The sequence below is a fragment of the Silurus aristotelis genome (assembly GCF_946808225.1).
Source record: "Silurus aristotelis genome assembly, chromosome: 11".
Classification (NCBI taxonomy): domain Eukaryota; kingdom Metazoa; phylum Chordata; class Actinopteri; order Siluriformes; family Siluridae; genus Silurus; species Silurus aristotelis.
The window spans coordinates 27993644-28065732 of record NC_139584.1 but is presented as its reverse complement, the minus strand read 5'-3'; the positions used below and the strand labels follow the sequence as shown (position 1 = coordinate 28065732).

Below are 72089 nucleotides of genomic sequence, written 5' to 3'. Positions count from 1 at the left end.
AGAGCTGCAATTGTGGAGATGCTCTGACCCAGACGTCTAGACGTCACATTTTGTCAAATCCTTACGCTCGCCCATTGTTCCTGCTTCTAACATGTCAACTGTGAGGACGAAATGTTCACTCGCTGCCTAATAAATATCTCCACCCACTAACAGGTGCCATGATGAAGAGATCATCAGTGTACTTCAGTGTTATAAAAGACTCACCATGTACATGGGAGAACCACACAGTGTTGCAGCCATCATGTTTCCCCACAGGTATCTTGCAAAGCCGAAATCAGCTGAACACATAGAGAAAGAGAGAGAAAGAGAGAGAAAGAGAGAGAGAGAGAGAGAGTTAGAAAGAGACAATTAAAGACAGTAAATAAAATAGAGCCAACAGCAAAAACAGAATCAATTAAATCATTGATTATTCCTGGCTTTCCTGACCAGGAACTAAAAACGCCACAGAAACATGAAATAAAACGGACAGAGCAGGAGTGTAAATCGCTCGTTCCTAATCCCCCCGGCCCTGACCCGTGATGAAATCAGACACGTGTGTATAATAAGACAGCGGGTTAGTTTTTTTGAGAAAGGGAACGCAGAGTGAAATCTCTGTGCTCTAAAGCTATGAGCTGCTCGTAAAAACAACAACACGGCCCTCGAGAACAAACAGAGCGATGTGGCGGTTAAGAGCCATCGAGGAAACACACGCTGCAGCAGTCAAAACAACAACAACACACACACACACACACACACGCCTGTCAGAACCGGAGCACTATAGTGTACACTGTACATACACACTCAGTGGCCTGTATGGACTTATAATAAAGTATATAATAATAACTGAGGTCTGATCAGCTTCTTCAACATCCCATCCACTACAGAGCTTCTAAATTTCTTAATAGTTTTCTAAAACCAGAACCATAAAAAAAAAAAAAAAAAGAAAACGCGATTTTTTAACGTCCAGGATTAAATAATAGAATATAATTATTCCTAGATATCGTTTATATATATATATATATATATATATATATATATATATATATATATATATATATATAAGAAACATATACAGTATATTTATTTAGAGTTAGTTTGATGTCTGACCCAGTTTGATGCAGATGTTGTTGGGGCTGACTCTACGCCCTGCGCTGTGGGACAAGAGGATGTTCTGCGGCTTCAGGTCCCTGTGGACGATGCCTTTGTTCCGCAGGACGCTCAGAGCACCCGCTATCTGTTTCACGATGCTCCGGATGGTGTCCTCACTCAGACAGCCTTTGGCTGGAAAGAACAGGGGGGTTATGGTGAGTGAGAAAGAAACAAAAAAGAACAAGGGGAAACAATAGAGCTGAATTTAAACTGGGATACAATATATGGTGAAAATAAATCTGGAATTTGGCGTAGCTGAGAGTAATGATTATGATGATGAGGAACATCAAGAGATTCAGATTTCCTGATTCAAAGTGTCCAACAGGACCCAGAGATGATTACATCAAATATCTGACTTTTTAAAGCCTAAAGATCTCTGTACCAACACTATACACCGTATATGGACACCTTAGCATAAATTTAGTACCGGTATGTGTTTTTTAAACATCCCATTTCACATTTAGTCCCGATGTACTCCTATAATAACTACCACTCTATTGGGAAGATGTTCCACTAGAATTTGGAGTGTGCTTGTGGAGATTTCTGCTCATTCAGCAACAAGATTATGTACTGATGTAGAAAGGATGAGGAGGCCTGGGGTGCAATCAGTGTTCTAATTCAGTGTTTAATAGGGTCGGGGTCAGAGCTCTATAGCAGGAGATCTTCCACGCCAACCCATCTTCATGAAGCTGGTTTTTAAGTCTCCTAGTTCTAATGAGGGAAAACATTTCATGCTCAGCATCCAAAGACATCGTGTACAATTGTGTTTCGGCAACAGTTTGAGGAAGAACCACGCGTTGCTGGAGAGTCAGGTGTCCCAATACTTTTGTCGATACGGTTTATGTGTAGACGTATAAACTAACATGATGCTTTTAGTCCAGCACTGTTGAAAAGTCCAGCACTGTTACCACCCCGTTTACACCCAGTCCTGTGTTGGAAGGGGTATTTTTAGCCCCAGTGTTTTTCCACCACAGGAAAGCAGAAACTGACAGGTGGATGAGGTCAGGGTTTCGACTGCGTTTCACCAGGCTGGGAACACAGCCATGACACAAGAAAAAACAAGGTGAGAAAGGCTAAGGAGGGGCTTTTACAGCTTCCTCGGAAAACTCTGACAGGTCTGTAATCAGGTCAGGTCCGAGGCGGGGGCTGATACAGCACACACACACACACACACACACACACACACACACACACACACACACACACACACACACACACACACACACAGTAAATATAGCCTGGAACCTTTAGATTAGATGGAACACAGAGCTCGGAGCTTGACAGAGCATGCTATGTTTATCTTTAGGAGTTTGCAATGATGCTCTATTTCTGGTTTGAATGACTGCATGTTATTTTTGGAATAACTTCAGGGTGAGGGTGTATATGTGTGAATATCTCTTCAATGCTCCTTCTAACTACACTAAATCATTAAAATCCTGGAGCGCTTCTCAGATATTCATGAATATCTGAAAGCATATTATATGGTATGTATTACTGACAATCCAGGAATCAATGAGAAACTAATAGAAACGTTTTGGGTCCTTGGGGTTCATGGGGTTCTGTTTGAGTGGAAAGGTTTAAAGACTGTAATATATTTAGATCATGTTCTCAACAGCCCATCACTGCACTTCCTGCACAGTGTGTATTTGTAGAAGAACAACACAAAAACATTATTTAGACTATAAGGGATTTTTGTCATATACGTTATTTGAACATAAATCAAGGTTTATTCTTCCTGCACTATGAGACGCATTGGGCAGCAAGAGCCTGATGGCTTACTTGACATTTCCGTAGCAATTTTGTCCTTCTTTTGCAGCTGGGTTTGGGATCGTCCATGCTCAAAGGCCCAAGAGTTGCAGCCTGGTATGGCTGGGACTCAAACCCACAACCTCTGGATACAAAGTCTAACGCTTCAACCACTAGGCAACATTTTGTATTTGGATTCCTGCTATGTTGAATATTGTGACATGGCTTACAGTAGTCAGTGTCTGGTTTACTTACAGTGCAGAAACTCAGCCAGATCTCCACCATTGCAGTACTGTAGAGACAGAAAAGCAGAAAACAACACACTTTAGCACCACGGCAAGGACTTCGTAGTTGTTTAAGAGCTGTATGTGGTTATAAATGTGACCTGGAGATCACTTCAGCAGTCCATCGATCACCCTATAACGACGATGTACCTACTTACACCGAGCTGCAGATTTATTGGGTCGCTTGACATTTTATTAGACGGAATCATACAGTAGTATGATACTGCACCCTGCCGAGCTTTGTTGGTGTTATTAATGTATGCCTACTAAAGCATTATAACCGAGCAGATGATATTCGGTGTATTGGTTTATTCCCAGTTAGGTAGAGCGTGAAGTCCTGCAAGAGCCAAATCTGGTGAGTAGTAGTGTGGGTGCGTAAGTGAGGTCAGGTGGCTCGCTCAACGTCGATCATCATGCACAAGTTGCCGGATAGTTTCAACATTTTCATGCTCTATTTCTGGTTTGAATGACTGCATGCTATTTTTGGAATTAATCCCAATTTTTGGGAAAAAATCCCAAATTGGAAAGGAATTTAGGGAAATGTATGTGAATGTATGGGACATAATTAGAAATTTTGGGAAACATGTTGTTTGGTCATGAGCTGATACGCATGCAAACTAACACAGATTTTTTCTTTTTAATTACATTTTCGGATTTAACTGTTAGTATAATTTTGATGCGCGACAGCTTACACACAGCACACGGAAGTTATAAACAGTAACGTGTCATTTTTATGTAATTTACGTGAACACTTTGTGTTACGGACGAATGCACGGTGCATTTAGGGGGCCATTTTTTTTCAACTACATTTTTATTGACTAACCTGCGTTTTTGTAAATTCCTCGTTTATTTCCATTTATAGCCCGAATAGTCCCGTTACCAGTTATTATACTGGAATTTTGCAACTTTAGTGTATCGCATGTGATCAGAATAGCACCATTTAGCACCATTAGTCTCAAAACTTTCTGAGACCACCTCGTATATGTCAATGATATTCCAGTAACGAATGTGGCCTACGGTACCCTACATCATAAGTGTACATATTTACGTAGTTCTGGACAGTTACAGTTCTAATAAAGGCATTTACTTACCTCCATGACGAGGTAGACACAACCAGAGATCTCCTGGGTGACAAAAAAGAACACAGAGGAAGAGTATTAGCTGAAATCAAACATGTCCCCTTGAGTGTTACAGCTTTATCTCTGATTGTTACACAACGCTGATTTTGGGGACTTCTTCCAGAAAGGTTAAATCCTCATATCAGACAAACACATACATGTCCATGTGTTGGCTGCTTCTACAGAAGCGATAGTGTAAAAGACTAGTTTATGATCTTGATTGTAGAAAACCCAACAGTAGCTAATTTGTGCAGTGCTGAGGGTAAAATACTGAGTCTATGGCTGTTATTTTGGCCCAGTTATTACACAACAGCTGCCACAGTGCTGTGCGCTGGCTGAACTCCAATAAGGCAGGAGGCGATTCTAACTGGTATACAACTGGCGTTTCAGACTGCCAGCTTGTTAAGCAAATGCCCTTGAATTAAAGCTGATTCTCGGATTTAACCTCACCGTTGCGGTAAAAGAAATGTTATGTACACTTCTGGAAGCAATCCAGCCCAAGCGCAAGGTGTCGTATTGCCTGCTGTCAGATGAGGCATCTCGAACCGAGGGTGAATACGAACATGTGGTTAAGGATGTAGTGTTTTGAAGTGGTTTAACCACTTTAGAAAACAGGGGCATGAATGCAGCCGCAGGAGCTTTTTCGGCGTTAAGGGTTGATGCACCTGCTACTCATTCTGTTCGTAACTGAAAAATCCGAATGGTCAAATTCGTGTTTGTGTTTTTGTGCTGCCCCTGCTCTCTTTCTGAGCAAATGACTCGTTTTGCAATACCTCCATCCAGCTGAACGATTTGGGTTTTGCACCATGCCAGCATGAAAAAAACTGACAAGAACCAGAAATCCTGTAGAAAATCTCTTGTGTTTACTGTGTGTGTTGTACCTGATTTAATGAGAAATTTGATTTAAAGTATAATAAGCTCTGTGCAATCCGACCTGCATAAACAACTTCATATGTAACAGTTATAGATTATACACTTGCTCGAGTTTATTCTTATGAATGATGTAATTAGAATTGTTTTAGCTGTAATCTCTAAGACTCTACTATCAGTGGCAGCATGGCACGAGCTCATTCAGGGGTGAAGTCTAATCAGTCTTCATTAGAGGAATGGAGCTCCTCCAGAGAGCTGACTACGGCTCAGGCTTTTTTAATACACCCATTGTTCTGGACGGCAGGCAGTACAGGGTGTGTGTGTGTACAGTGTGGAGTGCTGTCTCTCAGCTGGGAGAGTCAGTTTACCCTCCGACACACACCCTGCTCACTAATAACTACCCTTCTTGCTAATGTAGGCCACTGGAATGAGATCAATTAGCTAATTAAAAGGTGTCTACTATCAAACCTGCTCTTCAGTTCAAACCTTATATTGAAGAGCGACAACTCGGAGAATCGAGAGGAAATTTCTGTCAACCACCTGCCGTGAAATCGACACTTCTCTTTCCTTCTCCTCCTGTTCCGTACGCACATCATCCAGAGACCATAATACAAAGGGCCGGGGGAGTATCACAAAACAGGCCACAGGTGACACACACTGCCTCACACAGCTGCCTAATTGCACCATTTAAAGACTGAAAAACCGATTCTGCTTCAAACCCCGTCATAAACCCGAACTTGCCTTTTCTCAACTTTTCAACCTTCACGTACCTGAAAATCCAGCAAACCGACGATGTTTTCATGTTTCAGTTCCTAGAAGACAGACACAAAGACAAGTCAGGGTTAAATCGAGATCTGGCAACTGACTTATAGTAAGGTAGTAAGGACGCTACATTATACCCACCTTTAATATTTTTATCTCTTTTCCCGGGAACGACTGCGACATGGCCAAATTCTTCTTATTTATGCACTTCACAGCAACTTCAATCTCATGTCTCTGTTTAACAGAAAAATGTCTCAGGAGTTGGTTTTTTTTTCACCATTATACTCTAACATTCACAAAAACTAACTTCTGTTGAGATTTCCAGAAAAACAAACAAAAAAAAGATTTCCAGGATGTGCTTTTAGAGAAAAATCCTGAACAATAGGGAGATGTGATATGAACTGGGTCACCACCACAAAGATGAGTGTTTTCCTGTAAAAGCGCATCCTGAAGTTTTTGTCCTCTGATAACACCTGAACTCAGTTCTGACATCTCCAAACTCCTTCCATATCCGTACATTTCCTTACAGAAAACCTCATCAGAAGATATATTATACAAATGAACCAGTCACGTGTTGTAATGAGAGCTGTGTTTAGACAAAGGTACCTACACTGTAGTGATGGTAAGATCAGATCATTCTAGTGAAATTGTTATTTCAATGTCGTTCATCAGAATCTAGTTTTGAGTCGTTCCGTTCATTTCGTTCCTTTGATCCTTCAATCACGTTCAAATTCAAAGCGTATGTGTGAGTCACGTGACAAATGGACTCACGACTCGGAGCAGAGGACTCGTGAGACGAACTACTCAATTCTGTTTCCCGTGTAAACGCACTGCATGTCGTCTATGGGAGTCACGTGATAAAAGAATTACCTATGAGATGAATTATTCGGTTTGCTGTACATAACCTATGAAGATTTGGAGATGCTCTGCTAATCCAGTAGAAAATGAACGGATCACTCTTTGAGACGACTCGTTCTTGTAGTCACGTTAACGAGTCGTTCATGAACGACCCATCACTAATGCAGATCAGGTTGTTAAGTATTGAAACTTGAGAATCAACACACACATTATGTACATATATATTATTGATATTTGTATAATCATGTATGATCAGACCACCCGAAACAGAGATGAGTGACGCTGTATTTGTACGCGATCCACGGGAGGAACGCGTGTATATGATGGTTATAACGTGTTTATTACCTGTTTGTGTCTGCCTTTGAACACCACCGCGAACGCGCCGTGACCGACCAGGTCTTTCCTGTTGAACTCGAAGTTTCCGACGCTCTCCATCGGGGCAGAAGTTCAGAACACGCAAAAAAACCCAAGTTAACTCGTCCAGACGTCTTCATAATAAACTGTCAGGATGATAAACACTTGTCATGTTACACATTTGGGGGAACGAATAAGAAAAAACGTAAACAAACCAAAACAAATAGTGACAATCAAGTTATAAAACCGTTCTGCGTTTATATGAATGTCTACTCTCTGTCTCTCTGTGTCTCATTCTCTCTCTCTCTCTTTAGATATCTCTCTTTCTTTCTCTGTGTGCGCATATGAGTTTCTCAACCGGTTTCTTATTTTCTTGCTTCGCCCACCTGCTCAAATCCGGCCGCGTCCCACTCCACCCTAAACGCTGTGCACTTCGTTTCGGCATACTATATTTAGCCTTAAATTGCTACCCCTGGTGTACTCCATAGGCTAAAAAAAGCAACTCATTTGCACCCTACTAAGTGCTAGAATGCAGGATACAAGCCCTATTCAGGATACGCATCCGCGCAAAAGAATTCAGGAAAGTTTTTATAGATCATTTCAAGCGGTGGACGAATTACACAAACTATGTATTTGAGTTAAAGTAGAAACGTTTTTTTTTAAACTTTCACTTAAATAAATGTTTTTGCCTTTAAATGTACTCAAGTATCCAAAGTGCTATGATTTATTATGACTATAATGATCCTGTTATCATTTTTGGTACAAGACTTTTTACTTAATCACCTCAGTTTATGTGAAAAGACTCAAATGTGACTCGCAACACACTGGTCTATTAATGAGTCAAACACTGATTGATTCTTTTCAACTACTTAATAAGACTCGTGTAAATGAGGGTCACGTGTGTTGTGGTGAGTTCGCGTCTGGAGTTTCCTCCATCATTTATTCCTCTCTAAATGTTCTGCTTGATGTTGAACCGATGCTGAACTGTAGGTTGGTGATCAGTAGATACACCAAGCGCCGATCAGAACAAGTTCACAACAGAGCGCGCGCTCGACCCTGATTGGTGACTCGCTGCGTGTTTGAGTTACGTTTTTAATTTGAGCAAAAAGTAAAATATTTGACTTTGAAATGAAGTGGAGTTACAGTAAAAGTCTCCCCAAATACATCAGTAAAGCACAGATACAGTAACGAATTACATTTACTTCTGATTTCAAGAATGTAAACAATAACAAACGCGTTGCCATTCTTTTGCGCATGTCTGGTCCTAAAGCGTTTGCCTTAACGCCATTTTAAAGCATGGACCTGTCAAAAACAAAATGACTAACAAGCTATTTAAGTCTAGCTAAAACAAAACACAAGATATGTATAAAAGCTCAAATGAGATGATCACGTGGAATTACCGGATGCCTTAAATCAGACATGGAGGCGAATCAAAACATAAAACTTTTACCTGAAGTAAGACATCTGGGACTGAATGCTTCTACACGAGACAATAACTGAATTAGCGGAAAAGTCAATGTGAATCTTGTGTTTGAGGGTTGGAGCGTCACACGATGTTAAATAACCTCCTCTGGTTGGTTCGTTGCTATGGTAACCGGGGCGGTTCTTGGAGCAATTGTCAGTCTGCACGTCTATGCTAATAATAAATTACACTGCTTACTTCTTCTTCTTCTTCTTTCGGCTGCTCTCATTAGGGGTCGCCACAGCGGATCATCCGTCTCCATACCACCCTGTCCTCTATATCTGCTTCTTTTACACCAACTACCTGCATGTCTTCCCTCACCACATCCATGAACCTCCTCCTTGGCCTTCCTCTTTTCCTCCTACCTGGTGGCTCCATCTTCAGCATTTTTCTACCAATATAATTCATGTCCCTTCTCTGCACATGTCCAAACCATCTCAATCTCGCCTCCCTCACCTTGTCACCAAAACATCCTATATGTGCTGTCCCTCTAATAAACTCATTTCTAATCTTGTCCATCGTCGTCACTCCCAACGAAAACCTTAACATCTTCAGCTCTGCTACCTCCAGCTCCACCTCCTGTCTTTTACTCAATGCCACTGTCTCTAATCCATACAACATCGCAGGTCTCACCACAGTCCTATAAACTTTCCCTTTCATTCTTGCAGATACTCTTCTATCACAAATCACTCCTGTCACTCTTCTCCACCCACTCCACCCTGCCTGCACTCTTTTCTTTACTTCCCTAACACACTCTCCATTACTTTGCACTGTTGACCCCAGGTAACTCCTTCACCTTCTCCACCTCTTCTCCCTGCAACCGCATCACTCTACTGCCCTCCCTCTCATTCACACACATGTACTCTGTCTTACTCCTACTGACTTTCATTCCCCTTCTCTCCAGCGCATATCTCCACCTCTCCAGGCTCTTCTCAACCTGCTCCCTACTCTCACCACAAATCACAATATCATCTGCAAACATCATAGTCCAGGGAGACTCCTGTCTGACCTCGTCCGTCAACCTGTCCATCACCACTGCAAACAGGAAGGGCTCAGGGCCGATCCTTGATGCAGTCCAACCTTCACCCTGAACCAGTCTGTCGTACCTACTGCACACTTTACTGCCGTCACACTGTCCTCATACATGTCCTGCACCACCCTCACACACTTCTCTGACACACCTGACTTACTCATACAATACCACAACTCTCTCTGCACCCTGTCGTACGCTTTCTCTAAATCCACAAATACACAATGCAGCTCCTTCTGTCCTTCTCTATACTTCTCCATCAACATCCTCAAAGCAAATAAGGCATCTGTGGTGCTCTTCCTCGGCATGAAACCATACTGTTGCTCACAGATGGTCACCTCTTCTCTCAGCCTGGCTTCCACTACTCTTTCCCATAACTTCATGGTGTGGCTGATCAACTTAACTGCTTACTGAATTCTGTTTAACTATAGGGAGTGACGTTTACGTTTATAAATAATGTACTACAACTTGAAATAAGATCTGGAGACAATACCGCGAATCAGAAGAAGGGACATTCTAAAACGCTTAACGTGAAAAAAAAAAAAAACGTCAAACTTTGCAAAGACATTAATAATAAAGCATATTATGTACAGTCACGCACATGAGTCCAGAATAACGCGTTTTTCTCCTATAGACCATTAAGAAAAAAGCATAACGTGGCTCAATGCAATAAGTTCTCAAAAGAACAAACTCAGTAAATACTTTAATAAAGCATATTTATGTATAGAATACGATTTACATGTACAGTATTTATTATTATATGGACAAATCTTTGCAATACAAATCATTGCAATAACAATTTACACTGTGCAATATTACCTAGTAAAAATTGTTTGTTTGGTCGTGTAACTACTATTATTGTTGCCTTTTCTTTTGTATTTACATCTTTGCTTAATATTTGCACATTTTTCTTTGCTGCTGTTAAATTTGCCCACTGTGGGGACTAATAAAAATACATCTTATCGTATCTTATATTATCTTATTGGCACTGTTATAAATCTACTGTACGGTCTTGTGCTGTTTTTGGAATAAATGTTCCACTCATCCACTTGTGTCCTAGTTTGTTTTGTGTAGTTTTGTGGGGTTTTTTTTTATTTTATTTTGTGTAATATTTTTTGTTGTTTATAGCACCTTGGTCCTGAGGGAATGTCATTTCATTTCACTGTGTATTTTACTGGGTTATATACTGTATATTTGGAATGACAATAAAAACCTACTTTACTTGGTTTGACTTGGAGAAAAGGAGGAAGTTATATAGGCTTCCAAATGGAGCATTCCTTTAATCAATTTGTCAATTCTGATTGGTCAGAAGATGTTGGTGCATTTTCTGCATCATCTCTGACAACATCACAGGTTTACATTAATGCACTTGCTCTGTTTTTTGCAAGAAGGTTTCTACAGAAGGACATTTATTTAGCATTTAAGGAAGAAGTCTCCAGTGTCAGAGCTTTCTCTGAGGTACAGCTTTAACGTTTACATGGCAGGAGAGTTTTCTATACAGTATTTCGATTCCTCTGTATGTCTGCACATATGGAGGTATTGACAAATAAAAACCTTTAACCTCGAAATGGCAGTAAAAGATTCTTGACTCTTGGTACTTAATAAAATAAAAAACAGAATTGATCTTTTACACCTTAACTGACAACAAGATGTGCCTCCAAATCTGTTCAAATTAAAGAACTCCAAGTGATAAACTAACTAGGATTTAGTTCCAGTTTCCTGGCCTGATGATGTGGTTACTACATGTTAGTAGCGCCTCCATGTGGCCGGACCAGGATGCCAGTGATGTGAGAAGGTTTCAGGTGTCGATAGGAGGCACACAGGTTAAAATAAACACACCACATGTGAATGTAACCTTCTGCTGATGGAGTTCACAGTAGACATTAACATTAATGCTTATTTCCCTAATATTTCTTACCAGAAAAGTGGAGGTTAATGTAACAGCAAATGGGGACTAAATACAGAATGGGATGTTCAAAACAAACAAAACCAATATTACAGTCAGGTCAATAATTGTTGTTTATAATGGTTATAATGTGACCAGATGTTGTGTGTGTATGTGACAGTCTAAATTGTATATCCATCAGCTATTAGCCAGGTATGGATCCAGTTTTCCATCTGACCCCCTGACCCTGAAATATCAATACCAAAATGTCAAATAAAAATCAACCCCCTTACATCACAGCCTGACTAACTAAAAAAGATAAACGTCACTAATTTAGACTCTGCCAACCTGAAAATTTGATTATCCCAATTTCACATATGTGTTTTAAAGCCAGAGGAATCGTACAAACATCAACCTCCGCCCGAGAAAGCAGATCGTGTCCGTATGATGAAAGACAGCTGTGAGGCAGGATCAACTCTTCCGCTCTGACATCAGCGGCTGCACCTCTGGGAGGGCAGGTGTCACTCTCACAGCTTCACTGCGAAAACTCAGCTGCCAAAGCTAACAAACCTGACGCTCTTCCTCTTCCCCTCATATCTCTAAATGTGAACTGCCAATCAAGGCACTATATCTGATAGTCTTTGCATCTTTAAAGAAACATTTGTTTCGACAGGATAACATCTGGGAGTATTTTACTCACATCGCATGTTCATGTTGATACAACACTGGTTAGGTTTCTATCTCTCTCCTGGTGGCCATCATCTGAATCTCACCCGATCATAAAGACTGTCCTGTTCCTCACCCATGGACTCTCCTCAATCTGGATACACTGAACATCCCTTTGACACACATTTCGAAATCCCCCACACCTGTTTACTGCGGTGGTGTAAATATTTCACCCAGAAGGGCTCTTCCTCACGTCATTTAGGAAACAGAGGCTGCCTGGATAAAGTTTACACAAACACAAAAACAGCCGAGAGGATGAAAACTGAGATCGTTTTTACCATTAAACACAGCCATAGGAAACAGTTAAATATGTGACATACAGTAAATCAGAGAAATAGTACATACATGTGTAGATACAACAAATCCTCCGCTGATTTCACCCTGAAACACTGATAAGAGTCTTCATAATTAATACTCAAACTGGGATGGTTATAGTGTAATTTGTTTGTTTGTTTGACAGTGTAACTACACATCTTCTTGCTGCTGTAACATGGAAATCTCCACAGACACATAAAGGTTATCTTATCTTTCTGAGGAAACATCTGTATGACCTCGCGTGCTATATATTTCTTTTACGCATATTTGTTTCGCTCGGTAAAAAAAAACAAAAAAACGGGTGAATGAATAAGTCACATCACGGTAACAGTATATGTAGTTTTATTTTTACGTTGGCATAAATAAGTCTCACCTTCTTTGTCATGAGTCCAAACAGGCAGCAAAGGACAAAACACTTCACAGAATACAGAGTCTCACATTATTAATTGTACGGACGCAAAATACAAAACGTTTGTCGTAACGTGATGCACGTCGCTTTATCGTCAGCATTGTGTTTTATGTTCAACCGAGTCAAAACCTTCTAGATTCCAAAGAGTCTGAAAAAAAACCCCTACAATTCACAAAAAAACCCTTTTCTCCTTATAGACAGAATTTGGTGTGTTTGTGTCGGTGCTCAGGCTCTGCCGCATAATAATCACAGTCTATTACAACTGAGAAGTTACACAGTTACTTTGGGGTCCACGAGGATACAATAATGGAAAAAAATGACAGTCCATGTTAGTAAAAAACCCCTGGATAGAAAACCGAGTGATCGGTAGTGCATATGTACTGTAGCTTGTTCACTTATAACAATCCTTCCAGTTATCGCAATTGTTGGGCACTGAGTACTGCTAAGGATTTTCATGTGAAGAAACAAAAACACACAATATTTAAATTATACAAAAAAAAAGAGACCAGAGAAAATGGGATAAAGACGGCAGGAACCCATGAAAACCAAGATGTCAAAAAGACTTAATATACACTATTCGTGCAAAAGTATTAGGACACCTAACTTTCCCAGCCATATGTTTTTTTATGCTGTAGAGCTCTGACCCTATTGAACACGTTTGGGATAAATTGGAATGCTGTCTGCACCCCAGGCCTCCTCACCTTCTCACCTACATCAGTACCTGAATGTACTCCTTTGTTTGAATAAACACAAATCTTCACAAGCACCCTCCAGAATCTATTGGAACATCTTTCCAGAGGAGTGGAGGGAATTAGAAGAGCAAATTGGGACTAAACGTGGAATGCGATGCTCAAAAAAGCACATACCAAACTTATGACAAACCTTTGGAAATATATAATGTATCTTCTGGCGTGAGAACACGAGGTGTACGTGACAAATGCTTCATTATATACCGTAAATATTTATGATACAAGACAACTAGTGTTTTATAGTTTAAATTAAAAGAGAAACCCTTGCCTCCATTTGATAGGTTCGAAAACCGATCTTGACGATGCAGTCAGAACGTCAGATCTGCTCTGCTAATTACAATGAGATTATATTGGTCTCAAGGTCTAATCACTTTGGAGATGATTTTAGACTTTGGGGATATTGAAACAGTGGATATTTGTGAAAGCGACATCAAGACAATAATTTACACGACGCGTCTGTTGGACGAGAACAACATACAGCGTGATATCTGCGAGGAGGCACATAGCAGCAGAACGCTAGGTACTCGGTTCCTCTTTCAGGAATACCTTTTGTTGGAGTCACGGAATTTCACGGAAAGTACAACACGGCTCACAGGTAACCCAGGCCTGATTTTCGTTTCATCTAATCAGTTCGTGAGAGCTGTTAAAGAAGGTCATCAGTGTAGCGGGAGCAGGATGACCAAACTTCTCATCCCAAGCCAGGCGCATCTTGTGTCACAGTTTAATGTCAATTCAGAGACAGCAGTGGAATCCAGCAGCAACTGGAGTTAACGAGAAGGACGCTGAACAGGGAACGGTTATCCAACACGAGTCTTGTGTTTTCATCTGTGACTTATTTATGGCTCTAAACTCTTGGATGTCTTCATGAGGCGAGTGTCGTCAGTGAGAAAGTGTGACGTCGGTATGAGTCTGCTACTAGCCGTAGTCTTTTCTTGACCAGACCTCTGGGTCGTTGTGGAAAAAGGAACGGTGGCTGAATCAGACAGTGTATCTGAGGAGAAGAACGATTTTCGCTGTCTGTTTGTGGATGTTTTGTGTTCAGTAGCCATTGTTTGTTGACTTTTAGAGGGCTGAGAGATCGATGCGATTAGCTGAGTTGGTGCTTTTATCCCAGGTGTTCATTCTGGTCGGACTCACGCCCCCTCGGTTACCGTTCATCTGTCAGGGAAAAAAACACAGACACAAAAAACATCATCAGTCTGCTTCGTCTCACATGCTTTATCATGTAAGGAATAAAACACTTGTTTGTCAGGAATATAAATACATGTAAGGAATATAAACACTATTTATATATAGTTTTTGAGAGACATATGTATGTTCCTGTTGTTTATAAGTAACAAACCAGGTAATTTCATGGTATAAAGATTTGTTTTAACCAAACAAATGCATAACTGTACAGACGTTCCACTTCATTTTCATCGAAAAATCCTCAATTTACACACTTTTGGCATCCGGACAGTTTCTCCGAGCATTCAGCTGAAAGTGCACTAGTTTGAGATTTCTTTCTTGTGATCCAGTTTATCCCAGAGCCGACCAATAGGATTTATGTGTGGTGACTGGGCAGGTTGTTCCATGATAGATGATACTCCAGACGACTGTTTGCTCTCTAAAAACCCCTTACAGAACTCAGACGTATGCTTCGGCTCATCATCTTCTTGGACGGTTGAAGGCAGTTTTAATGAGCCACAGTCCAGACGGAATTGAATAGTGGTGAAGTATAGAATTGCAGCCATGTTGGTTCAGGATTCTTTACACTTTCTGGAAAAAGTCTTCAAAGTCTTCACTGCTCCAAAACCCCAAACTATCAAACTTCCCCCTCCATGTGTGACTGTGGGGGGGGGGGGGGGGGGGGGGTAAAGCAGCCAAAAATTTCCCATTGGGACTCCACAGCACTTTCCTCCACTCATTCCATGTCCAATTATTGTGTGTTTTTGCCTTTTGCCAAGTTTGTCGCATATAAACGAAAGGAACATACACGTATGTCAAAAACCATAAAAGACTCAGAGTTTCTAAACTTTTGACAGACACTATGTATCTATATTAATATTATGGAATGTTCACAACACAAAGTTTGTGTATAGATATCATGCAATTAATTTTATAACATAAACCTCACATTAAGTACATCCTACTCAAACTAGACATTAAAATATGTAGATCTGCGCTGCATAATAAACTGAGGTGGGGTTGCATGGCCTGCATTTGCATATTAAAATGTAACGGACCCTTTTATTTTATGATGCAATTCTTGCATGCCATCTGCTCACACTTAAGTCCGCCTGCACACTCAAATATCATGACAGATTCAGTCATGAAAGACACTTCATGAAATTTAAAATGGGTTTATATACAAACCCCTACTTTAAAAAAAATATTCAGCAGATACTCACAATGTCTGAATTGAAAGGCTTAGCGTTGACGTTGCGCATGGAGCTGCTGGTCAGAGACCACACTTTGGTCTTGTGCTTGAAAGCAGCTCTGACCTGAGAAAAGAAAACGACGTCTGATTAAAAATATATACCAGAGTCAAGGTTTGTTCTTGTACCCATGTGGCACAAAGTTTAAAAGAATGCATAAAGGGTTGTTTATGTGATATTTCGTTTTAAAAACACACAAGACATCATGGCTTGATTATGTAGGAAATGCTGTTTAAGTTTATTGGTTTTCGAACGACATCAAATCCCTGAGCATATGTAGCATTCGAAAGAAATCGTTAGCAAACGCTGTGATGAGATCATAATTCGAAGAGCTACAATTACAGTTGCATAATTAGATTCGACTGTAATCTAGAGCGTAAATCGCATATTTATAACGTTACATCGTCACCGGTTTTTAAACGCTCACCAAAACATCTCGTTACTGTGATTAAGCAATAAAAGTTTAGATTTTTGCGGAGAGCTGTGAAAGTTTCACGTCTGGCTCGAATGAAGATAGATAGATTTGAGCCATCGCGTACACTATATGCTTGTACACAAAAGCTTGTGGACACCTGAGCATTAGACTGGTATGCGCTCTTTATGTGCTGAACATCCCATCTCACATCCAGTCCCCATTTACTCTTATAGTATCCTCCACTTTTCTGGGAAGAAGTTAAACTAGAATTTAGAGTGTGTTTGCAGAGATTTGTGCTCATTCAGCAATTAGGGTATAAGTAAAAAGTCAGGTACTGATGTAGGTGAGATGAAAAGGCCTGGGGTCTTCTACTCCAACCTATGTAAAGCATATCTTCATGGAGCTGACTTTGTCCCCATGGGCATTGTCATGTTGGAACAGGTTTGGGTCTCCTAGTTTAATTTCATGCTACCGCATCCGGAGACAACTGACAACTTTCTGCCAACATTTTGCTAAAGAACCACATACGGGTGGAAAAGTCATGTGTGCCAATACTTTTGTCCATATAGTGCATGATGGTAAATTTAAACGGCAGAAAAACACTTTTGATGGTATTATACTGTTTTTAAAGTGTTTATTATTCAATATTTAATATATCAAATGATCAATTAATATTAAAATCTCTATCAACCTGAGAGAAAGGTATATTCTTTGCATCAAAAGCTCCACCACTAGGTGTCACTGTGACACTCTATATCGTTTAGACTACAGCGTATCGATGTTATAAACACCATTCCTACGCTTCGTCTAATCCTAAACTATCAGTGTAGCTATGACCTACTCACAGCTGTACAAACAGTCACAGTCTCACCTCTGAATTTAGCAGACAGTGGAAAAGGAAGATGAAGAAGCCCTGTGAAAAGAAAAAAAAAAGGAAAGAAGTTTAATAAGAGGATAACTGTATGATAAACGGTTTTGCAATTGTTCCCATCCAAATGATTTAGAAACCAATTTTCATAAGCTGGATTACTGGAAAATGCATTACAGGGTGTAATCGTTCAGAAGGACGTGCAATCATCACGTTGGTTATTAGAGTAATAGTGTGAAAAGTGAAAACAGACCTGCAGAGAGTTGAACACTGCAAACATGTATTGGAAGAGGAAGGACTGATCGTTCACGGCCAAAACGCCGAAGATCCATGAGATGCCCAGGATAGGCAAGAGAACTGCTACTGCTTTAGCAGTGAGCCTACACACACACACACACACACACACACACACACACACACACACACACACAATTCCAGCATTACAGACATGACACTTAAACTTACACTGACTAGGAATCAGACTTAGATTTAGAACACTGATCAACATTCACATGTACGATGCTCATGTTCCACAATAACCATATATTTGTTATTGTTATATGGATGTGATATCTCATGGACAGATGGCTTCAAGAAATTTTTAAAGAGCAAAACAATTTACATAAATTCTGAGGGAATTCTGGCATTATGGATGGATGGATGAATAGAGAACACTGTGATGGATAGACAGTGGAGATCACATAGCTACATTACTGTTAAAAGAAGGAATATAGTGTTCACAATGTAACAATTAAATTCTTAATGAATTCATTCATTTTCTCCCGCTTATCCGTAACGCGGGGGCAGCAGTCTAAGCAGGCCCCCGCCTTCGACTGCTGCCCAATCCTCACAGCACCGTCCCTTACGGTCCCTCCTGCAGGTGGTGAGCCCACGGGAAGGCGGCCCCACGTCACTCCGACGTCACGGACCTTGATATTTCCCTCGTAAGGGATGAATTCTTAATTAATTCATTCTGTAATTACACCTTGTGGACAAGAGTATTATGACACCTGACTTTTCCAGCCACATGCTGTTCCCTTCCAAACTCACAGGATATCTTTAGATGTTTAGATGTCCAGCAAGACAGTGCCCCTCTGCTGGCTGGTGATCTTATGGCCAATATAATGCTTTTGATGTATATATAAATAGAAAATGATCCAATTTTTAGCAATTTAGTACATATCGCTTTTGAAACCCTTTTTTTGTGACTCCTGTCTGTCATTGTCTGTCATCATGAGTTCACTGGATGCACATTGGAGTGTTCTTTACTTTGTATGGTCTATGTATGTTTGCAATCTTCATAAACAGGCACATTTAATTCCCATGGAACACCAATATAAGCAATCTATAGTCTATAGTTTCTGAAGACAGTGGACACTGACTTGACAGAGTTAGCATCTCCTTGCACTTTGTAGTTTTCTGCACTGATTCTGGAGATGATCCTCGTGACAGCGATGAGGATACCGATGTTCACCTGAAACGATTTTAGAACAAAAAATTGTTTATTTGATTTGAAGTCTTTCATTCACTTTGAATGACTGTAGATGGCTGTGGTATATTAATATATATTTTACAACAGTGCAGTTTTAAGGAAATAAAAGAAAGGGAGAGAGAGAGAGAGAGAGAGAGAGAGAGAGAGAGAAAGAGAGAGAGAGAGAGAGAGATTGAGAGAGAGAGAGAGAAAGAGAGAGACTGGTAAGAAGACAGCTGGATAGATTCTTGTGATATTAAATCTAACTATACCATAATATATTTATTTATAACTATATATTTGCTAAAACATGTGACGTGTTCATATTGAAAAATTGTAATTGCTATTAAACGGCTGTGGTTTAGGAAAAACAACACACTCCAGATGCACTCAATTCTTGCCTCACGTCTCATCACACCCCTGTTGCACGCATCAGTTTATTATAACAGCATGATGTATCATGTGTGCCTATTATTTTCATGGAGGGAGTCTCCAGTGTCACTTTGCAACAGTTTTGTGTCATTTATTTTATTTTATTTTTTTTTAACTTGAAGAGGAAAATAAGAAAATGAGACTTGTGCAGAAAAAGATCTACAGCTCTGATTGCAGGAACTGAAATTATTATGTTCAATAACATTAAATGCAAAAAAAAACAAAAAAAAAACAAAAAAAACACAAGTATCTAATACTTTCAATTGAAGAAATCCTTTGTGACTTGCTGTGGGAGTATAAAACTTTAGGACGTGCTGTTTGGAAAACCAACTTCAGGGTGGTATGAGTCGTGTTTGGTCGTATCACGCCATCTTTTCCTATACAGGACTGTCTGTTTTCTGTCTGACTTATAAATATATAAGCCACTCGAACTTAGACATGCATTTACCCTGTAACATCTATAACAATATAAAAGACTAAGGGTGTGAAAGTGAGACTGGTGTAACACTTACCAAAATGACAAACAGAGCGGGAGCCACGAACGCCCATATAGCGCCGCTCTTCAGAGACAGCCAGCAGCTGGAGGGCAAGAACAGGGACGAAGAAAGACAAAACACTCAAATCTAAACACTTAATGCATCATCTCAGTTTAGAACATACACTGCGACACGTTCTGACGTTACCAAATCAGCTAGATGGAAAAAATTATTATATTGTTTTATATATATATATTAGTTGTTATCTGTATATAAAATTGTGTAATGTATTAACAATAGCGTTTACTATTTTTACCCAACACATGACGCTGTATGGAGATAATACGTGTTTGGCTGACATAAAAAGAACCCCGAAGCAGTTAAGCCATCTGCCTTAGATACTTTCCATCTCCCGTTTCTAAAACATAGCCTGGTCAACAGAGCCACACAAATGCAAGCTATAGTTATATGGATGAAATAAAGTACATCTAAGCACTTCTAAACACGACATCAATTCGTGGATGCTTTTGAACACTCACTCACCCACACACACATTATACGTTGAGCGGAACAATAGTTGTATGATTACAATAAATCATATCTAAACTGTTCCACATTTATTTATTTTCCCTTTTCAGACTACTCACTGATAAACACAGCTCCGTTCACGAAAACACGTAACCATGCGCTGAGAGGGATAACAGTTATGTGATTTCGAATAAACTCTTCCACATTTTACACAACTCCACACTTCCAGGGTTACTCACTTTCCGTCTTCTCCGTAACTGCTCAGCGAGGACGTTATGGACACGACGCATATGACCACCGGGGACCCTAACAAAAACAACAAGAGAGAATTTCAACTTTTGCACCCCCAGATGTGTAAAGCGTCAGCTCTGAATAAACCAGAGCAGGGAAGCGTGGTGAGAGATTTCAGTGTTAGTGAGTCTACACAGACCATTTTTATTACATTTTTTTTCGAGATAATTTTTCTGGAGAGAAACAGGCACCAAACGGCCCCTGGTCCTGATACTTTCATTAACTTTCTGAACATGCGAACGGTGGATGAACGGACAGAGCCGTCGCTCAGGCGGGTTTTGAGTGACGGCGAATCAAAGGGAGAGAAATTAAAAGCGAAAGGATCAAATACATTCCCAAGGCTAAAAATACCACGCTGAAACTGCTAAAGAACGATCGAGACTTTTACGATCGTGTCCTAATCACTATAATAGGAACCGCTGGCCTGCGCTGCCGCAAATAAAGAGCTGAGAATGTTTGCCAGACGGCGTTTAAAAAGAGGGAGCCTCCATTCTGAGGGAATGACTAAAGGTCTGAGTAGGAACATTTTACTGACTCATTCTATCGTGTGCAACCATGGAAACCGATAAATACTTTCACTTATTTCATAATGTATAATGGGTTTACTTACAGTGCGAACATCATGGTTTGGTTTGACTTTCACAGCTATTGTGAACACATGCAAGCAATTAACGTGATGGGTTTTCTTTGACAAATCAAAAGGAATCATTTTAAGAACATGAGAATACTGTGTGTGTGTGTGTGTGTGTGTGTGTGTGTGTGTGTGTGTGTGTGTGTGTGTGTGAAAGAGAGATATTCAAAGAGCACAATAAAACATCTGCATGTTTGAGAACACTGCAGTGATTAACAGTGACAGAAGCATTAACAAAACATTCCTCTGTAGTTTAGTGCGCTTTCGTGTAGTAACATCTCAGACAGGCCATAATAAGAAATGACCCCCCCCCCCAAAAAAAAAATAAATAAAAAAAATCCATATGTGGTTCTGTTCAAAACTGTTACCACAAAGTTGAAGGCACACGATTATATAGGACACCTTTGTATGTCCTAGCATGAAATTTTCCATTTACTTGAACTACGAGACCCAAACTTGTTCCAGCTTGAAAATGCCCCTGTGCACAAAGCCAGTTCCATGAACATGTGCTTTACAGGGTTTGGAGTGAAAGATCTCCTGCAATAGAGCTCCAGTTCTATTGAACACCTTTGGGATGAATGTGAATGCTTACTGAACTCCAGGCCTCCTCACCTCACCTACATTAGTTCCTGACTACCTTACTAACACCCTTGTGTCAAGCACCCCCCAAAATCTAGAGGAACATCTGACCAGAAGAGTGAAGGGATTTCGAAGAACAAATTAAATGTTGAATGCGACGCTCAAAAAGCACATACCATTATTATGACCAGATGTCCGCAAACTTTTGCCAATATAGTGTAAATGCATTTACATTTTACATATACATTACAGCATTACAGCGACGTTAGGAAGTTGGGGTCAGAGCATGGGATCAGCCCCTGGAGCACAGAGAGTTAAGGGCTTTGCTCAAGAGCCCCAAAATTAGCAGCTTGTCAATAGTGGGGCTTGAACCGTTGACCTTCTGGTCAGTAACACAGAGCCTTAACCACCAGAATGAGTCTTTCCATTAATGCATTCTTTGTTCCATAATATTTTTATCACCCTGCTTTATTGTTGCCTCATTAGTGAATAAAAAACGAGTTCACTCACCCCAGCCAATGCCGTAGTAGTAGAAATGTTTGCTGCCCTCTGAACCAAACACTTTGATCACCATGCTGTAGAGATGAAGCCCCTCCACCAGCATCCAGGCGAACGCACACAGGAAGAAGAAGTGTAGCAGCAATGCCATCACTTTACAGGGCAACTAAAGGACAGAGGGGGGAAAAAAGGGCCAAAGGTTAACACACAATTATATACCCATGGGGCTTTAAAAGCGATGGGAGGGGAAGTTTAGGTGTACAATTACTGTCTAGGCACAATTTGCCGGCACTAGAACCACAAACAGAAAGAGGCCCACAATGCTTTCTGGATATTATTTGCATTCCTGGTTCATTAGTAAAAAGGTACTGTGTATGGTGTGAGTCAGTGAAGTAGTGCTGATGTTTTTCTTTACCACCTCAGGGACACTACTAAGTTGAGCAACAGTCCCAACAACTTTCCATTCAAGGGTGATTGCAAACTGACAGGATGATTAACCCACACTGAGCCTGGAAAATATGATCTAACCGCACACCTAATAGGTGAAACACAGTGGTTTCTCCTCTATCTCTACCAACTAAGTCGAGCTTGTTTTAAACAGAGTAGGAACTACATTTATCAGTTCTCATCAGTTCTTAAATTAACCACTGGGAAATGTGAGGCACGGAGTTCACGTCCAATAAAGACGTGTAATGAAATGACACTGTGCTCTGCTCCAGGAGCGAGAGCGGTCACATCCTCAGACGGGGAGATGTGATCTGAGGAAATGAAATCACTTTGGAGCTTTATTGAATCTGTTCGACGGCCCCACTGGAGGCACGCAAGAAGATCAGCGCGTTCGTCTGGCTTTACTTTTGCCTAGACAACTCGGCGTAACGAGACATCTCCGATGGACAAAAACATCCTGCTGCAAGAAAGAATGTAATTGTATTTGCACTCCATAATAATAATCGGGCATAAAATGACCGGGGAAATGTTGATTACAAGCGTCTGGCTGTTATTGTCATCCAGTCGCTCAAAGCAACATCACGTTGGAGGTTTAGTCGTCGTTCAGATTCCTCAGAGGAATTATTTCTGTGGTCGTTCCATAAGCACAGTGCAGTGGTGGACTATTAGGGAGTAAATATAATTCGTTACTGTACTTAAGTAGCTTTTTTGTGTAGTATTTTCATTTGATTGGTGCTTGGTGTATCTACTTATCACCAGCATACAGTTCAACATCAGTTCAAGAACATTTAGAGAGGAATAAATGATGGAGGAAACTCCAGACTCGAAACTCGCAACAACACACGTGACCTTATTCACACGATTTATTTTTAGTAGTTGAAAAGAAGGTTTTGGGCTCATGATCATTTTAATAAAAATCAATCAGTGACTCATTAATATCAGTCTATTAATAGATCAGTGTGCTGAGAGTCACATTCGAGTCTTTTCACATAAACTGAGTTGAGCAATAGTTTTGTGATAAAAATGCTAACAGAAACATTAAAGTCGTAATGAATCATAACACTTTGGATACTTAAGTACATTCGAAGGCGAATACTTTTGTACTTTTACTCAAGTGAAAGTTTAAAGGGACACTTTTACTTTTACCGGGTTTATCTCCACTTTTATTGAAGTGCGTGGTTTGTGTACTTCATCCACCACTGCATAATGGAAACAAAGACAGCGTGGCTCTCACGAATCCCGATTTTCTTTTTGCTTTGACTTTTACTATTATCTCCAGGGACACGATTGTTTTTATCTCATGTCCTAAAATGGAAGAAAACAAAAAATCAGAGCCTGTGAAGAAGCTAAAGGTTTCCCAAGACTCTTACTTTTCATAAACCCCGGGATTTGAACTTATAGCCGAGGTACCGATGCTTGATAGCATGTGAGAAATAAGTAAAGCAGACCAAGAATCCCATACAGATGAACTACTTACTGTCCCCGGTTCAAAGCGGAAGCTGATGAGCAGAAGGATCTGGGCCACCAGTATGGCAAAGGACAAGTTAGCATGAATGTGGTAGCGCTGGTTCCGGATGGTGCTTACAGACCTGCACACACACACACACTTTCGTTATATACATGCACATAAAGAGCTGGCTATATAAAACACTGTGTAATAGAAAGTCAGAATATATAAGTGTAGTCTTTTGGCACAACTCACGAGAGCACAGCGAAGGTGACCAAGGTGATGGCCAGACAGAAGATGGAGATGGAACAACCGACATAGGTAATGGTAGAGAGTGCAATCTGATGTCCCTTGGTGAGCTGTGAAGAACAAAACAAAGCAACAAAGAATGTGTTTTATCGTCTATACAACAACCAGTAGAAATAACACCACATGTTAAAAGTACACTATATTGCCAAAGGTTTGCGGAGACCCGGTCATAAGATTTTTGAGCATTGATTTTCATATTTAGTCCCGATTTGCTCTTAGAATTTTCTCCACTCTTCTGGGACGATGTTCCTCTAAATTTTTATTTGTGTTCATCAGCCACAAAGATATTCGTAAAGGCATGTAATGATGTAGGTGCGATGAGGAGACGTGGGGTGCAGTCAGCATTCCAGATCATCCCAAAGGTGTTCAGTAGGGATGAGATCAGAGCTCTAAAGCATGCCACTAAAGATCTTCCTCTCCAAAGCATTCAAACCAGATCTTTATGGAGCTGGCTTTGTGCACAAATGCATTGTTTTGGGTTTGCAAGTTCGAGTGAACGCAACATTTTATTATTTGTACAATTGTTTGCTTCCAGCTTTGTGGTAACAGTTTGGAGAAGAGCTGCATGTGGCCGGAAAGGTCAGGTGTCCCAATACTTTTGTCCATATAGTGTATGTGGTGGACTAATTTTTTTAACACTGCAGGTTAAAACACTGCCTACAACTCGCCCAGGTACAACACCTAAAACAAAACTTTGCTAAAGGTGTAAGCAATCAGTCTGTATTAAAATGAGGTGTGTGTAGAGTGCATGGTGTGAAGACATGAGATTTATACAGAAATCACATTCTTTGTGAAACAATAGCTTAACCTTGAATACTAATTGGTTTGAATGCTGAAAAGTTTGAAATGCCTTATTTAAGAGAAACTTTTTACCACATTGGTTGAGTAAACAGAAGGGTAATTTTAGGCAGCTGCACAGTTCCTTTGGTCTCCTCCAACCACCCTATTCTACACTGGTGTTGCTTGATGAAAACCACATTTCTTTTTTTCGATGAATATTTATGTAAATATGCAATGAATTGGTAAACTTTATTCAGCAGACCGAGCCACTTAAAAGGTCAGAAACCACAGGGCCGAAATGGCATGTGGCGAATAAACACTGAAATTCTCTCTGACCAATAATTCAATGCAAAGTCAAAGATCACACTTGATTGACTGATCCAGTTGCTTTCCATATATGTAAGTTGGAAGCTTGAATTTTTTTTTTCCAATACATTTTAAACCAAAGATGTTTAAATCTAACATCTGGTCTATTCATCACTTTGAACCGTTCGGAAAAATAAACGTTGGTCTAATATGAGTACTTTTAGAGCACTTTTAGGGCAAATTATGCAGGGTGAAATATCAACCAAATCACCCACTGAAGTCACTGTGAAATGAATTATATTACGAACTGTCTCTGCTTTGATCATTACTCTGAGCACTGCAAGTCAAGATCAGGTACACTGAACAGGAGCCAAAAGAAATTTCTGCCTGGTGGGCTTGAGAGAAATCAGATCACCCAAAGACTTAATTCAGGCTCGAATGCATGCAAATAACGTTCATTAAATAAAGGATTGGTAAAAAAAGAAAAAAAAAAAGATTGTCTGTAGCAAATCACAATCGCATGCTGGATCATTATATATGCTAGAATATTCTGAAAAAATCCTTCCAAAAATGGATGATCCCTCATTCTGTGGAAGACTATATCCCAGGATCAGGCCTGACTGGTATGAGATGTTATTTACAAATCCAAAATAATCCAAGCAGCACTGCACCTGAATGTCTAAAACAAGTTGGTAATTCATCGTCGGTTTTTATGAGTCATTTTCTGACTAAAATGTTTCAATGGGTGATTTAAAACAGGATGCCCATATTTAGTTCTACTTGTGTTCGAAATATAACATCCAAAATCATATAATCCTATACCAAACAAGACAGATTTGACAAAGGATGTGCAAAAAAAAGGCTACCCTTGACCTATCTGTCCATGCTATGGCACTTATTCCGTATCTCCTTACCACATTGTTATTTATGACCTGAGAATCTCCTCTGGTCCGTTCTGCTCAGCCCACACACTCAGCCTCCTGCGAGACACATTCACACACAATGCCGAGCTTTCAGATGAACCACATACAAAATGTACTCTCTCTCTCTCTCTCTCTCTCTCTCTCTCTCTCTCTCTCTCGCTCGCTCTCTCTCTCGTCTTCTCATCTCCATCCAAAATGTCATCTCCTCTAAAATCTTGGTGAGATTTAGTGCGCTCTTCAGCCAATCATAATTTGTATGCTTTTGGCTTGTTCTCTATTGAAAACAAAGTTAAGCATCTGATTCTGAAATTAAACTTTTTTATTTATTTATTTATTTTGGAGATTCCTACTGAGACCTGACCTTAATGTCTGAGAAAGTGAGCTTGGCAAAGACTGATGGGAGTCACAGGGTCTCTACCTTAATGTTTCTCACCAATCCAGAAAAGCTTAAAATAGACTGTGAAATATGGCTATGTAGTAATAATCCTAGCAGAATTTTAAGTTCATATGGTGTACGCTTAAACCGCACTTAATGGAGGGCTTGCCCACAGAAATCCCCTTTAGACCGCAAGAAGTACGTGCTCTCCCCTTTCTTCCTCGGGACATATGGCTCTCAGGAACGCTGCTCTAACCATGTTGGTGGACCACTGACTGGACTCCAAAATCAACCTAACCACATCAATTAGCACACAGGCGGCGAGCTTCTGGAGTTTCGCCAAAAAAATCACATTGTCAGTAAAAGAAATGCAAAAAACAAATGTCAAGTTTTCTCTCTGTGTGTAGACTGGTGCTGCAATGGTCTGAATCCAACTAAAAAATAATAATCACCAAAAACCAAATAAAAATGAATTAAAAAACAGACTAACAGATGGAAGCTCACTGGAGGGTAAACAGGAGATTATGAAGCCAAGAACAATAACATCTGGTGTATAAACAATTAGTTCTAATCTACATGCAGTGTTTAAAAACATAAACACGTTATATCTTATTACAGTAGATTTACTGTTTCAGACGTTTAATCATGATACAGTGTGAATGAACCACAGCAATTAAACCCATAATCTCATATTATTTTTAGCTTGGTCTGATAAATCTGGTGCATTGTGTTTTATTTTAAATAAAACACAGTGTGTACTGATGGTATACTGATGATTACTGTATGGGGAACAGTGAGATCCAACCCAAGCCTGTTACTGTGCGTCATTTAGATTTTGCCAAAATTATTATAATGTTTTGGCTGAAACACAAATGTGACAGATGTGACTCTAGCGCAAACCATGTGGAGCTCCTGATGTTATTTCCGATCCTGATGTAGCTACGAGTCCAGATGCAGTCACTAAAGTTTTTTGGGGAGGGGCATTATATGTCAATGTGAAAAATATAATTTGTATATAAAAAAAAAAATAACGTGTATAATGCGAACGCTGGATGCTGTGTGTCTCAGGAGCACGTAGCAGTTCCAAACGCACAATAAAAACAAATGTGGAACATGTTGAAAAAATTGAAGCCCTCAGAAAGCAGCAGTCCCCAGCAGAAAGTTTTCATTTCATAGTCATGTGACTTATACTAATTAATTTATTGTTCGAAAATTAAAGCACTATAAATGCCATTGCTCCATTGTCCATCCAGGAGCCCCTGCTCTCCCAATATATCCTGGTCTACTATTTTTACACTCACCCAAATTCCTATTTCATTAACTCAGTTGTTTTTTCTTTTCTGTTCAGCTTTTTTCAATGTTTTGACTTTGAATGTTTTTTTTCCCTTTTGCTTTCTCCATTGTTTTGGTCAGATTTATCTGTATTGTATTCGCCTCAGTGTTCGTTCCAAACTCCAAAAACCACGTTAATTAAATGACCATCGGTCCTCCGAATGTGTTTACCAAACATACTGGATTCTTCTCACCTCCACAGGAACCACCTGCATGAGGATGGCAAAGTTGGTCAGGTGGTTGCAGACACAGACGGAGTATGAAAGGTTGCCACCCGCTCTTAGACAGCCATTGTTGGACCAAACGCCTTCCTTAGAGCTGAAACGCACACACACACACACACACACACACACACACACATCATAAAAACAAGCATTTAGTAATGACTCACACTAAACCCTACCACTGTTACAACACTAATCATGGCCTCGTTTCAGACAGACCACCTATCTGTAGCTTCCATTACTTGATATTATTTGGTCAGATAAGCTTTCTCCTTATGTAATATACATAACTTTTACCGTGCAAATACTTGTTTGGGTCGCTGGGAGTGTCAGCCTGGATTTTACAAACACGTTTACATCCAGCTATGCATGTGAGCATGTGACCTTACTTGGCTTGAGAGACAACTGCATAAACATAACAGGCATATGCTCAAAAGGAGATATGACTTCTGAGTTTAGAAATCCAACGACACCACAAAGAAATATGAAGCCTAAAACCTAATTTCAGTGATTAGATACAGACTTAAGTCCATGCTTAGGCTTTTGTGCATATTTAGTCTTATTTTTACAAGTGTAGACCTGTAGGTTTGGCCTTCTGTCCATTGTGCATGAGTGAAATTCCATTAGCTACCCCCAGACAAAAGATATGAGAGTAAGAGTGACAGTAGGGGGGATTTGGGGGCGGAAGTAAGGAGTCTCCCTCCAAAACAAATATGCAGCGATTTACAACCTCCCTGCCATCCTAAATTTGGCAGGAGCTATTACTCTTAAGCTCTGTCTCATTCACATCCTTTCATAAATTAAATTTACATGACTCGACCTACAAAAAAAAAAAAAAGAGAAGAAAGAAGGATTGTGCTCTAATATATAACTAAACGTTTTTTTTTCCCCCCCAAAAACTTACAAAAATTTAATGATTTTAATATGAAGAAAAATATAATAAGTTTATATTGAATAAATGATCAAAAATGGGATATTTTTATCACATAGAACTTTTAAAAAAAATTGTATTAATTAATGAATTACATAAACTTTTTAATCATTTGCATCAGATATTTCAAATTCAGCCTCTCTTTTTTAATCTTTCGTTAAGTTGTGTAGACAAGAAATGCAGTTTGTCATAAAAAAAAAAAAAAAAAAACATAAAGCGTAAACAACTCTGTCGTGGAGAAAAACTGACGAATGTCCTCTGAAAGCAGTGTGGTTCATTTAAACTTAATGCAATTGCAACATGTGCTGTAGCACCTGGTGCTTTAATGCCATGACGGCAATTGGACCGATGGAAATGTATGTTAGTGTGAAATTAAATTGAAAGCATAATATCTTAATGCACAACAAATACAATGTGATGAGATGTCATGCAAAACCATTGGTGAGAGTAACAAAGTATATGATATTTTAAGGGTATAGATGTTGTATGTATCTTATGGCTTCTATTAGCCAAGGAGTTGTTTGGTTCTTGGTTCTGAGAGTTTGATAAATTGTGCACAGTGACGTGCATTTACAGTGATTTTTATATATGAAATCGAGCTTTCGGAAAAGTATCCAATTTCGTGGACTGCCCTGAGAATATGTTCCTACTCATCAAGTGACGGTAGCTGAAGCGCAAGCTTTTCAAAGCTGTAACTAATCAATGGGGGAGACGTCGGGTCATGGCGTGGTTCACTCAGGGTGGAATTCAAGATAGAACGAGTGGTATCTACTTATCACCAACATACAGTTCAGCTTCAGTTCAACAGCAAGCAGAACATTTAAAGAGGAATAAATGATAAAGAAACTCCAGACTGGAACTCGCCACAACACACGTGACCTCATTATTTTAAGTCACTGAAAAGAAGGTTTGGGCCTCATAATACTTTATTAGATATCAATCAGTATTTAATATTAATATCATTCTATTAATAGGTCGGTGACATTAGAGACTTTTCACATAAACTGATTTGATTAAGAGAATAATCTTGTGATAAAAATGATTATAAGAACATCAGATGATAATAAATCAAAGAACTTGGATACTTTACCCAAGTGAAAGTTTGAATGGAGCGCTTTTACTTTTACTGGAGTAATATTTCACTGTGTATTCCTCTTTTTACTCAAACACATTGTGAGACCCACCTGTAATCCAGGAAGGCGCAGTAGAGGAAGACCTTGTTGCTCTCGTTCGCCGCCTGAAGTTGTTGTTCTTTGCTCTGAAACACATTTATAGTAAAACAATTTTTAAAAGTAACACCCACATCAAAAAGATTCAGATTGCTACTTCTTTCCCTGATTTGATGAATCATAGCCAAAATAAGAAAAAACAGAGAAGACAGAGCCAAGCGTTATTTACTCTATTCCCCTTTGGTGGAGCTGAGGTGTGAGATGACAGTAATTCTGTCACACTCTAAGCGAAAAACAAAGCCAAGCATAGAGGCGAAACACGGCGAATCACCATAGCGAGTGCGTGTTTGGCAGAAGGTCTCCTGGCTTTTTAAACGTCGCCTGTTAATGACCTGCAAGAACCAAGTAAAGGAGAGTGTAGGCACTTATTAACTGAACGAGTCAACTAGAGTGGAAAAGATAAGATCTGGACAGGTGCCATCTCAGTCACTGAGGCCCATCTGGCTCTCGATGTGGCACAAAAAAAAAATCGGCCAAAGTAAATACTAAATCGCAAGAATCCGAGTTTGCAAAAATGTGCCAATTCTATGATTTCAATCTAATAAATCAGATCTGGAAGACAAACGTCCTGGCTTGGAGTCTGGTCGTAGAACAAGATAGGGAAGGAAATTAATAAGGAGGTTATTATCCATTATGTGGGCAGACTGGATGCAAAAGAAATGAAACATACTGGATATATGCTTTAGAACTGCTGACAGATACTCAATAGGCAGTTATTATTGACTATAGTTCTTCCTCTTTTCACTGTGTGAGTGAATATATTTTAGTTTCTGCTTAGTATGAATGTAGCACCACGGCAAAAAAAATAAAAAAGCTCTCAGCTCTTAACAAGCACCATGCCAGCTCTAAATACTGGAAATAAGTAATGACACAACTAGCTGCTCCTTCCAGCATTTTCCAAGTCTTCCATTCCTCGTGCTTGGCTATTTGGATGCTTAGCTGTGCTTAATTAGGCTATTAGCCACAGAGCTCTGCCCTCTGAAGGTGGAGACTGTTTAACTAAACAGGTGCCAGCATAAACAACCATATGACCGTACGCTTTTGTTGTGCTGCGATTAAGTTATATTGCCTGATAGGTGTAGAGCCGGGTATAAACATCTAAAGAACGTTAAGCGCCTAATTAAAGCCCAAGTGGGAATAGTGTGTGGGTATGTGTGTGCTGGACAGATATGTCGAGAAATAAACAATAGACATGGTGTTAAGGGTGTTATGGATGTGTTATGAATCTCTCTCTCTCTTTTTCACTGTATGTTTTTAGTGAGGACTGATCATTTTTTCCAGATCATATTGGTGATGTGATCCAGCAGGTCCCTAGAGCCTTTGAGCTAATGGACTGTGGAATGCATGTGTGTGTGGCCATTAGTGCTTGGATATGTTTTGAAAGGGAATCAAAAATCCAGTTTCCAAAAAACTGAATAAACCTTTTTTTTTTTTTTTTTTATACAAAAACAAACTGTGAGCACAAATGTATGCACACACCTACATGCTTCCAGGTCTGCATTCTCAGTCTCTGTGATCAGGTTAAGATGATACGTATGGATGTGGAAAAAATGAGAAGGAAATCTTGTGTCGGGTGTCTGAATACCACATTGTACTTCTCTCCTTTGCTCATCTCTCACTCTATAAAGACCTTATAATATATATATATATATATATATATATATATATATATATATATATATATATATATATATATATAAAATATATAATTCTTCAACAATCAGAGATCTTCTGCATGAACTACACCTTATTAGCTCTGACCTGCAATCCTGCAAAACACATGGCAGCGTATAAATATGTGAGTGTTTGATTTTATTGCAGCACCGCTCTGCTTCATAAGACTCAGGCTGTGAGTTAGAGTTAAGCAGATCCAGATGGAGGGCAGAGCCACACACACACACACACACACACACACACACACACACACTAGCAAAGTAAAATACACACACACACACACACACACACACACACATACTAGCAATGAATGTCCATCTCCCCATTACTACAAAATAATACCATTAACAATCACTCTCATCTGTTATGAGTCAATCGTGTCCAGTCAGCTGTGAAAACCAAGATATACGCAGCTAAATCTATAGTCCATACATCCATCCATCCATCCATCCATCCATCCATCCATCTATTTATCCATCATGTTAATTCCATCTTTTAAACTTTCTGTCAGTCTAGCTGTTTGTTCATTTATCTATCCATCCATCCATCCATCCATCCATCCATCCATCCATCCATCCATCCATCCATCCATCCATCCATCCATCTATTTATCCATCATGTTAATTCCATCTTTTAAACTTTCTGTCAGTCTAGCTGTTTGTTCATTTATCTATCTATCCATCCATCCATCCATCCATCCATCCATCCATCCATCCATCCATCCATCCATCCATCCCAAATCAGATACACACTATTCCTGCCTACCATCTATCCAACAATCCATCCATTCACACTCCATGATCGTCTTTCTACCCTTTACTGTCGAAGCTCTACATACTCTCTCTTTCCATCCCTTAATCTTTCCCCCCTCTCAGTTGTTTTACTGCCATGTTGACAGCTGCTGTAGCAAGAAGTCTTTTTCCACTTGTGAAATGTTAAGCGAGGGGAAACTCTGACCTGTATTGACAGTGACCAGATACCCGTTCCTCTGGTTCACCGTTCCACAGCTGCACTGACAAGATGACACTCCTATATCTCAGTAAACTGACTGAGATATGTGTATGTGTGTGTGTGTGTGTGTGTGTGTGTGTGTGTGTGTGTGTGTGTGTGTGTAAAGGTGTTGTTTAGTTTCTTTCCCCTCGCTACGTGCTGGGGAAGAGTGAACGCGCTCCAAAGCTTTATTAACAACAGAGAGCTGTTAACAAAAGGCCTCTGGAGTAGTTCACTTTCAAAAGTAGTCACAGTAAAAGTGAGAGCAAGTAAAGGAAAAGAGAAAGACCATGTAGGTAAGTAATTACCCCAAGCCCTTTGTAGAAAATGAAACAAACGTTTAGGTATGCTGAGTTCACGTATGCTCCTTTATTCGATCTAGACCTGGAAGGTTAATCATTATGCCATTATGCAACCTTAGTTCGTTCGTTCGCGAGGTGCAGATGCCATGACGTTATGCTCACCGGCTCCTCACATTTTAGCGGGTTGCATAAAATTGTACTGGGATAAATCTGAGCCACACACTGGCACGTGCCCGTAAATAAATCCGAATTTGCCTTTCTGTGTTATGGTGCAATTACCTGGCTCGGAATCCCTCATTATTTGTTCTCTCTGTCCACAGCTTTGCTGATTGGTGTGTGTAATGTCAAGTTTATATTGCGCTTTTGTCTCTCGTTGACGCTCCCCTGGACTTGACCGAATGTTAATTCCAGTTAAGCTGTTGATTCCACTTTTGTAATTCCGAAACTACAAACATGTTTAATTTACAATTTGGCTGAGGAAAACTTTAAATCCCTGCCAGACTGATGTTAATTAATCAATGAAATGCCTGTCTTCTTCATACCAAAATAGATTCATCTATACTGGAAAAAAAACACGATTCTTGCCATTTGGCTGGTCAGCAGAGGTTTCTGGTGCTGTTTCGCTGCCATTTGTGTGATTGGATCATTTTTCCAATCACGCAACCTGGTCTTTACTGCAAAGGAAACCTCTGCAGAAAGAATCAGTGATCTAACAACACAAATACAGATGGATAAATGAAACTTAAAAAGAGAAAACCATTTACAATCAACTGCGGTGTTAAAGTCTCAAATCAGGAGGTGTGCATTGATTTTCTATATTAGCTGTTGATTAGCTGTTAGATGACTGATACATTTATATTAATACATGATCATTTCTGTATTAACAGCTCATTTACAGGGACTGGTGCTATAGAGAGCCAGTTAATTAGATTTTCTGTTTTAGACATTTATATAACATTTATGAAAGGAGTCCTTGGTGCTTTAAAAGAGTAAGCAAGCTTTCCACCATAGGAATGCCTTCAGGACAAGGAAATTTATAGTTTCTTGGTTATATGCCAAGTTGTGGTGTTTGTCTTCTAGTTAAAAAAACAAAGAACTTCCACAAAAAGTAGTAAACTGTGAATTTGGTAAACACACTGACGAGTGCTTTCTGTGCTTGATCTGACCATGAACGATTACATCACAGTATCCCGCTGCTCAGTTACTCCTCTGTGGGACGCTGTTTAGTCTCCACCCAATGTCGGTCTCCCCGCTGCAAAGTACACAACACTGATTTTTCTGGCACGGGGTCAAATGGTTAAACTAATGAGATGACTCAAGGTTTTGTGCACATCCTGTGATTCAATGGCGTACACGTTTATCTCTGGGAACAAACATGCAATTTAAATCCTTATAGCTACCTCGGCATCGCATACACACGAGACAGCCTAAATGCAATGCCATCGGCTCCCTCCCATGCAAGCACAAATCATCCGATAAATATCTCTCCACACACACACACACACACACACACACACACACACACACACACACACACACACACACACACACACACACACACACACACACACGCACCCTCTGCTAGGCTGCACAGCCTCCGTTGTAATGCATTGCCTGGTGAGGGGTATTTTAGGAAATGCCTGCTCTAAATAGCATGTGGCAGAGCTGGTGATGGCAGGGCATGCTGCCACAGCACACAAGATACACAAGAAAAGCAACCACTGCCTTTCAATCTCAACTTCTAATCCCTTTTGCCAGTGCTACTCTATAATTGAGGCTGTGTGCTGCTGAGGGCATAATTTTCAGTCTGTTCTTAGACACACTTATACACAAATGTATGCTTGCAGCACAAAGGCTAATCAGCCTGCTAGCTGGATCTAGGCACATTCACTGGCAGGGAAATGTTTTAGTGGCAGGCTGATGACTAAACCTCTGTTCCAAATATATGACCAACAGCGTGGCTCGGTGCAGGTTAAAAGCCCTTTGGCGCTACCTCTTGTGCTCCAGGACTGATTCCACACAAAACTATTTCCCAGCTAGGAGAAAAGCATACCAATCATAGGTAAGACCCTGAAATCGAACGGATGAAGTAACTATTCGGCATATATATAAAAAAAATAATAGACAGAAAAGTAAATTTTTTTATTCAGCTTCAACAAAATCTTAAATGTCAACTGAAAAGAATAAAAAAAGTTGGAGCACTTCCTTGCTAGCAATTTCCAAAACTCCCAAAAGAGCAATCATGTGCAACAGCAGCCAGAAGAAAAATCACTCACAAACTGAAATTTGATAAATGATGTGTGTGTGTGTGTGTGTGTGTGTGTGTGTGTGTGTGTGTGTGTCTGCGTGTTTGTGAAAAAGAGAAAGACAGACAGACAAATCCAAATAAGAAACAAAGACTTATTTAACTTTTAAACAACTACAAAATGAAGCAAATGCTCCATGAGCTCCAAGCCAACGAATGCTGAATTAATACAATGTGAACTGAAGCACAAACTCTGGTTCTCGTTCTGAATCAAGAACTCATGTGTGAAGACGTGCAAACACTGCTGGACTTTCTTCTGAAGCTCTGGGAACTCAAGGAAGTAATGGAAACTGAACATCATTCATACAAGTATAAAACGACTGTCCCGGGAGAATGATGGGTTTCCATTTGATACCATTTAATATCAGAGTTTTTAATGAGTTCTAAACACTTCCTTAATCTTTATAAGGTCAGCGCTTTATACACTATATATACAAAAGTATTAGGACACCTGACTCAGCAGTTCCCAATATTTTCTTCCACAAATAGTTACTTTAAAGTTAAAGGCACACAATTGTATAGGACTACTTTTGATGCAATAGCATGAAATTCTCCCATTAACTTGAACTAGAAGAACCAAACCTGCTCCTGTTTACATGGGTTGAAGTGGAAGATCTCCTGCTATAAAGCCATAAACCCTATTGAACACCTTAGGGAAGATTTGGAACGCTGACTGCACCCCAGGCCTCCTCACCTCACTACATCAGTACCTGATTTTACTAACACTCTTCTGGCTGTAATGATGTAGATGCAATGAGGAGACCTGTGGTGGAGTCAGTGTTCCAATCCTTTCCAAAGGTGTTCAGTAGGGTTGAGATCAGAGCTTTAAAGAAGGTCACTGAAGATCTTCCTCTCCAAACCATGTAAATGATATCTTGCACAGGGCACAGGGGCGTTGACAAGCTGGAACAGGTTTGGGTTTTCAAGTGTTATACGGCATCCAAAGACCTCCTGTACAATTGTGTGCCTCCAGCTTTGTGGAAACAAAAGTGTTGGAGAAGAACCACATATGGCAAGAAAGGTCAGGTGTCCCAAAACCTTTATCCATAATAAGTGTCCTTGACATTACCATGAGGAAAAGGAAAACAGTGACAGTTTGGTATCAATTTTTATAAGAGTCACTTGGTAAAAATAAATGATCAGGCTTCACGTTACTTGCTGCACTGCTTACATTACAGATCCTTTCTTCTCTGATACACGAACAAGGTCTGAAAACATCTCAGAATGTGTATTTTTTTTTTAAAAGATTGAATATATCCAGCAGGTCTTTATCTTGAGGTCCATCTGTGATTTGTGATATAATGACTCCTTAATAGTCAACAATTTCTCAAACTTAATTAGATGTGAATACTAATCTGTGAGTTTCCTTCCAAGTTTCAAAATCTATATTAAAGAAAATTTTAAAGCTCGTTATAGTCAGGGATTTTACAGCACCGACTGAAATAACAAATGGTAAAATAACAAAAAAAAAATAAACATTCTAATCCTATAGTCTGCCTGTAAACTGGCAGTGCTTTGAGGAAAATATGAAGAGAAAAAGAGTAGAAGCAGGAAGGCTTCCAAGGGCGAGAAATAAATCAAGGCTGTGATGGGAAGTCTAGAGTATCTGCTGCTACAAAAAAAATGACAAGAGGAAGGTTTTAATCAGGACTGGAAGGGAAGGACAGAGGGGCTGTAGTACTTAAGAATTGTTTTAAAAGTCAATCGCAGGGAATGACAATGCGACTGGAGAAGAAAGCTTTAAAAGATAATGGGAGGGGAATTTAATTGGAGAGAAGATATTTTAAAAAAGGGTAAGATATATATATATATCTGATAGAGAGAAACAGAAAGAGAGATGAAGGGTTTTTTTTTTAAGGGAGGCCACACATCCTGCAGCTCCTGGCTACAACCAATGAGTGTAAGCCAAACCTCCATCTGCTATTGATCACCAAACCTCGACCAACTGAGATACAGTGACGAAAGTAAGAATGAGCGGATTTCGAACATGCCAAGAGCGTAAGCACAAAAAAAAAAAAAAAAAAAAAAAAAAGGGAAGATAGAGATTCATTCACACAGGCATCGGGTGTGTCCTGGAAGTTATAAAAAGCCACTGGCATGACAGAGGGCTTATTATTATGGTTTAAAAAAAAAAAAAAAGATAACGTTACGCAGAAGGAAAAGATTATGAGAACCGCTTTATGATGTGTGTGCTAACTTTTTTCCTTTCGTTAATGTCTTTTAATTAATCTGATATTTTGGAAATGCTTCTAGGAAGAAAACAGATTGTGCTGCAGAAATAGTCCAGACACATACAACACACACACACACACACACACACACACACACACACACACACACACACACACACACACACACACACAGATTCTGTATGTTCTGTCTGATCTACTCCTGCTTTATTAAGCTTGTCAGAAATTTTTTTTTTTTTCCGACCTACTAGATATGACACTAACCAAAAGCGGCATTCCTGATAAAATCACTCTTTCTGTTCCTTTATCTCATGCCATCGATGTGATGCGTTTTCCAATCCAGGAATACCACAGGAAGAGAAGAAGGATCGGTAGAGAGGTGAGGAATAGAGAAGGTTTTGCTTCTCTCTCTCTCTCTCTCTCTCTCTCTCTCTCTCTCTCTCTCTCCCTCCCTCCCTCCCTCTAACCCTTTTGTGGTCCAAAGTTAATAAATCACGTTTGGAGCCAGGAACAATCATCACACACACACACACACACACACACACACACACACACACACACACACACACACACACACACACAGTAGCTATGCTACATTGCTGGGAATCCAACATGCGAATGGGGTACTAGGTAGTAGAGACACACGCATACACTTGTGCATGTTTTACTAACGTTATTATAATAATGAACCTAATTAATCTGATCCTACACCTGATTCTGTCTCTGTACAGCCACAGTGACGTTTTTGACCATTTTTCATTAAAAAAAAAATTTTTTTTCCTTTTGAACAGCAGTCAAAGATCAGATATTTAGATATAAAAACATTCACATACTGTACATACAACATGAATACGATATGAAATGTAACGATAACAAAAAACACCTGTGTGCCTGTCTTTCAGCGTGAACGCTCAGGGCTAAACCCATATAATCTCGGTGTAAATGATTTTGTCATTTAAAGCGAGAGGAGAGTTTTTCTTTTCTTTTTTCTTTTTAACCCCGAAATGGCAACCTGCGCGCAAGCAACGACTGGATTTCGTTATGTCTGACTGGTGGGATTATTATTTTAATTACCTCCATTTTGAGGCGATGGCCAGGAAATCTATGCAAAGCATGGCTCAGAAACAATCCAGTGATGATGAAGCAGAGTTAAAGATTTCTTCCTTCGATTACTGTGCATGCAACCAAATAATGTTCTACGATATTTTGGTGCAAACATTTATGTTCCTTCATCGTTTTAGAAAAATATAGAGGAAAAGAAACCTGGGCCAAATACAACGTTCCGAATGTCAGCAATCTGAACAGTTAAGTATCCTTTAGAACCGCAAAGCCGTCTGACATGACGCTTTCCTCTCCTCTCCTCTCCTCTCCTCTCCTCTCTCTCTCTCTCTCTCCCCATGCCAATGCTTATCTACTGAATATCTTTTTATAATACTGCAGTTTGATTTCCTGGAACTAAAACACAACGGCTTCTTGTACACATCGTTAAACAAACCGTGCTTTTGTGAATAAGTTTCTGATTTAGAGACGCGCTTCTTTCTTTCTGATGAATGAGTTTTATTATTATAGCCTGATTTGATTACTGATTATTAAATTACGCCACGAAAAAAAGTCAAGAGACTTTCACTAAATCCAGATGTTGGTCGTGAAGTGTTTGTATTTATATATTAGAACTGGACAGGTTTTTATATTTCATAATGCAACAACACTTGCCAGTAAAACTCTGTTTCCTAAAAGAATTTGGCAAAACAGCAGCAGTGGGAAATCGCTCCCATTGGTCAATCTGTGTACTCGAATGCAACGCTTTTGCCTTCCTCTAGCGATCGCTCTTCCTGATTTCCACCTTTCGTTTTTCGTGACCCAATTCTGCTCTGCGCTCCAAACTCCTCTCCATGCTTTTCCCTCTTTTCTTTCAGTCCTGAGATGGAAAGGTCAAGCTTTAACCACATCCTCAGTGAAGCAGAGGGCAAAGCTGTTTTTAGCTGGCTTTGGCAGACATTTAAAGAGCATACATTATGAGTTTTTCTCACATTCTCAGCCTCTTTCTATTCAACTCAACATTTCTCCCTCTCCCCTTCTCTCTCGCTCTGCAGTCTGCTGCATGATGAAATTCAATACTGGCTCTCTGATTGTATTGTTGCTGAAACGCAGGAACACGGCAGACCATTAAGAGCAATCAGAGGGGTTTTTTTCTGCTCCCATTCAACAGCAACATCAAAGTAAATGTTAAAGTTGTTTGAAAGTGTATGTAATCGGTATAAAATTTTTATTTCATCCCAGTACCACAAACTACATCACACACACACACTCACATACACACACACACACACACGCAGACAAAGTGTATAAGTTTGAGTAATCACATTATCGGCATCATGCCGGGCCATTTTTAAGCTGTGCACAGGAAGAAAAGCAAAAGGAGGCCTTTATGGCAATGGTACACACCCAAATGGATTTGATTTAAGAGCTATACATGCTAAAACCATAATAAAACAAAAGCACGAGGGAGGAATTTGGACTGGACGGACTACATTTGGAATAAATCTTTGAAAAACACAGGCAAATGCTCTGGGTGTTATTTTTGTGCAGAAGATTCTATTCCCTGGCTTAAATAAGGATTAGCGTCTCTATTTTGTAAGCCTTGGATGAAGAGAAGGATTAAAGAAGAGATGGATTGATACGGGTCACAATTTTATATAATGTATCACAGCACTAAAATCTGTCAGATACTGCTGAAATGATGTATTGATTTAATGGAACTCAGTATGTTGCTTACAGTAAGTGGAAAATTACATGCCTATGGTAAACTGGCGCCTCTCGCTCGCTCTCTCTTTATCTCCAGCTAATTCTATTTTATTAGTCACCTCAACTCGCTGCCTTCCATGTCAATTTTTAGATTTTTAGATGCATTTCCCATGGAAAGCTGGCAGATCAATATATCCTCACGTCCATCCGTACCACAATTCACGCAGAGAAATATGTCCCTAGTTAAATCAAATAATTGTTCCATTTCAGAAAACCCTGACGCCAGCCAGCTCTGCTTTTTCTTTTGGCAAAACGCGTGTTTTGTTTTAGAGTTCTTAAAGAAGGGCATGCGGTGGGAAACGATGGAAACCGAAATAGATCTCCTTGGTTAGTATAGGCGTGGTGTACCCGTGTGAACCCCTGTATTTAGGCAGCATACCTCTATTCACTTGCTGACACAAAACTACTAGAGGCAAGAGAGGGGGAAAAAAAAAAGATTTCGAAAACTGAAATGTAAAATGGGTCTGTCTAAAAAGAGATTTATCTTGGTGAGATGGAACTTTTTATGAGTTCCACACAATTATGTTAATGTTGTTTACAAATTAACTAAGTTATTTAAAGCAGAGCCAGTCATGAATAATACAATACACAATTTTGGACCAATCAAAATGTAAAACCCCAACCCCTGATTTCCTTCTTCAGGGGGTTTTGTAGATAAGTGGCACCATAGCAAAGTCTTTCCTAATCATATATATGATAATAACAGCTGCTAATGTTTTAAATCTCCTTGGCCAAGATAATATCAGTGAAATCCTCTTACCAGTTGGTGTGTTAGCATGATTCTGATCAGTGGCTCTGATGACAGGTTAACAGAGAGGGCAGGAGAGGGCTCCACCTTCAGGGAGATCAGATAGCTGGCCACCTGGATCTTATGGTCCATAAAATCCACCGCCTCGTTGATCCTGTGGAAATCAGGATTAAAATTCACACAACAGGAAGGTTGTTTATTACCAATAATAAGGGGAGATGTTAATTTGAACAAATTCTCTCGGTTTAGGTGCTTCAGGGGTGGAAACGAAGTCTAGCGTCAGTACCTTCATGTCTCTAAGTGTCAAGGAAATGAAAGTACATGAGAAACAGGAATAACTCCGGTAATTTAATATAACGGTCCTGTCCTTACCATCCTGTCATTGGTTGATTACCAATTTGTGTTTACCTGTTATGTGTTAATTAACTCATCCTGCATTTCCTGTGTTTCAAATCAAGTTCACTGCATAATTTCGCAAGCAAGTGCGAGCTTCCTGCTTCTGGTCCTGTTTTTGATGTTAATACAGATTATCTCTGTATTATACTGACTGCCCATGCTCTGACCTATGCTACGGACTTTGGTAATGAATTTCCAATTGACTGTAATAGAGAACATGCTGAGTTTATGCACTTGTGCTCTGACTTGAATCAGAGGCAAAAAAGAGGATTCAATTTATCAAAATAAATTAAATCAGTACAAGAAAATGAAGTTAAAATGGACGTCAGAGGAGCGGACTGAAAAAAAGATAAAACGGGCAATTAATTCAACTTAGACTCTGCGCTAAGAAGCATAAAAGCCAATGATTCTGCAAGACCTCCACCCTTAGAGTGCTCCGTAGGCTCAGTGAATATTATGTATCCGGAGAGAGAAGGAGAACGAGAGACTATTTGTTTTGTCCTTTTTTGCCACATGACTAGCAATTACACATTTAATGTTCGCATTTATCTGGTTTTAGTTTGGTGTAGATGGTGAATCTCTGCCTGAAGATGACAGTGGTTTGTTTGTTCAGAGGACCAGATGGAAAGGAGAAGGGGGAGACCTTCATCCATAAACGTCATTGCTTGCAGGCACATACAATTTGCAGTGAAATTCCTGATGGATATATCTAGAGTGGCACGCTATACTCAGAGTGACACAATGTTTATAAATGCTAGAGAACAGCCAGGCTGTACAGTTTAAACAGAAAAATTCATTGTCAAATAAAAGAGTCATAACACAGTAATGACGCATGCTTACAGAAGAAAGAGGATCCCAAAGTTACTGTATTAGTGGAAAGTAAGGACATGTTAAATACCCCAAAGTTAGATGCAGATTGGCAGTTCTTTATAAGGGTCAGAACCAGGCAGTGCTAGATATAGATAACATATAGATATAGGCAACAGAGTAGAGACAAATCCTGACAAATTGATGGTTGATAATCTTAAAAAAAAAAAAAAAAATGTATTAACCACTTGCATATCTAAAGGAGAGGCTAAAGGAGAATATCGAGGTGTGCAAGTTAACATAAGGGACACAACCAGGAAAACTGATAAATATGACTAATAAATAAATGAAAAATTCTACAGTGAAAAATCCAGGTTCCCTGTGTATCAAGCTGATGAAAGGACCAAAACTTGGCACAAAAGACATGAGTCCGTGGAGGCATTCTGTTTGCTGTGAACAGTACAGGCTGGTGTAATGAGGGGGGGAATGTTTTCCTGGAACACATTACATTACGGCTCCTGACGTGTACTTAAGAACGTCTGAAAGGCTTAATGTAATGCTGCCCGGGTTAATAACTTCATGACTATAGTGAACCCGCCTCCAGCAGGGCAACAAATGCTTTCTAAAGTGAGAATTTTGCACAACGGCGGTGGCTATCTAGTACTTACAAATACATCAGATCCAAAAATTATTTTACAGACCGGGAATTCGCACACTGGCCGTTATCTTATAATATAGTTTGGGAGTCGTATGTGAAAGAATTCTGAAATTCTCCTGGGTTTAAGATGATATTAACCGAAAGACACGGAATAAGCTCATAATTCAACGATGATTGCATGTCTGAAAATAGGAAGAGTTCATTATCGGGATCGCTAAGGGTTGGGAGTATCAGAATAAGTGGATAGATGAGAAGAACATGCTTAATGATAAGAGCACGCTCAGAGGAACAAAATGTACTGCTGTATCACCACAGGAAAAACACACACACACACAACACAGCACAACGACACACAATATAATCAAACAAACATTTAACAAACCTGGTTCTCAGAGGGCTGATCTGTTTGTAGTAGTTGTGCATGCTGTGGTAGAAAAGGCCTACAATTGTGGTCTGGGCTACAATGACACACACACACACACACACACACACACACACACACACACACACACACACACACACACACACACACACACACACACACACACATTAGTTCAAGAAGTGAAATATTAAGTGAATTCCAAGATTTTACTATATAGATTAAAGTATAACTCAGTATATAGTATGTCAACAGTAACACACTTCAGGTCAATAGACAGGTAAATGGTCAAGCGCTTCAGGTAACAGTTCTAAGAACTGGATCAGAGGATATGCTAATGTGTGTGTGTGTGTGTGTGTGTGTGTGTGTGTGTGTGTGTGTGTGTGGACCTACATGCATGGAAATAAATTTCATGCTTGTTATTAACATCTCTCACAAGTGATCCAATCAATTGCTTTTTTTCCCCTTTTAAGTTTCATGCATTATAAGGTAGTTTTTAATTCTCATGGACATGCGATACGCTATGAGCACTGCTTTACTGATTTGGGGATTGATACACTTCATAACAGCATGCGAGTAAAAAACAAAATCATTTTGTTTACTTGAAATTAACTTGAAATGATAAAAATTCCGGTAGTGTAATTCATTCTGATGAGCCTAATTTGTGTGTGTGTGTGTGTGTGTGCTTTGATAATATTTCAAGAGGCTGCTAAAATGCACATCGAGGCTCTCCTCATTATCACAGCCTCTTGACTCTGTCCTCTCACCATGAGTCTAATAGGACATTGGTGCTCTCACACAAACCTGCTACACACACGTGTATGAGAAGTCCTTACACCCCTTCACAGCACTGATCAGACACAGAGGCAGAAAACACTAGTACATTGTGTGTCAATCGACTCTGGAGATCGCAACCAAGATGGTTTGAATTCTTCGGGTCCTGACATGTGCCAAAAACAGTTTAAAAATAAAAAACAAGGCAGCTCTGCACACCACCTGTTTTTTTTTCCGGCTCGAGCAACACGAAACGTGGCGGTCTAAAAACAGTCTAAACATATCCTTCATACTGTCCGCAAATCTCAAGGGAAATGCGTGAACCAACCAAAAAAAATTACAACTTTTTTATGCTAAGATGCTGAGAAACTTGGCCAGACGGTACAAACCAGTGGAACGTGTTCCCATTTTCCGTACATTTAATGACTTATAAACTCGGGTTCGTTCCTTAATGGACTGCTCGGTGTGTCTGAAACACTTCAGCGGTGTTTTAATGCCAGGACTGAGTACAAGGTGCCAGTCGTGACAAATCAACGCACATCTGCATTTCAGATGAAATTTGCGTGAACACGTCGGTCTTTAAGGATTCGGTTTGTTTTCGTAGCTTCTTTGGGCTCACTTTTCTTACATGGATTCATTTTATAATATCAGCAATATAATTTTAAGAGAAGATATTCATATAAAAGTAATTGTGAAAATTATTTTTCCTAAAAGGTAAGTAATTTTATTGACTGATTTGAATGGAATATTAAATTGAAACGTTTCTGGACTACTTTAAGTATATTTAGTCTATATTGGTCACTCATACACACACACACACACTGCTGCTCTCTGTCTGCCTCGTGAGTGCTGTTCGACTGGCAGGTGTAATCAGCACCATTGATCTTGGTGCTACATTCCATTGCTCAGCTTCAATTCAGCCCAATACTTCGCACTCGTTATAAACCTGCCATCCTAAAAAACATTTAGCCTCATGTCTATATGTGTGACAAACTGAAAAAAAAAAGAAGTGTGTATGCATTTACTTACATTCTGTAGTGAAGGCCTCCCCGGGTACTGAGATGTAGTTTTTGCCTTGTGTCGGAAATCTGTAGTTCTGCATGTTGTAATTCTGTGGGATCTTCATCATAGAGTAGTCTATAAACAAAAAAAGAGAGAAAAGAGAAATTTTCAAACTTTTCACTACGTTAAAGATTTCTTCATAGACTGATGATATCAAAGCTTAATGTTATTTGACTTATGTCTTTGAGTTACAGGGTTCATACGTTATGAAGACACTTGCTTTTGCTTTTGAATCTTGTGAAAAATCTGCCCTTATGTGGAATCTAGACATCTTCAAAACATACTTATGTGTCCTCTTTATCGTTCTTGTGTGATTTATTCACTTATTTTAAGTGCTCCGAGTTCTGGGGGAAAACCGTACTCTCTGGTGACCTCCAACCCTTAGAACCTTAATCTTATCAAAATCAACAGAAAGTATCAGAGATAGAGAGCACGAGAGCTTGAGTGAGAGAGCGAGAGAGAGTGAGAGAGGTCCAAGGGGACTTGTGTTAATAAGTCTGTAGCACTTATCAGAGCAAACAGAGAAAATTCTAACCAAGAATTTAACCTCCAGCTATTCCTCACCTCCTCCAACTTCCTCACTAAAGAGACAGTATTTGCGTAATAATTGCACCTCTATGACGCACTTCCTGTTAGTTATGCACTAATCCATGACTCTCTATTCTGGCAACTTGCTGACCCACACAGTGAGCTTGTGTCATTTATATACTCGGGGTCAACTACACAACTAGGCAAATCAACTTCTTATAATGTGACCCAGGACAAAGGTAAGTGTGTGTGTGTGTGTGTGTGTGTGTGTGTGTGTGTGTGTGTGTGTGTGTGTTGCCACTGACCTGCAACATAGCTCTTTCCACCAATAGCAACAAGAGAACTTGGTTTAGCTTTAAGGTTGGACACCATGTGCCCCATGACTTTGTCCACTGTGTCTATAAGTCCACTAATTAAAGGGGTCGACTGCTAATGCGCACACACACACACACACACACACACACACACACACACACACACACACACACACACACACACACACGTTACAAAAAAGTCCAAACAAAGATAACAGCATGGTGTTAATTTTCATAACTGACTCCACTCATCTGTGTTAGAAAGAACTCACACTCACTCAGTCACTCACTCACTCAGTCACCCACTCATTCATCCATCCAACCAACCATCAGATCTTTACTGACGTGGCGTAATGATGTATCGCATGCATTTCTGCGTACCTCCTCGTCTTCTCGCCAGGTACTGGAAGATATCACTTCGTCAACGCTCTTCAGAAATGACTGTAACACACACAATCACAAACACTCAAACAAAGAACTCGTTCTACTATTTTTGGATGCCTGGAGAATCTCATCTGCTAAATTCGCTGTTACTGCAGACACAACTGAAATAAAATTAACCTTATTTTTGGGCAAAAATCTGAGATCTCAGATACTAATTGGATTTTGTGTGGTTCAAGCACCTAATTACAGAGCGTCAATGCCAAAAGTATTCAGACACCTGATTGTCACACCCATATTTGATCCCTTCTCAAACTTCCACCAAGTTCAAAGCGTACAATTTTATAGAAATTAAATATTAATTATTTACCATACATTTAAATTAAACTAAATGTAAGTTTATATCTCCAATGAGACATGTTGTCTATAAAACTTATCTAAATAACCAGAAATCTTTATTTAAACTTATGTTAATCTCTGAAGATGCATATTGGAGTCAAACCCACACACAGATTATGGAAGCAAATTACTCCCAAACCATAAAGAGTGGGAATTTGGTGTCATATCTTCTAGTTCTTTTTTAATGAAATGGGTATTGCTCCACTGCAATGTTTGTATTGTTTTTTTCCCGCTTTTTCCTACCTGTGTCAGATTGTGAGCTGTATCCTTAGCAATAGTCTTATTGGGCAGAATGAAGGAGGTCTGGAGGAAGCCCTGCAGTGACATAGGCACTGAGTCATGAATCTCTGTGCTGTTAGAGACAGTGGGATGGAGTGGTGCTGTTGTTGCCTGTAGAAAACACCAAGACAAGGCCAAGCAAAGATATTAAGTTATCACCATTAGAGTCCAGGACGAGTGACTTGAGACTTGCGTCACTTATTGATCCTGTGTGTTTTAGGTTACAGAATAAATTGATGAAAATTATCTTCTTGCAGGACCTAACTGAATTAGCTCTGCTGCTCTCCCAAGTTAAAGTAATGTTCTGCCCTGTCTTCATTAAGTCTGTCTGGATGCTGGATGCTCGCTGCACACACACACACACACACACACACACACACACACACACACACACACACACACACACACACACACACACACACACATTGCCCAGTGCAGGTGGTAATAAAATTATGCACACGTAAATCATGTGTACTCGTTTGGAACAATTAAAACAAATTGTCTGAAATAACTCGCAGACTACCTTTTCTCACTGGCGCATTGTTTTATCTGTGCCCAAAAGGAAGGCTTCCTGAATCTGGAAACGTTTCAGCCGTTTCTGAAACTTCTCTCTTTCTCTCTCTCTCTCTTTGTCCCTCCCTCCCTCTGTCTTACGTTTTTAACTTCCCGCTTAATAATCTACAGCAATGCCTCTTGCGTGAGCGCTCGATATCCAATTTCTTTCCATTTCCTCAGAGTCTGGAGGAAAACAAAAGCCCCACAAGAGATGGATATGTTTGTGTTTATGGATTTGAACTCCACCTCATTTCCTGCTGAAATCTTGTGCAAAGGTCTGCATATACGTGTGTGTGTTTGTATGTGTATATGTCCCCTCAGCTGTCATATGTCAGAATTAGCTATAAATCCCCTATTTATTTCAAAATGTATGACTCATGTACAGTGTGTTTGTGTGTACTGAGTGCACATATCATCTCTCCCGGCATGCATACAGTGGTTGATGTGGGGAAAGTCAAAGAGGACAGTTGGAGAGCGTGTAAAATGTTGGCTATAGACTACCTCTTTTCGCCGCTGTAGGAGGGCAGGGTCCAACTGTCAGTATCCAGAATGCCGACGCTAATTTACTGGCAGCCGAATTAAGTTGCCAAGCACAAGCAGAGCAACATGTACTTCACTAGTTCAGTGTGCTACTCTTTAACTCTCCCTAGAAAACCCTAGATGTAAAAACTGACCAGTGACAAATAAAGACTTCAGGATGGTCCAATTAATTCCACCTGTTTTTGGCCTTTATCCATCTATCTATCTATCTATCTATCTATCTATCTATCTATCTATCTATCTATCTATCTATCTATCTATCTGTCTGTCTGTCTGTCTGTCTGTCTGTCTGTCTGTCTGTCTGTCTGTCTGTCTGTCTGTCTGTCTGTCTGTCTGTCTGTCTGTCTGTCTGTCTGTCTGTCTGTCAGTCTGTCCCTTTCATTTTCTATCTCTCAGTAAAAAAAAAAAAACATAATAATATATATATACATACACACACACATACACACACACATATACACACACATATATACACACACACACACATCCAGAAGTAACCGCTTCATAAAAATATTCCTAACACCATGGGAAACCTGAGATAAGGAAATAATGCTCACTTTCTTCCCTACAACCTGGCTGACAAAATACTTTATTAACTTTATTAACTTTATTAAAAGTTTTTTTTATCGATTTACTAAGAGTAATTTATCATGATCCAGGGTTAAATAGTCAAACTAGTGTTTAAGGAAAAGGATAAAGCTGTTTTGGTTACCTGGCTGATTTCTAGGAGTACTCAGTCTGAGTGACAAACAGAGACAAACAGCAGGACTATGAGGTTGAGTCTCAGTGGTAAGGAACAGCCTGGGACAAATAGACCTTTTGCTCATTTGAAATCTGCACATCTTTCTACAATTACACAGTAAATATATCGCTATTTCGACATCGTCTGCCTCCCAACCAAGGTTCTCCAGTCCATCTGTTTATATTTTTGGGTGCATGGCTTCTTTCTGAACAATCAATTCTCTGTGGTGTTTTTTGTCTATTTTCCACTTTCTGTCATTTACAGAGGCTCAGTTTACAATAAACAGACCTGGCAGTGAGATCTGGAGCATGGATTTTAAAATAACTCTTACTTGCAGGAAGGCATCTGTTGTGGTGTGGACAGAAGAAGGAGATTCTGTAGTTGGAGGATAACCCACATCATCACCTGAGAAAAACAGACATATTATTTTAACACTTATTCTTATGGCACTTCAAAGTCAAACCAAAGACACCAAACCTTGGTATAAACCTTTGGTTCTTAGTTCTTTAGTTAAACATACATCTAAATAAGAACAAGTTTTATCAGTCAAGTACGCCTGAGCACATGGATAGCGTTATAAATGCATTTAAATCTTCCCAAAACCAACGTTGAACATGATAAATCAAAGCCTTGCATGTGATAAAGAAAGAACAAAAGAATCATCTTAACACTTGAAAAAACTCATTCGTCAACGAAAGACAGAATATGGTTTATTTAAAAAAAGATTCCAGATCCAGATTGACATAAAGTATTCCATGTCTGAGTGAAAGGCACGTGTCATACCAATTCTTCCTGTTTTGGATTAAATAGAGCATTTTTCTACAAAAACGCACATGATCAATTAAAGAGGAGCTTTACAGCCTCCTTAGAAGAGTACTTTCTTAAACTAGAGGATAACGAGTCGAATGATTATACAACTAACTCCTCTTTCTAAGGAAAACTGTAAGAAACAGAAATATACAATAGTTCAATTCAAATGATTAGCGACATTAAACGATCGAATGATGAATAAGTCATCACACAAATAATGACTTCAAGGAACAAAACGTCTCTCAAAACCTTTTTTCTGTCAAAAGCTGTAGTCTGTATTCATCTATAAAACTTTTACTGCAATAGGGGATTTAACAGAACAAGTTCCAGCTGAAATCCCAGAGAAAGTGCAGGGGGTAAACAGCGCTCGCCAAGTCCACAACTAGAGCTGTTTCAAACAGTGAGGTAACCACAACTGCCATTTTACACAAATAATCCACCACAAATCAGCTAAATGAGAGGCCACAGATTCTCTGGAGGTTCAGCCTGAACACAAACAAAGAACTTTACGTATGATTTGAGGGTAGAGTCCTCTTTTTTCTTTTTTTTTGGTCATCCTGTGAGGCATATGTAGCAGAGGTTCGACACATCAACCTCCCTTTACAGCATTTTATTGTATTCGTTTTTGGAAGAGAATGACAGGCCGTTTTGTAAGCGCTTCATAATTCGTTCCTGCTGACTCTTTGGTGGGGTCTGATGCTTTAATGATATAAGGCAGACACATGGGTTTGGTCCAGCGCTACAGGCGACACATACAGGTCAGGGGACCTGATGGCAACAGAAAACAGGCTTACAACCAGCAAACTTTAAAGCGACAGGATATATTGTACTGTTATAATTAGGGCATTTAATAATGCTTTTGATAATAGCCTTGGTCTTAATAAACAGTAGTGGTGTGCAAGTTCCTTGTAGACTCCCTATGACGCCTTAATATATTTCACACATTAGTCTCAAATCAAAACAAAAACCCACTTATAACATACATATAAGGCAAAATATGAGCTAAAAGGAGTAAAGGAAAAAAGGGAGCAGAGTTTGAATTTGAATTACAGATTTATCCGCTTTTCAATGTCCATCTGTAATTATAAAGAGAGATGAAGGAATGTAGTAATGGTCAAAAAAAATACAAAACAAAAGAATGCATCCCTTTTGGCATATTCTCATGCTCATAACCGATAAGAACAAGAAAGGAAATGATCGAAGCCTGCAGCTGTTTTGTATCACGTGTTGAATAAGACTGGAATGGTTGCTTATAACATGTGTGGAAAGAAACGAAAACTTGTACTTGTAATATACTGACAACAAACACTCAATAATAAAAATATTTTATCACATTACATTGAATTAAGTCGTGTTTACATTTTACACACAATCCGTGCACGAAGAACATTCGAGATTATGTTTAAAATCCGAACAAATGACGTTCGCTGCTGTTTGCCAAGTGCCACAGTGTGAGTGCTGCTAAACAAAGAGTCACAGAAAGCTGGACAACAAGTGGAGCAGCCCAACAACTAAAAATAAATAAATAAATATGGTTAAACAATTATAGTAGTTTATAAAAGGACATTTTTTTAAAAGGAAAACTCTACCTATGGCAGCTTTATAGTAGAGCCAGATCTCTTTGGCTGAAAGAGCTCGCTCCCAAATGACGAACTCGTCGAAGGACGCGGTGACGTAGTGCCCATACGAGTGGCTGGGTCCTGTTCCGATGACCAAATCCGCATACGTATCGCCGTAATTGTAAGACATGTCGCCTTTTGTGTCGTTGACGCTGAACGTGCCGTTTATGTAGATCTTCAGGCCATCTTTAAGGGTCCACGTGAACAGGATGTGTGTCCAGAAAGGCCCTTTGGAGACACAGAAGAGTATTAAAAGGACAAAAGAGTATAAAGCAGGCTGAGTGAACATTACAGAAAAGTAATATTAGTCTCAGATTTTCTCAGGTTTGTGACTTTAATACAGCAAAATATATCTGCTAGCTCTTACTATGAAATTTTAAAACTAGCTGTTCTCTTTGCGCTAGCTTTCAGCTATGCAGAAAAACCTGCTGAAAGTAATGATTCTGACTAGTTAAGCTACAGACTGGCTTGCTGTTGAAGAGCACATTTTGTAATGTAAATGGCAAAAGGCCCGTGAAAGCACATGTGCTGTGTTGCTTTTACAGCTTCATTTAGCTCGAGTCTGATTTCAGCATTGGGCACTTTATCCTGCTGGCATTGTCAGCGCATTACGCCGACTCACGTCAGAAATAGTTCAAAATCGCAAAACACAACAATTACCTAGCATTTATCACAGAATACACACATGACTCATGGGCACACCCGCTAAGGGCAGTACCAGAAATAAATCAAATGCCGTCTTTTGTATGTGTGAGAGGGCTGAAATTCTACACACGTCAAGGTTAATACACTATAAACAAAAAAAACCCAACATATTACCGTGATCAGTTTTAAAAACACTCTTCATTCCACACTCGGTAAACCTCAGTAAAATACCTGGCAGGGCGATGTTTGCTTTCCAGCGTCGTGAGTTTCGCCTGGTGTAGAACTCCACGTATCCTCCGTAAGGATTGATGTAGACGGAGAAGCCGTTGGATATGATTTTCCCTCCCGACATCACGGCGAAGCGGGATTGCAAGGCCTGGTTCTTCCAGAAGAAGGAGAATGTGATTCCTGCCGTGGAGAATAGTGCTACACTTTTACCTTGCTCTATCCAGAGTACACTTTGTGTTTTAGTAGTTTTATAAATTACAATTACAAGACGGAAATATATTAAAAACAAGTTAGGGCATACTGTGATGACAAACGGCAGCAAGCATCGACAGCAAGCAAGATGTGATTAATGGGCCTCTCTAGGGTTACGCTGCAATTAATTCTGAAGGAACACAAGTTGTCATGACTGAGACAAAAAAGAAAAAGAATCCTGGTGTCTGGAATAGATGATTGAATGCAAGCGTTTAAAAGTAATAGCGTGATAGGATTTGTTAATTTCAAAGGCATACATGGCAAACAACAAAAACACTGTTTGGCTAATAGATGTGCACCAATTTTTATGCTTTTTATAACTCATGTTTTTTCTAATCCTGATTCTCATGCCAATGAACTGAGAAACAAATTTACTTTCGAGGCTGAATAACTGCACGGATAAATTTTAGCTCAAACTATTCCTATCCAAATCCAGCCGAATATAATTGTGCTTTTTTCAAAAAAAAAAAAAAAAAAAAAAAAAAAAAGGAAAATTCTAGTTGATATAATATGGGATGGACGCCAGATGATGTCGGTCTCTGCATGAAAATTCGGCTTTTTATTCTAATGTAAACCGATATAATTCAACTGACATCTGGAGCCGCAAAGTCTTGATATGTCGTAAATTTCGTTTTCGAATCATTAGCTATTGTTGTGTCATTTTGGCCTGATGGATGTAGAAATGATTCATCTAGAATCGCTTACAATATGTGCAGCCCCACTGCTGCTCCGTTTCACACAAAGAAGGTCATGAGCGCTATCAGATTCTTTATAGGAAACACCCTAGTGAAGTATGGGTAAACTTTCCTGTTTTCCAGTCATTAACATATAAAACACAACTGATGGTAGATCAAAAGGAGATGAAAGAGGACGAGAAATAGATGCTGGAATCATCTGTATTTTAGGAGAGTGGGAAACAAGTTAGAGGAAAATTAAAGAGAAAATAAAGAGACTAAGAAGAGAGGGAGAAATGCTAAAAAAAAATTTAAGGATAGGAGAACGCAAAGAATGAAAAGATTTCGAGCAAAAAAAAAGAAATAAGAGAGAGGAAACATAAGACATAAAGACAGATATGAGAGCGCAAAAGAAGAAAGAAACAACAAAGAACTACGAGACAGAGAGAGAGAGAGAGAGAGAGAGAGAGAGAGAGAGAGAGAGAGAGAGAGAGAGAGAGAGAAGGGGATAGTGGAAAAAGAAAGCCCATGTGTGTGGAAGGAAAAAGAGAGAAAGATAGACAGCAGTCAGGAGTCTGAGAGAGATGAATGTGAAAGAGCAGATCTTTACCTTGTGGTCCACACAGAGTGGGGTCACTGATGCAGGAGTTCCTGTAGTTGCCGAAATGGAGGAAAGTGGCGCCATGATCTCCGTTCAGATATATGCCTTTGTTTACTACTCCTTCTACAATGTCTACAGTAAAAACACCCACAACTCATTAAAACATCTTAAAACATCACCAACTGCTCTTCATGGCATCAGGACACAAAATGATGTGGATCACAACAATAAAATCTCACTAAACCTTAAAAAAATGAAAAAACAATCTGTGCTCAATTTTATTCAACATCTTTGTTTCTTATCAATAACATTTTTTATTGAATTTTTTTGTTTAGTATAATTAATCAGCTCTAGGTTCGCTGAAAAAGTGGCGCTTGGCACCTCAGCTGGTCCAGGCCTGGATTTACGAGTGCTGCTCTGACTTTATGAGATTATGAAATTAATAAACAAGACTGCACTGTTTGCCTTCACCAAACCATCACCCTGCTTTGAGAATTTTTCAAGTGAACCGCCTCACACCGGTGAAAGTGCGGCACACAGGCTCAGGTGAAACTTCTTCTGGATCATTTGTCACTTTAGTCACTTTAGAACAGTTCGTGAACTCTATATTGCCCTTTTTACACTATACACATCATTTCAATGTAATATTTTAAAGAAAAAGTAAACAAACGACTTGCCGCAAGGGAATCATAACGTGGCCTGGATGGTGAATCAGCGTGACCTTAAACTGAAGAGTAGCGTTATAGTGCTCCACCTTCTCATTTATCTCCGAGTGGGCGCAAAAGGATGATTCACTCGCGACTACACATCTTCATTCATAGGGCAAACAGTGCTGCGAAATTCTAAATGACCCTGGGAGTCATAGCGCACAAGCTTCAACTCATGAATGGATGTGTTTTGGGAGGAAGAGGGGAGGAAGAGAAACAAACATGAGGAAAAAAATGTGCAGAAAGGCAGACAAGAGAACAAAAAATAAAGGGTTGATGTAGGCATGCAAGGAGTAGGTGTGAACAGAAATCAAGGAGTGAAGCATGAGAGAAAAGAGTGCGCATCCGAGGGGAGAGAAGGAAGGAAAGGAACAGTTTACCATCCATCTATATGAGTGTGATAGTGTGTGGCATTAGTGCCAGTGTCAAAACTTAGTTGACAGCAGAAATCTATTTTTGTTCTGAAAATAAATCTAAATTTTTTTATTACTATAATTAATTGTATAACACTTTGATTGTATTTAAAAGGAATGGTTTGCAAAAATCACAAATACTATTTGCACAACTTTTTACAAACCTCATATACAGCTGATCAGCCAAAACAATTTTGCACTGCAGCTACAAAACTAATAATGCTGTCTAGTAAAATAAATCGGTCTATTTTCTAACCTTCTCTAGCCAGTGTTACTCAGTACCGACACGCTGATGTGGCTAAGAACACAGTGTGACTGTAAGTAACATACCAGGGTGTTTCATAATTCCAGCATCATAGATAGAAATTGAAAACGCAAAACAAAAGACCTTTTGTCCAACATTTTTCTCTATAGTATGGGGTAGAATAATTTCAAATGTTTCTTCCCTGCTCAGATATATTATAAAAATATAAGTAAAATATACAAAATATACAGTGCATTAAACCCTATGATGCCAAACCAGTTTCAAAAAAAAAAAAAAAAAACCCTATTAACAATAGCTTGTGAACACCTGACAAAAAGATGTATGTGTGTGCTTTTTAAACATCCCATTCCACATTTAGTTCTTATTTGCTTTTATAATAACTTCTACTCTTTTGGGTAGATCGTCCACTAGATTCTAGAGTGTGTTTGCCACAAGGGGGGTAGTTTTTATTTAAGTACTGATGTCAGTGAGGTGAGGAAGCCTGGAGTGCAGTCAGCGTTTCAATTCAGGTCAGAGCCCTATAGCAGGAGATCTTCCACTAAAATTCATGTAAAGGATATTTTTATGAAACTGGCTTTGTGCACAAGGGCATTGTCTTAATGGAACAGGTTTGGGTCTCAAAGACATCCTATTCAACTGTGTGACTACAACTTTGTACTAAGAGAATGGAGAAGAACGACAATTGGCTGGAAAAGTCAGGTGTTCTAATACTTTGTCAATTTAGAGTGTAATTAAGTTTCCAAGTGAAAAATGCATATTAAAGGTACAAAAGAAGCCATATTGCCTTCAGGTTTTCAAACCATTCCTCTTTGGATAAAAACTTATTGTCTATGTGGAGGAACCTCACCTACAGAGACGGAAATATTAGTGTAGGCAGAGTCATTGGTGTACACAGAGGAAGAGTTATGGGTAGGCAGGACAGTGTGGTTGTGGATGCTGAGTGCTGTGATGGAGAGAAACGTGGGAGAAATAAAAACACAAACACACATGACAGAAAAAAGAACATAAAAGAACAATACAAGTGACTTCCAATACAAGCACATGTGCACATAGACAAACACAGAGATGTGATAAGAGACAGACACATACAAGAAGAGACAGAGATATTATAACAGAGCAGGAGGGCACCAGCGTGAAAACAGGGCGAGCTTAAACAAAATGAATAAATAAATAACGAAGGGTCGAAAGGACAAATAGTAAATCAACAGGTCTTTTCCTTGATACATTTATAGGCCATTTCTGTCAGCACCTAGATGAGACCCAGCTGGTGAATGTGGGAAAACACAGCGCAGGCTACAGATGTGCAAACTGATACTTTAAGACACGGATAAAAGATTGGCCCCTGTGTTCTGAATTAGAGCGAAGACTCAATTGGAACGACGCACAATTTAGGAGAATGCGTTTCGATGAGCCAGCTCTCTCATATAAATCAAACAAACTGTAGAACGCAGTAAGAAAATGAAAGAATTTCTTGTCTCTCTTTTTAATACCCGTCCGTCTCCTGCGTCTACGTTTCTGTGGAGAATGACCAACATTAGCACGGTCAATACTCTCTAAGTGAGCAGTGCACTGATCAGAGCTGAGGTAATAATCCATGAATGATTTTTACTCTTCATTTTCAAATGTTGCCCAAATGTGCCATTCGATCGCTTAAGCAATGAGGACAGCTGCACAAACTGAACAGAGATCTCTGTAGTGCGGCAAGACGTGACTGTAGAAGAATGTTTGACAGCTGGGGAGAAAGCCAGAGAGAACAGAGTGCAGAATGCAGAGAGAACAGAGTGCAGAGAGAAAAGACATGGGTGTGTATGTGAGTGTGTGCTGTATATATATATATATATATATATATATATATATATGTGTGTGTGTGTGTGTGTGTGTGTGTGTGTGTGTGTTTATTTAAAAGAGGTAAAAAGAGAAAAGAAATAGAGACACAGACATTGACAAAGATTTGATAAAGAGAAGACACATATAGAGCGAATAAATGTAAAAAAGAAATGCAAATGAAAGGTGAGAGAGAGAGAGAGAGAGAGAGAGAGAGAGAGAAGAGAGAGAGAGAGAGAGAGAGAGAGAGAGAGAGAGAGAGAGAGAGAGAGAGAGAGAGAGAGCGCGCACAAAGCCAGATGTAACAAGCCAAAAGCCGAAACTGGTGCACATACTTATATTAGTCCCATTAATATGACCTGTTCTATTCCCAATCTGGTCCTTCAGGCTGCGAATCCCGTCTACGTCATCCAGGGGCCAGTAGTGTGACGCTGTGGCCAGCACATCCAGGCCTGGAAACATTCACAAGCATGAACATAACATGTCTCGTTTAAACTTCCCACAAACATTACTAACTAACAGTCTGACAGTACACTATTATATTACTGTACATTATTAATCATATGAACTGGGTGACTAAATAATTAATACAGTGATCACATAGTGTATGAATAGAAAACAATGTGCCATATTCCAATATGGAGGGCACATGGATGCATCAGGAGCAATCAATCTAAAAACCTACTGATTTTAATTATTTGCTTTTAACAGACTTTTTCTGCTCTTGCATGGAAACCACGATATAATGAATCTGACATTTCAAATATGCAACTTTACATGACCATATACTCGCTGCACATGGTTACATAGGACAAAAAGTCAAACAGAATACATGATCTTGTTTGTTTATCCTGGTATGGGAAAGCTGTTAATGTGTTTGTTGTAAAATCATCCTTGTAAACGAGCGATTGGGACTCGTGTTCACATCGTTCCCCGAAAACCTTTATCCCAAACAGCTTGGGCTGATTATTATTACAGGGATTAGTTCTAGTTATGTATAAAACAGCAAGGTCTCTCTGAGGGACAGTGCTGCTTGATAAGGTAAACTAATCCGAGAACACAAAGCTGCAGCGTTTGCTACATGCCAAAACATTCCTAAACTTGAGAATCGTTACACTTTCTAAGGTGAGCAGAAACATGCGAATTGGCTCAGATCTTCAGCTGATTAGGAAATCAGTACATTGTTGATCTTGGTAGCGGTGACATATCAGACTGCGCACTACATGATATGAAATTACACCAAAAAACAAACAAACATCTAAACTACTAATATTGTTTTGTGTCGTATTTTTTATTATTATTTAAAATGACTTTTTTGGCTTGTAAACAGGGCCATAATTCAAGTCTAGGTTTACAATGGACATTGTCTCAAAGCAGCTTTACAGAACTTAAAATTGAATGATGTGTGTTTATCCCCGAGGAGCAGCCTGGGGCGACTGTGGCAAGGAAAAACTTCTGTAGATGTTATGAGGAAGAAACCTTGAGAGGAACCAGACTCAAAAGGCGAACCCATCCTCATTTGGGTAAAATCAAGAGTGTGATTGTAAATATTAAAACAATAGAAAACACCGCAGAGTGAGAACTAACATGAGCACCGGAGTGTGTGATTATCAATAATGTCCTCTTTACGAATCTTAAAGGTTTCAGTGTGCTGTGTGATGAAGTTGACGAATGTGAAAGGTTTCAGGGTGCTGTGTGATGAAGTGGACAAATGTGAAAGGTTTCAGGGCGCTGTGTGATAAAGCGGATGAATGAGAAAGGTTTTAGTGTCCTGTGTGATTAAGCAAGCAAAGGTGAAAGGTTTCAGTGTGCTGTGTGTTGAATCGGACGAATCTTAAAGGTTTCAGTGTGCTGTGAGATGAAGTGGACGAATGCGAAAGGTTTCAGTGTGCTGTGTGATGAATCGGACGAATCTTAAAGGTTTCAGTGTGCTGTGTGTTGAATCGGACGAATCTTAAAGGTTTCAGTGTGCTGTGTGATGAAGTGGACGAATGCGAAAGGTTTCAGTGTGCTGTGTGTTGAATCGGACGAATCTTAAAGGTTTCAGTGTGCTGTGTGATGAAGCGGATGAATGCAAAAGGTTTCAGTGTCCTGTGTGATGAAGTGGACGAATGTGAAAGGTTTCACGGTGCTGTGTGATGAAGCGGACGAATGTGAAAGGTTTCACGGTGCTGTGTGTGGAATCGGACAAATCTTAAAGGTTTCACGGTGCTGTGTGTTGAATCAGACAAATCTTAAAGGTTTCAAGGTGCTGTGTGATGAAGCGGACGAATCTTAAAGGTTTCACGGTGCTGTGTGATGAAGCGGACGAATCTTAAAGGTTTCAGTGTGCTGTGTGTTGAATCGGACGAATCTTAAAGGTTTCAGTGTGCTGTGTGATGAAGCGGACGAATCTTAAAGGTTTCAGTGTGCTGTTTGATTAAGTGGACGAATGTGAAAGGTTTCAGTGTGCTGTGTGATGAAGCGGACGATTCTAAAAGGTTTCAGGGTGCTGTGTGATAAAGCGGGCGAATCTTAAAGGTTTCAGTGTGCTGTGTGATGAAGCGGACGAATCTTAAAGGTTTCAGGGTGCTGTGTGATAAAGCGGGCGAATCTTAAAGGTTTCAGTGTGCTGTTTGATTAAGTGGACGAATGTGAAAGGTTTCAGGGTGCTGTGTGATGAAGTTGACGAATGTGAAAGGTTTCAGGGTGCTGTGTGATAAAGCGGGCGAATCTTAAAGGTTTCAGGGTGCTGTGTGATAAAGCGGGCGAATCTTAAAGGTTTCAGTGTGCTGTTTGATTAAGTGGACGAATGTGAAAGGTTTCAGGGTGCTGTGTGATGAAGTGGACAAATGTGAAAGGTTTCAGGGCGCTGTGTGATAAAGCGGATGAATGAGAAAGGTTTTAGTGTCCTGTGTGATTAAGCAAGCAAAGGTGAAAGGTTTCAGTGTGCTGTGTGTTGAATCGGACGAATCTTAAAGGTTTCAGTGTGCTGTGAGATGAAGTGGACGAATGCGAAAGGTTTTCAGTGTGCTGTGTGATGAAGTGGACGAATGTGAAAGGTTTCACGGTGCTGTGTGATGAAGCGGACGAATGTGAAAGGTTTCACGGTGCTGTGTGTTGAATCGGACAAATCTTAAAGGTTTCACGGTGCTGTGTGTTGAATCGGACAAATCTTAAAGGTTTCAAGGTGCTGTGTGATGAAGCGGATGAATCTTAAAGGTTTCACGGTGCTGTGTGATGAAGCGGACGAATCTTAAAGGTTTCAGTGTGCTGTGTGATGAAGCAGACGAATCTTAAAGGTTTCAGTGTGCTGTGTGTTGAATCGGACGAATCTTAAAGGTTTCAGTGTGCTGTGTGTTGAATCGGACGAATCTTAAAGGTTTCAGTGTGCTGTGTGATGAAGCGGACGAATCTTAAAGGTTTCACGGTGCTGTGTGTTGAATCGGACGAATCTTAAAGGTTTCACGGTGCTGTGTGTTGAATCGGACGAATCTTAAAGGTTTCAGTGTGCTGTGTGATGAAGCGGGCGAATCTTAAAGGTTTCAGTGTGCTGTGTGATGAAGCGGGCGAATCTTAAAGGTTTCAGTGTGCTGTGTGATGAAGCGGACGAATCTTAAAGGTTTCAGTGTGCTGTGTGTTGAATCGGACGAATCTTAAAGGTTTCAGTGTGCTGTGTGTTGAATCGGACGAATCTTAAAGGTTTCAGTGTGCTGTGTGTTGAATCGGACGAATCTTAAAGGTTTCAGTGTGCTGTGTGATGAAGCGGGCGAATCTTAAAGGTTTTAGTGTGCTGTGTGATGAAGCGGACGAATGCGAAAGGTTTCAGGGTCGGATATTTAATATAATAATGATATTAAAGTGATAGATTTTTAAATATAATGTCTTCTCTGTCTGAATGATTACAAAAATCAGTAACATTACAATTAAGTCAATTTTTCAATTAGACAATATTAAGAAGTGGTAAATGTTCATATATATAAACAATTTTCTTTCAATTTATTATCTTAGAACACTATATAATTGTCTTATATTAGTCTTTTTTGCATTACATTTATTTATTTTTTTTTCGGTGTTTTTTTTTTATTTATATTTTTACCTGGATGTTTGGACGGTACAGCCGGGTCAGCAAGTACCTGTGAAAATTAGGAAATATATCAGAAAAGCTATTATCAATAAATCAATAAAAGTATATAAAACAGTATTATTATTATCAATATTTAATTATAATTAAATAATACAATTATTATAAATATTTGACTGATATTGCCTGACAGAATTTTAAACAGCTTACCTGAAGAACGCTGACAAACGTAGAAAAGTTTAAAACTTTATATAAAAAGTCCATCGTTTTAAAATAAAAAAATGTCGAAAATTTTTTTTTATTTTTACTTTGTGGTTTGTGCTAAGCTAACTACAGTCCATGGCGCGCGCGTCACGGGGAAAAAAAAAACGGCCCAAATCGATGAAAATCGATCAAAAATGTGTTATAAAAGTAAAAACACGCGGGTAAATGTGTCAAAAATCATTATCCGGAACATCTGTACACATCTGTACTTCGTGTTTACCTTCTTGTTTTTCTTTTTACTACAAAAAATTATTTTAGTTTTTGTTACCCTCTAATCCACTCTGTCAAACACCATCAGCACCACACAGTCCTCTACCGACTCACTGACAGGATCGCGCGCTGCAGCCGCACGAGAGCAAGGAGCGTGTGTGCGCGTGCGTGTGAGTGGGGGAGAGGGAGAGAGAGAGAGAGAGAGAGAGAGAGAGAGAGAGAGTGTATGTGTGTGTGTGTGTGTGTGTGTGTGTGTGTGTGTGTGTGTGAGAGAGTGAGAGGAAAAGTGTGTGTGTGTGTGTGTGTGTGTGTGTGTGTGTGTGTTTATGTGTGTGTGTGTGAGTATGTGTGTGCGTGAGTAAGTGTGTGTGTGTGTGTGTGTGTGTGTGTGTGTGTGTGTGTGTGTGAGAGAGAGAGAGAGAGAGAGAGAGAGAGAGAAAGTGTGTGTATATGTGTGTGCAAAAGAGAGAGAGAGAGAGAGAGAGAGAGAGTGTGTGTGTGTGTGTGTGTGTGTGTGTGTGAGAGAGAGTGTATGTGTGTGTGTGTGTGTGTGTGTGTGTGTGTGTGTGTGTGTGTGAGAGAGAGTGTATGTGTGTGTGTGTGTGTGTGTGTGTGTGAGAGAGTGAGAGGAAAAGTGTGTGTGTGTGTGTGTGTGTGTGTGTGTGTGTGTGTGTGTGTGTGTTTATGTGTGTGTGTGTGAGTATGTGTGTGCGTGAGTAAGTGTGTGTGTGTGTGTGTGTGTGTGTGTGTGTGTGTGTGTGAGAGAGAGAGAGAGAGAGAGAGAGAGAGAGAGAAAGTGTGTGTATATGTGTGTGCAAAAGAGAGAGAGAGAGAGAGAGAGAGAGAGAGAGAGAGAGTGTGTGTGTGTGTGTGTGTGTGTGTGTGAGAGAGAGTATATGTGTGTGTGAGTAAGTGTGTGTGTGTGTGTGTGTGTGTGTGTGTGTGAGAGAATGTGTAAGTGTGTAATAAATATATCAATGCAAACATATTAATAACATTTTACAAAAAAAATAATAACTACAAATTACATTATTTTACGCTCAGTATTCAGTGTGTGTATGTTCATGTGTGTGTGTGTGTGTGTGTGTGTGTGTGTGTGTGTGTGTGTGTGTGTGTGTGTGTGTGTGTTGTAGCCAATCTGATGTAATATCATAAATATCATGAGAAAACACACAGCAGTTAAAGTGAATTAATGGAGCATTTGAAATGTTTTGAATGGGAGAAGGTGGAGATTTCTGGTGCTGATGAGACATTTGTGTGGCACTGAACAGGAATTTCATCTTTTATTTACAGCTCTTCTTTATTTTTCTACAACTTCTTTATTCTCATAGCACATGTGCTTTTAATAAAGCCTCCTTTTAGAGTAGCATCTGGGATATTAAAACCTACCTACACTATAGGGACAAAACTTGTGGACACCTGAGAGTAAGATTGACATGCTTTTTGAAGCATCCCATCCCATAAGTCCACATTTACAGGTATAATAAAATCCACCCTTCTGGGAAGATGTTGCAGTAGATTTTGAGGTTTGTGCTCCTTTAGGAACATATTTGTTTGTTAACTCAGGTACTGATGTAGGTGAGGTGAGGAGGCCTGGAGTGCAGTCAGCATTCACATGTTGAATAAGCTTGAGGTCTGAACTCTCCAGCAGCAGGAGATCTTTCACTCCATCGAATATCTTCATGGAGCTGGAATTATGCACAGGGAATTTGTCATGATGGAACATATTAAATACTACAACATAACCCTAATTTCATTTCACTTTTTTGATATTTGCACTACTATTTTCTTTGTACTTGTAACAAAACACCTACAAGTACAAAAGGTTTTGTACAATGCTATAAAACTGCTTAGTGATTTTGTCAACGCGAAACATCTCTTAGATGATCTGTGACAAACCTTTGGCCAAACGAAAGCAAAAAAATGAAGGGTTTTGTCATTTTAAACAAAAAAATTATAATTTTTTCAATTTATTTGCTCTGTGCTTGGTTTATTTATAAGAGAGGCGCTATAGCCATCTAGTGGTACACCAAAATTCACTTCTTTATCTTTGTCCAGTCTCCATTCATTCGTGGATGCACCAAAGCCAGGTTATAACAGGTCAAATTTGAAAAATGTTGTCAAGTCTTAAGTATACAATGAAATCATGGCACATTCAGCTAGGAAAGTAACCATTTTAGGCCAAAAATAGCACTTCCGACATGCTTTGTCCATTTCAATGCCGGCGCATGATGTGAACATGTGAGAACTGTTTATTCGTTATCCTCTAAAGATCAGACACAAATATAGCTTTATGACTGGAATAATATTCCTCAAACTAAACACAATAAAAATCTGACAGATAACAAAACCCTTGGAAAATAAACAGAGTTTTAAACACTAAGGCTTCGCACAAAAATAACAACGAAGCGCCAAGGATAAGTTTCGCTCTCAAAGATAAATCAGCACCAAGCCATCAATTTGTACAAAATATCAAATTTATTTCAATTAAAAAAAAAACAAAAACAAAAAACATTTTTCTTTTGCACATGCACACCCACACGATGTTAGATATCCGTCAACATAGGCTCGTTTTTTTCCACGTGTTTGTTTTCTTCACCTTAATGCTAGCACACAGTTGCAGACCTTGAAAGGTTATGGTTTTGAAGACACCATGAGGGAAAAAAGCTTGCACTGTCAAGAATATAAAGTCGAATGTACAAAAAAGGCAGTCTGAAAAGCAAGTATAAACATTTAAAAAGAATGTACAAATGGACAAGGTACAAAAAGAGCAGCAAGTCACTCGGACGACATGTAGAAGCAATGCTCGACAACATATGATCTCCTGACTTGAATAAAAAAAGAAAAAAGGATATATTTATATATATGTTTGTGTGTGTGTGTGTGTGTGTGTGTGTATATATATTTATTTATATATGTGTATATACAATTATTCTGATGACATAAAATGTTTAGTATTTGGCCGACAATTGTACAAGATATACAGAATGTTTTTGTACATTCCTTTTTTTTTTCCCTTTTTTTTATTATTATTAATATAATTTTTTGGCAGTCTCAGTCCAAACTCATGTCTGCATTAGAGAGAATGTGCAAATGGAAAGATGAAGAAAAAGAAAAAGAAAAAGAAAAAAAAAAAAAAAAAAAAAAAAAAAAAAAAAATATATATATATATATATATATATATATATATATATATATATATATATATATATATATATATTTGTTGTTGAGAAAATACAGTACAGTATCAGCTCAAAGACCATGCCAGCGTTCTCATCACCTTACATTCATGATGATAATTGTTAGCTGAAAAAAAAAGGATGCATACTTTAATAATTAAGATGTAAATAAATAAATATGAATAATTTGAATATTAAAAACAAAAAGACATTTTTGTTGACAAGACAATACGAACGTAAAAACTTCACAAGTCCCACCTATCTGTCTGACGCAACACGAACCATTGTGCACAGTTTATAAGGCATCTATAAGGAGGCTGAGTTTAGGAGTTTCATGACCAACCAAAATTGGGAAACTAGTCAAAAGTGGCGGGGTGCTTCGATGCTGTTTCATATATACTATCTGTAATCCATAAATATTCATAAATATACAAATCTAAATATATTCTATAATATAATTTGACAAAAAAACAACTATAATTTGTGCTACACTTGTTTTAGTTTGTGCTAATTTTCAATTTAATTGGCCGTATCTGTCTCTCTAATAAAACTTTGGGCAGTCAGCAGTACAATGTGACATGAAACGAGTAGAAGTACTTGTTTAGTCTGATATTTTAGATCTAAAATGACTTGATGGTAGTTAACCCAGTAAACTAGGTGTTAGCCTGCTGTCGGTAGATACGAGTTTTAGTGATATTTCGGCTAGAATTCGATCTTTTCCCACATTTCAGCCAAAGGACGATTAAATTCATTTGTCTCCAGAGTTACAAGCCGAATGCTAATGTAATCATAAAGGAGACTTTTAAGCTAACAGTTTAGCATCATGACGTTAAAGGAGTAAACATTCCCTCAAAATATTGCTCGAATGAAAATCTATTCACAATGCTATTGGTTGAACAATGCGCTCTGAAGTGTAAAAAAAATTTACACATGATCCTAAATTGGAAACTGTAAGTGTTCATAGCTATACTAGCTGTGATGCAACAAGCTAACTTTGGATACCAGACATATCTTGGACAGGTTCTTACTTTAGATGTATAGGAGGTCATTTCAACCAAGAGACCACTTTAACCCTAAAAATACTCCTAGTATTAATTAATATACTATACTATGAATAATCCACTGATAGATTTCACAAGATAATATTCGTTAGGTGATAAATAACATTAGGCAACATTTTTTGCTCCTGGGGAGTACTTCATGTTTGCTAATTGCTTATGCTGCAAAAATATAGTAAAACCTTGCTCTTGTCTCCACGAAACTGGTGACTGATCAGATGGTTATGAGTTCAAATCCCAACATCACCAAGCTGCCACTGCTGGGCCCTTGAGCAAGGCCCCCAACTGCTCAGTTCTATAAATAAGATAATTGTAAGTTGCTCTGGATGAAGCAACGTCCCCCAAATATTAATACAGTCAACCCTCTCCAAAACTTGTGGATTTTTTAAACTTGCGGGGGTTCAGGGGGAGTGGAATAGGGGACAATGCATTTTTTTTTGTTAACAAAGAGTCAAAAATAAACAGGCACATATTTAAAATATGCTGTTTTTTCTTAGTTTGTGAAGAAAGAGATGCAAATTTGCCCATTATAAGTTTAAAATAGCAACACTGGTAAGAATTTCTAAACGTCTGGAAAAGCTCTGGAAAATGCATTTTAAAATACGCTATTGTCCAAAACATTCCAGAACATTTTCCTGAACACTACCAGACTTTCTAGAAGTTTCCAGGAATATAAATAGCAGTGTAAATACAGAGGCATTAAAGCCAATGAGTTTACTTTCATTCCAGCTGCCTAAAAGGAAACATTTCAGCACGGCATGACATTTTACTACGTCTGTATCGATTATTATCAAAATATGTAGAGCAACGAACATTCGAAGAATTTAGTGATAACCCAATGACCACTCAAGCAACTACCTGTCTCTCCTCGCAGCATCCAGTCTCACCATGTCCAGCTGAAATTTGTTGACTGGATTGAAAAAGTTGAATGAGGGCAAGTGGGCAAGTTACTTAAAATTCACTATGCTTCTGCCACCATGTGACCAGTCTCGTCGAGGCCATAAGTATGGTGTTTTTTTATTTATTTTATGTGGAAAAAATGCACATTTCATAATATTCTGGACAGAAAACTCAAAAGGAATAAGAGCTATTAAGAGGTAAAGTTTTGAGGCATAAGCAGTTAGACAATAAGACCTACTACCCAAGACCAAAAATTGTGTCACATGGTCAATATAATTGGGGGAAGGGGGTCCTAGGTTCATTTAAAAGTATTTAAAACTTGACTAGTTTAACAAGTAGTCATGAAAATCCCAATTCCCACCCTTCCCTTTCCCACTTTCCCACCTCCATCCAGGTCCAATGGAAAAGTGTCTCCAACTATTTTACAGAGTCTTTTCAACACGTTCTTTCCTCTGGAGAGCAATCCTTGTTTCTTAGGCTTGGCTTTGGGCCGTCGCACAGAGGGTCTCTCTGGCCCCTGGGAGGTGGGGTCAGAGCCCTGGTGGGGGCGCACCATGGAGGTGGCGATTCGTCTCGGTGAGCCCCCTGCTTTTTCCACAGGAACCTAATGGGAGACCCGTAAGCGAAAGTTCAGGAGGAAAAAAAAGCCATTTTTTTTCTCTCTGCATATCCAACCCTCCATCTCCACCAAGTCCTTTCTGTCCCAAGAGGGCCACCGTACAGTACGCAGCGACAAAGTCATGCCAAATAACAACTGTGTATATGGCTTCACTCTATGTATGTGTTCCGAATAGATAAAATCCATATTTTAGATCCATATCATCCTTTAATAGATAAGGTGTTCCCTTCCTCTCCTCTTCATAAAAAAAAAATAAAAAATTTACGATGGAATTGCTACATTCGAGAGAGATTTAAAAAAATGCATAAAAAGATGCTTTGAATATTTTGGCATCTATAATAATAATAATAATAATAATAATAATAATAATAATAATAATAATAATAATAATAATAATAATAATCATTATAATCATTATCATCATCATCCTATTCATAATCATAATATACACAGTTTTCTTGTTTGTCTTAAAGTAGTACAGTGTGGATTGGGATCATAGATATACATATAATACACAGAGAAACCTGGAGAAAATAATCTGGGATGTTTCACAGCAACATCATCCACATGTAAAAAACATACATTTTCTTTTTTAAAATTGGTAAAAGTGACTGGTGTTAGCTTGTAAATCTCTTGATCAGTTGAACTGGTAGGAAAATAATGCATTTTCAAATCTACCAATGCAGTTCAATTGAAAAGACTGATGTATTACGGTAAGTTACAGAAGAAGCAGTGCGATAAAACAGTAAACAATACGTATTTTACGCTATAGCAGTCTAATATGAATATCTATGATTACTACGTAGTTGTAGTTGTTTTCTACACACGCAGTAAAACAACAACTAAATGATGGATGTCTCAAACTCACTCCTTTCTAAATATTACTTTGCTGTAATGAAGGCCAGGATTAATTTTTCACAACTATTTACGATATCAGACCTTCAGGGGAATTTGTGAGATGTGAAATGTTCATATCTATATATATATATATATATATTTATTTGTATTATTTTTATTATCAAATTAATGATAAAGAGAAAAAGACGAGTTTATAATTTACCAGTCTCGGATGTAATCTATCACCTTTCAGCATGGTAACTGCGCCATGGGACCTGAAGCCAAATCAAACCTGCTTTAAACACACACTTCATTTACAAATGTCAAGATCTTAAGCGACTAACAAACTACTGAAATGACAAAATCAATAAATAAATAAATCAGAAATGATACAGATGACAAACTAATGCTGGTGGTGGAAATCTACTCTCTAAAAGGGAAAGAAATGACGTTTTATTGGTGTTTGTTTGCCGTTCCTTCGAGAGAAGCTGCACCCCAGTCGACGCTTTAAAAATGTCCCAATGCCATTTTGCATTTCGTTTTTAGATAAGTGCGGTCGTGTCTGGCGCACAGCCTCTTGATGGGAAGGGAGGGTCTGTTGCTACGGTCGGCGGGGAGAGGGGCGTACCACGCTACGAGGGAGGGAGGGAGGGGGAAAAGGGAGCTCAAACTCGGACCTCTGCTGTGCAACAGCGCCCATGTAGCTTGAGTCATTTGTTACAGCAGGAGTCAATGAGACGGACACTGTCATGTACAAACACCCAGAGAACCAACTGAAGATACCAGCTCTGCCCGTCTAATGCAGAACTCGGGGGTTTCACTTTCTTATAGTGTTTGAGCAGACAAATTCACTGCTTTCTGTTCATCCAATCACAGCTAAGGATTCAATAAATGTAAGGTTAAAAAAATTTGTGGTTAGAAGAACCGGTTAAAGATGTTTAAATAAGGCCTGTGTAACCTCAAACAAAGTGCTTGACCTGTGAATGAGGTGATGTGAACCTTTAATGCGTTTTAATGTATAATTTAAAGGGACTGTCTGGTAGTGATAGGGTCCAACTTCACAACCATCAGATTTACAAGCACAGAGCTCTGACCTACTACTGGACAATCCAAATTCCATTTCAATTAAATCTGTTGGCTGTGGACCGCAGTGTAATATAATATACAATATACTATACTATAATTAGAGGTCGACTGATTTTACCGGTACTGATAGCTGAGTTGGATTGCACTTCCGATAACGATTAATTAACCGATAGTTTTTAAAATGGATACTGGATTTAAAAAACACCCCATGGTACTGAACTCTATTAAAAAATAAAATTACAAAATTAAAAAAATCTACTGAATCATGAAAATGTGCTAAATGTAATAAATATGAATATATGACTTATTTTACTAAATATTGAGGAAAATAAAAGACACTTTCAAACTGAAACAAAAGTAAACACTCCAAATAAACAATTACATCCAAAATAAATATAAAAGACACTCCAACATACAGCACGTGTCGTCAGTGATTTACCTCTAGAGGCCGGTCTTGTACTGTTTAATGACAGCAACCCGGAAAAACTATTGGTATGGATTTCTACCAATAGCTGAAAGTTCCAGCAATCAACTATCGGTGCCGGGTTAATTGGCAAAACCGATGAATCGGTTGACCTCTAATATATATATATATATATATATATACACTATTCTAGAATCTGGGCTCATATCTAGGGTCATTTTTATAACCTAGTAGCTCCAGTACACATGTAAGACGAAAGCAAAACATTTAAGACAAAAAACTGATGCTTTGACTAATAGCCTGCATTTAGGTTAAGTAGAAAATTGTGCTAATTGAATAGTTTTTCACCAAACCATTCAATTAACATTATTACCATTAAAATATAAATACAATTTTGTATGTGAGGTCATGTGGCATATTAATGCCTGAGTAACTATATAGCGATTATAGCACTTTATACTATATATACTATTATATACTACTATTATACTATATTGCATATATACTGTAGGTCTGTACTGCCATGTGTGTGTTTGTCTGAGTGTTCAAACTCAACGAAAGGTTTAAAAAAACGAAAGGTTTCCCATGTCACCTGCATTAGACGAGGACAGCGTTAGTCTTGGTATCGTCAGTCGCTCACTTACGTGAGGTGCACTGAGCCGTTACGGTGTGAAATGAACGCTCTTCTTCTGGTTTGCCAAGCGGGTGGAAAGAGAAAGAAAGTAAAAAAAAAACCCAACAACAAAAAAAGAACAACACCGGCATGATGCAATGCATCTTAACAGTGTGCACAATGAACATGTGAGAAGGCTAGTCAGAAAAAGGAAAGAACAAGAAAAATCTCTGAGCACAACAGCGATCATTTCATTATTATTATTTTTTTTCCTCTCATAAACCAGGACACAGTATCTACTGTACATTAGTCGTAAATCTATAGATAAAATCACTTCCCAAAGTATATCTCTTTTTCTACTTACAATTTGTTTAAGCCCAGAAGTCTTAAATATCAGCAATATACAAAAGACAAGTTACTTTGTAAACATATACAAATGTTTTATGTTTATGCGTTATTGTTATTTTTTTCCCCCGTTTTTTTTTTTTTTTTTTTACTGGTCTCAACTCTTTTGCATAATATAAAAAAGATTCATGGAGGAAGTCAAGCATTTTTGGAAGAAAAAAAACGGGGGCATGCAGTTCTACATGGGTTTCATCTTTTTGTACATCAAAACTATTGCCTTTATTATAAAGTGATCTTCAGTTCAAACACACTCATATTCATAAAGCATCTCTTACAATCCTGCATAAATATCATACAGACTCTCGAGGGCGTCCCCCTAAATTCCCTCCTCCCCTTCATTTACAAATTTCGAACCAGGAACAATGTGACATCACATGGTTTTCACATTTTCTTCAATAATGCTTTATGAATACTGTATTATCTTTTATTATACACACATAATCACTCTTTTCATGAGTCTTTCATACACACTTTAACATAAAGGAAAAACTTGGTACATCTCTGTAACTTGATCTATTTTGTTCATTCCTTTAATGGTACAACAAAATAAAAAAAAAAGAATAAAAAAATATATATATAAATAAATAAAAGGGAAAATATAAAAAAATAAAAAAATAAATAAAATTGCCATCACACAACACGAAACACACATAGAGGAGGAAAAGAACCAAGTGAAAGACAAAGGAGAGGTAAAAAAGAGACACGGATAGAGGGAAATAGCGATGGATGAGAGAAGGCTAGTGCTGTGAAACGGGGTGTACCCTTTTGCTCTTGGTCCTGCCTGGTTGATCCTGTGGCTCAGTGAGGAAAACATCAACATCATCAGGCACTTCTTCCAGAAAGTTGGAGGGCACCAGACCTCTGTGCCCGTTAAGTTCGCCCTGTAAGGTGACACAACATGACACGACACACGAAAAAGAAAAGAAAAGAAAGGTGCTATACTTATCACACGTGAGCTCA

At 39.1% G+C, this 72089-nt stretch overlaps 3 protein-coding genes across 16 annotated transcripts in view; all 3 read right to left on the bottom strand.

Moving 5' to 3' along the window:
• ulk1a (unc-51 like autophagy activating kinase 1a) overlaps positions 1–7630 on the bottom strand; it is a 19862-nt gene extending 12232 nt beyond the window's left edge. Inside the window, exons 1-7 of the mRNA XM_083555149.1 lie at positions 7112–7630; positions 6050–6142; positions 5917–5958; positions 4250–4282; positions 3130–3166; positions 1087–1260; positions 205–278 (exon numbers count right to left, since the gene is read on the bottom strand). Coding sequence (XP_083411275.1) covers positions 205–278; positions 1087–1260; positions 3130–3166; positions 4250–4282; positions 5917–5958; positions 6050–6142; positions 7112–7201 — 543 coding nt within the window. The 5' untranslated portion in view covers positions 7202–7630. The remainder of the gene's footprint in view (positions 1–204; positions 279–1086; positions 1261–3129; positions 3167–4249; positions 4283–5916; positions 5959–6049; positions 6143–7111) is intronic.
• Positions 7631–12863: 5233 nt separating this feature from the next.
• On the bottom strand, positions 12864–62271 carry adgrd1 (adhesion G protein-coupled receptor D1). Of its 11 annotated transcripts, none has more exons than XM_083554111.1 (26): positions 61745–62271; positions 61550–61586; positions 57807–57923; positions 56495–56590; positions 54272–54394; positions 52739–52915; positions 51833–52090; positions 49765–49838; positions 47561–47707; positions 46883–46978; positions 46529–46649; positions 45663–45770; positions 43863–43938; positions 41632–41773; positions 30562–30635; positions 28417–28540; positions 24452–24555; positions 24227–24338; positions 22315–22468; positions 20543–20609; positions 19812–19878; positions 18779–18870; positions 17650–17776; positions 17400–17441; positions 16087–16179; positions 12864–14854 (listed from the first exon to the last, which is right to left on the bottom strand). In XM_083554111.1, the coding sequence occupies exons 1-26, from the start codon at positions 61796–61798 to the stop codon at positions 14759–14761; spliced, it is 2778 nt and encodes a 925-aa protein (XP_083410237.1). In that variant the 5' UTR covers positions 61799–62271; the 3' UTR covers positions 12864–14758. The 11 variants fall into 11 exon arrangements, with proteins under 11 accessions (XP_083410237.1, XP_083410240.1, XP_083410242.1 ...); XM_083554114.1 differs by having other exon boundaries at positions 57831–57923; XM_083554116.1 differs by having other exon boundaries at positions 46919–46978; positions 61745–62270.
• A 4835-nt stretch (positions 62272–67106) lies between these two features.
• Positions 67107–72089, bottom strand: part of rimbp2b (RIMS binding protein 2b) — a 92754-nt gene continuing 87771 nt past the window's right edge. For 2 of the 4 annotated variants that reach the window (XM_083554090.1, XM_083554091.1), the window contains 2 exons: positions 71891–72010; positions 68160–68876 (listed from right to left, as the gene is read on the bottom strand). In XM_083554090.1, the coding sequence (XP_083410216.1) occupies positions 68844–68876; positions 71891–72010 (153 nt within the window). In that variant the 3' untranslated portion in view covers positions 68160–68843. Of the gene's footprint in view, positions 67750–68159; positions 68877–70306; positions 70801–71890; positions 72011–72089 lie in introns of those variants that run through there. The other 2 variants (XM_083554088.1, XM_083554089.1) reach the window with 2 other exon arrangements.

Coding starts and splice junctions, on each gene's coding strand:
- adgrd1 (XM_083554111.1), bottom strand. CDS start 61,798: ATGGACTTTTTATATAAAGTTTTAAACTTTTCTACGTTTGTCAGCGTT. Junction 52,916..54,271: donor CACTCTGTGTGGACCACAAG/GTAAAGATCTGC, acceptor TCTCCACGGCAG/GAATCACATTCTCCTTCTTC. Junction 47,708..49,764: donor CAACAGATGCCTTCCTGCAA/GTAAGAGTTATT, acceptor TGTTTTCTACAG/GCAACAACAGCACCACTCCA.